We start from the raw sequence: 72,089 nt of genomic DNA, 5'->3' as shown, positions 1-72,089 counted from the left end.
CCCACTAGCTGCATAAACGTCCTTATATCAAACGAACTCACCTTGTCTTCTTACAAGCATATTCAGAGGTTTCATTAATCAAATCCATAATTATCCAAACAACTTATAATCACTCAAACCAAAAGGTTATTAACAACCAAAAGATATAATCAAATTATCAGTCGCAACATAGAAATGAGTCCAAACCAAATCCATTACAACGGAGTCCAAACGAATCCAAACAAGGCCAATGCAAAGTAGAACCAATACAATCACACAATGCCGTCCCAATCTGTCATTCATTAACCAATCCAATTAAAGACACCGAGACATTGCCAAATTAAAACCATCGAAGCAAATATCAATCCTAACAATCCAAGATTATCCAAACCGACCTACCTATCAAGACAAGGATAAGTCAAACTCGACAAATTTGTGATTAAATGCTAACAACTTTATAATACACTCTTTCAATAAAACCTCTCAATAACGCTCAACCAATCTGGAGCACGTCTGATATAACTATGGTTTAATTAAAGGCATTCTTTCAAATCCCATGAACGGGTCTAGCCAATCCTACGTAGAGACCAACTACACAATATCCAAGACAAACCAAGCCCTAGCATCCAATCGGCCTCCTATCAAATACCTAACCACCGACCAAGCAAATAGATCACCAAACCCTCTATTCAAATTCAATCGAAACTAGCATGCCAAGATAATTTAGTAAATCAGCTAAACTATGTTAAACAATTGAAGTTAGGCCTACTCAATATAAAATAAAACCTTCAAACCTGGATCATTCTGAAAAATCCTACCTCGATAAACCTCAAACAAATCAAAGCAAAAACAACACATAATCATTTTACATAACAAGAACCAAGCATATTACTACGCTAAACTGACTGACTTAGCATATTTAGAGAAAGTAGAAAATGAACTCAACTCCTTTAGAAAATTAAAACAAAGCTATTAAAAAAAAAAGAAAATAATAGCAAATAAATTGGATCAATCCAAACAAATCCATTAAACAAATTAAACAAATGAAAGCAAAAACTTTATACAGTTCTTTCAACCAGTTAGAGAGATGCATATTACAAATCTAAACTTACTATTCTAATTTGAAACAACCCATTATATCAATATAAACTTAATCAACTCACTCAGAATTTATAAGCGGCAATAAATGCCATACAAGCTGATTCAAATTAATCCCCACTAGCGGCAAAAAATTCCTCTTTTCAAACAAACCCACCTTGTCTTCTATCAACAATATAAAGCAGTTTCGTTATTCAAATCCATAATTATTTAAACCACTTACAATAACTCAAAGCCAAGGGTTGTCCAAAACCAATGTTATCAAATTATCAGTTGCAACCTATAAATTATAATGATTCCCAAAATCTTAAAAAGAACAATCCCAATCGAATCCAACACAACAGACATCAAACGAAACCAAACATGGCCAGTAGTACAAATTAGAACCAAAAAAATGAGACACTGTCAGCCCAATCAAGGATATCAACACATTGCCACATCAAAACCATCGAAGCAAAACATAGCTGAAATCATTCCAGAAAAACCAAGATTATCTTGACCGACTTACCTATGAAGACAGAGATAAATCAAATTCAACAATACTGTAACTAGATGCTAATAATTTTAGAGTACTCCATTTCAATGTAACCTTCCTAAACATACAAATGAATCCAACCCAGCATAGCTTAAGGAATCTGGTACACATCTGATATATATCTACAGTAGGACAATCTTCCGAATCCCTTGAAACTGAGTCAAGGCAAACCAAGACAGAACCAACTATACACCATATCCAAAACTATTCATACCATCCAATCGACCACCAGTCAAATCCTGCATCACAAGCTGAGCATAAAATAAGTCGAAACCCTCTATTCTATTTTAAACGAAAAAAGCATGGCTTGATAAACTAGGAAATCAACGCAACTCCTTCAAAAGAAGGAATTATACCTATTCAAAGTAAAATAAAACCAATAAACCTGGATCATTCAAAACAATCCATCCTATATAACTTAAAACAAATCAGAGTAAATGTAAGAAATTAATCATTTTAACCAACAAGAACCTAGCTTACTTCTACTCTAAACTCACAAACTTAAACTAGCCAATCATATTTAGATAAAGTAGAAAATAAACACAAATCCTATAAAAGATTAAAACAGACATTTTAAATGAACCATGTTTTGATAAACTAAATCCACTCACTCAAAATTATAAGTTTCACAAAAAACCATACAAATACATTCAAACTAATCCCCACTTGCTGGATAAACGTCCTTATATCAAACGAACTCTCCTTGTCTTCTTACATGCATATACAGAGGTTTCATTATTCAAATCCATAATTATCCAAACAACTTACAATCACTCAAATCAAAAGGTTATTAACAACCAAAAGATATTATCAAAGAATCAGTTGCAACATGGAAACGAGTCCAAACCGAATCCATTACAACGGAGTCCAAATGAATCCAAACATTGCCAATGCAAAATAGAACCTATACAACCACACAATGCCGGCCCAATCTGTCATTCATTAACCAATCCAATTAAGGACACTGAGACATTGCCAAATTAAAACCATCGAAGCAAATATCAATCCAAACAACCCAAGATTATCCAAACCGACCTACCTATCAAGACAAGGATAAGTCAAACTCGACAAATTTGTGATTAAATGCTAACAACTTTATAATACTCACTTTCAATAAAACCTCTCAATAAAGCTCAACCAATCTGGAGCACGTCTGATATAACTATGGTTTAATTAAAGGCATTCTTTCAAATCCCATGAACGGGTCTAGCCAATCTTAGGTAGAGACCAACTACACAATATCCAATACAAACCAAGCCCTAGCATCCAATCGGCCTCCTATCAAATACCTAACCACCGACCAAGCAAATAGATCACCAAACCCTCTATTCAAATTCAATCGAAACTAGCATGCAAAGATAATTTAGGAAATCAATTAAACTATGTTAAAAAATTGAAGTTAGGCCTACTCAATATAAAATAAAACCATCAAACCTGAATCATTCTGAATAATCCTACCTATATAAACCTCAAACAAATCAAAGCAAAAACAACACATAATCATTTTACATAATGAGAACCAAGCATATTACTACGCTAAACTGACTGACTTAGCATATTTAGAGAAAGTAGAAAATGAACACAACTCCATTAGAAAATTAAAACAAAGCTATTAAAAAAAATAATAGCAAATAAAGTAGGATCAATCCAAACAATTCCTTTAAACAAATTAAACAAATGAAAGCAAAAACTTTATACGGTTCTTTCACCAGTTAGAGAGATGCATATTACAAATCTAAACATACTATTCTAACTTGAAACAACCCATTATATCAAGATAAACTAAATCAACTCACTCAGAATTTATAAGCGGCAATAAAAGCCATACAAGCTTATTCAAATTAATCCCCACTAGCGGCAAAAAATTCCCCTTTTCAAACAAACCCACCTTGTCTTCTAACAACAATATAAAGCAGTTTCATTATTCAAATCCATACTTATTTAAACCATTTACAATAACTCAAAGCCAAGGGTTGTCCAAAACCAATGCTATCAAATTATCAGCTTTAACCTATAAACTATAACAATTCCCAAAATCTTAAAAAGAACAATCCCAATCGAATCCAACACAACAGACACCAAACAAAACCAAACATGGCCAGTAGTACAAATTAGAACCAAAAAAATTACACACTATCAGCCCAATCAAGGATATCAACACATTGCCACATCAAAACCATCGAAGCAAAACATAGCTGAAATCATTCCAGAAAAACCAAGATTATCATGACCGACTTACCTATGAAGATAGAGATAAATCAAATTCAACAATAATGTAAATAGATGATAATAATTTTAGAGTACTCACTTTCAACGAAACCTCCCCAGAGATACAAATGAATCCAACCCAGCATAGCTTAACGAATTCGGTACACATCTGATATATATCTACAGTAGGGCAATCTTCCGAATCCCTTGAAACTGAGTCAAGGCAAACCAAGACAGAACCAATTATACACCATATCCCAAACTATTCAAACCATCCAATCGACCACCGGTCAAATCCTGAATCACAAGCCGAGTATAAAAGAACACTAAACCCTCTATTGTATTTTAAACGAAAATAGCATGGCTTGATAAATTAGGAAATCAACGCAACTCCTTCAAAAGATGGAATTACACCGATTCAAAGTAAAATAAAACCAATAAACCTGGATCATTCAATACAATCCATCCTATATAACTTAAAACAAATCAGAGCAAATATAAGAAATTAATCATTTTAACCAACAAGAACCTAGCTTATTTCTACTCTAAACTAACACACTTAAACAAGCCCATCATATTTAGATAAAGTAGAAAATATACACAAATCATATATAAGATTAAAACAGACATTTTAAACGAACCATGTTTTAATAAACTAAATCCACCCACTCAAAATTATAAGTTCCACAAAAAACCATACAAATAAATTCAAACTAATCCCCACTTGCTGCATAAACATCCTTATATCAAACGAACTCTCCTTGTCTTCTTACAAGCATATACAAATGTTTCATTATTCAAATCCATAATTATCCAAACAACTTATAATCACTCAAACGAAAAGGTTATTAACAACCAAAAGATATTATCAAATTATCAGTTGCAACATAGAAAGGAGTCCAAACCAAATCCATTACAACGGAGTCCAAACGAATCCAAATATGGCCAATGCAAAGTAGAACCTATACAATCACACAATGCCGGCCCAATCTGTCATTAATTAACCAATCCAATTAAGGACACCGAGACATTGCCAAATTAAAACCATCAAAGCAAATATCAATCCAAACAACCCAAGATTATCCAAACCGACCTACCTATCAAGACAAGGATAAGTCAAACTCGACAAATTTGTGATTAAATGCTAACAACTTTATAATACTCACTTTCAACGAAACCTCTCAATAAAGCTCAACCAATCTGGAGCACGTCTGATATAACTATGGTTTAATTAAAGGCATTCTTTCAAATCCCATGAACGGGTCTAGCCAATCCTCGGTAGAGGCCAACTACACAATATCCAAGACAAACCAAGCCCTAGCATCCAATCGGCCTCCTATCAAATACCTAACCATCGACCAAGCAAATAGATCACCAAACCCTCTATTCAAATTCAATCGAAACTAGCATGCCAAGATAATTTAGGAAATCAACTAAACTATGTTAAAAAATTGAAGTTAGGCCTACTCAATATAAAATAAAACCATCAAACCTGGATCATTCTGAAAAATCCTACCTATATAATCCTCAAACAAATCAAAGCAAAAACAACACATAATCATTTTACATAACAAGAACCAAGCATATTACTACGCTAAACTGACTGACTTAGCATATTTAGAGAAAGTGGAAAATGAACTCAACTCGTTTAGAAAATTAAAACAAAGCTATAAATAAAAAAAAAAATAATAGCAAATAAAGTAGGATCAATCCAAACAATTCCGTTAAACAAATTAAACAAAATCCATAATTATATCAGGATAAACTAAATCAACTCACTCAGAATTTATAAGCGGCAATAAAAGCCATACAAGCTGATTCAAATTAATCCCCACTAACGGTAAAAAATTCCTCTTTCCAAATAAACCCACCATGTCTTCTAACAACAATATAAAACAGTTTCATTATTCAAATCCATAATTATTTAAACCACTTACAATAACTCAAAGCCAAGGGTTGTCCAAAACCAATGTTATCAATTTATCAGCTGCAACTTATAAACTATAAGGATTCCCAAAATCTTAAAAAGAACAATCCCAATCGAATCCAACACAACAAACACCAAACGAAACCAAACATGGCCAGTAGTACAAATTAGAACCAAAAAAAAATGAGACACTGTCAGCGCAATCAAGGATATCAACACATTGCCACATCAAAACCATCGAAGCAAAACATAGCTGAAATCATTCCAGAAAAACCAAGATTATCTTGACCGACTTACCTATGAAGACAGAGATCAATCAAATTCAACAATACTGTAACTAGATGCTAATAATTTTAGAGTACTCACTTTCAATGAAACCTCCCCAGAGATACAAATGAATCCAACCCGGCATAGCTTAACGAATCCGGTACACATTTGATATATATTTACGGTAGGGCAATCTTCCGAATCCTTTGAAACTGAGTCAAGTCTAACCAAGACAGAACCAACTATACACCATATCCCAAACTATTCAAACCATCCAATCGACCACCCGTCAAATACTGAATCACAAGCCGAGCATAAAAGAACACTAAACCCTCTATTCTATTTTAAACGAAAATAGCATGGCTTGATAAACTAGGAAATCAACGCAACTCCTTCAAAAGATGGAATTACACCAATTCAAAGTAAAATAAAACCAATAAACCTGGATCATTCAATACAATCCATCCTATATAACTTAAAAAAAAATCAGAGCAAATATAAGAAATTAATCATTTTAACCAAGAAGAACCTAACTTATTTCTACTCTAAACTAACAAACATAAACAAGCCCATCATATTTAGATAAAGTAGAAAATAAACATAAATCATATATAAGATTAAAACAGACATTTTTAACGAACCATGTTTTAATAAACTAAATCCACCCACTCAAAATTTTAAGTTCCACAAAAAACCATACAAATACATTCAAACTAATCCCCACTTGCTGCATAAACGTCCTTATATCAAACGAACTCTCCTTGACTTTTTACATGCATATACAGAGGTTTCATTATTCAAATCCATAATTATCCAAACAACTTATAATCACTCAAACCAAAAGGTTATTAACAACCAAAAGATATTATCAAATTATCAGTTGCAACATAGAAATGAGTTCAAACCAAATCCATTACAACGGAGACCAAACGAATCCAAACATGGGCAATGCAAAGTAGAACCTATACAATCACACAATGCCAGCCCAATCTGTCATTCATTAACCAATCCAATTGAGAACACCGACACATTGCCAAATTAAAACCATCGAAGCAAATATCAATCCAAACAACCCAAGATTATCCAAACAGACCTACCTATCAAGACAAACCATCGAAGCAAATATCAATCCAAACAACCCAAGATTATCCAAACCGACCTACCTATCAAGACAAGGATAAGTCAAACTCGACAAATTTGTGATTAAATGCTAACAACTTTATAAAACTCAATTTCAACGAAATCTCTCAATAAAGCTCAACCAATCTGGAGAACGTCTGATATAACTATGGTTTAATTAAAGGCATTCTTTCAAATCCCATGATCAGGTCAAGCCAATCCTATGTAGAGACCAACTACACAATATCCAAGACAAACCAAGCCCAAGCATCCAATCGGCCTCCTATCAAATACCTAACCATTGACCTTGCAAATAGATCACCAAACCCTCTATTCAAATTCAATCGAAACTAGCATGCCAAGATAATTTAGGAAATCAACTAAACTATGTTAAAAAATTGAAGTTAGGCCTACTCAATATAAAATAAAACCATCAAACCTGGATCATTCTGAAAAATCCTACCTATATAAACCTCAAACAAATCAAAGCAAAAACAACACATAATCATTTTACATAACAATAACCAAGCATATTATTACGCAAAACTGACTGACATAGCATATTTAGAGAAAGTAGAAAATGAACTCATCTCGTTTAGCAAATTAAAACAAAGCTATTAAAAAAAAGGAAATAATTGCAAATAAAGTAGGATCAATCCAAACAATTCCGTTAAACAAATTAAACAAATGAAAGCAAAAACTTTATACGGTTCTTTCAAACCAGTAAGAGAGAAGCATATTACAAATCTAAACTTACTATTCAAACTTGAAACAACCCATTATATCAAGATAAACTAAATCAACTCACTTAGAATTTATAAGCTGCAATAAAAGCCATACAAGCTGATTCAAATTAATCCCCACTACGGCAAAAAATTCCTCTTTTCAAACAAACCCACCTTGTCTTCTAACAACAATATAAAGCAGTTTCATTATTCAAATCCATAATTATTTAAACCACTTACAATAACTCAAAGCCAAGGGTTGTCCAAAACCAATGTTATCAAATTATCAGCTGCAACCTATAAAATATAATGATTCCCAAAATCTTAAAAAGAACAATCCCAATTGAATCCAACACAACAGACACCAAACGAAACCAAACATGGCCAGTAATACAAATTAGAACCAAAAAAATGAGACACTGTCAGCCCAATCAAGGATATCAACACTTTGCCACATCGAAACCATCGAAGCAAAACATAGCTGAAATCGTTCCAGAAAAACCAAGATTATCTTGACCGACTTACCTATGAAGACAGAGATAAATCAAATTCAACAATACTGTAACTAGATGCAAATAATTTTAGAGTACTCACTTTCAACGAAACCTCCCTAGTGATACAAATGAATCCAACCCAGCATAGCTTAACGAATCCAGTACACATCTGATATATTTCTACTGTAGGGCAATCTTCTGAATCCCTTGAAACTGAGTCAAGGCAAACCAAGACAGAACCAACTATACACCATATCCAAAACTATTCATACCATGCAATCGACCACCAGTCAAATCCTGCATCACAAGCCGAGCATAAAACAACACTAAACCCTCTATTCTATTTTAAACGAAAATAGCATGGCTTGATAAACTAGGAAATCAACGCAACTCCTTCAAAAGAAGGAATTATACCTATTCAAAGTAAAATAAAACCAATAAACCTGGATCATTCAAAACAATCCATCCTATATAACTTAAAACAAATCAGAGCAAATGTAGGAAATTAATCATTTTAACCAACAAGAACCTAGGTTATTTCTACTCTAAACTTACAAACTTAAACTAGCCAATCATATTTAGATAAAGTAGAAAATAAACACAAATCCTATAAAAGATTAAAACAGACATTTTAAACGAACCATGTTTTGATAAAATAAATCCACTCACTCAAAATTATAAGTTTCACAAAAAACCATACAAATACATTCAAACTAATCCCCACTTGCTGCATAAACGTCCTTATATCAAACGAACTCTCCTTGTCTTCTTACATGCATATACAGAGGTTTCATTATTCAAATCCATAATTATCCAAACAACTTATAATCACTCAAACCAAAAGGTTATTAACAACCAAAAGATATTTTCAAATTATCAGTTGCAACATAGAAACGAGTCCAAACCAAATCCATTACAACGGAGTCCAAACGAATCCAAACATTGCCAATGCAAAGTAGAACCTATACAACCACACAATGCCGGCCCAATCTGTCATTCATTAACCACTCCAATTAAGGACACTGAGACATTGCCAAATTAAAACCATCGAAGCAAATATCAATCCAAACAAACCAAGATTATACAAACCGAACTACCTATCTATACAAGGATAAGTCAAACTCGACAAAATTGTGATTAAATGCTAACAACTTTATAATACTCACTTTCAATAAAACCTCTCAATAAAGCTCAACCAATCTGGAGCACGTCTGATATAACTATGGTTTAATTAAAGGCATTCTTTCAAATCCCATGAACAGGTCTAGCCAATCCTAGGTAGAGACCAACTACACAATATCCAAGACAAACCAAGCCATAGCATCCAATCGGCCTCCTATCAAATACCTAACCACCGACCAAGCAAATAGATCTCCAAACCCTCTTTTCAAATTCAACCGAAACTAGCATGCCAAGATAACTTACGAAATCAACTAAACTATGTTAAAAAATTGAAGTTAGGCCTACTCAATATAAAATAAAACCATCAAACCTGGATCATTCTGAAAAATCCTACCTATATAAACCTCAAACAAATCAAAGCAAAAACAACACATAATCATTTTACATAACAAGAACCAAGCATATTACTACGCTAAACTGACTGACTTAGCATATTTAGAGAAAATAGAAAATGAACTCAACTCCTTTAGAAAATTAAAACAAAGTTATTAAAAAAAAAGATAATAATAGCAAATAAAGTAGGATCAATCCAAACAATTCCGTTAAACAAATTAAACAATTGAAAGAAAAAATTTTATACGGTTCTTTCAACCAGTTAGAGAGATGCATATTACAAATCTAATTTACTAATCTAACTTGAAACAACCCATTATATAAAGATAAACTAAATCAACTCACTCAGAATTTAAAAGCGGCAATAAAAGCCATACAAGCTGATTCAAATTAATCCCCACTAGCGGCAAAAAATTCCTCTTTTCAAACAAACCCACATTGTCTTCTAAGAACAATATAAAGCAGTTTCCTTATTCAAATCCATAATTATTTAAACTATTTACAATAACTCAAAGCCAAGGGTTGTCCAAAACCAATGTTATCAAATTATCAGCTGCAACCTATAAACTATAATGATTCCCAAAATCTTAAAAAGAACAATCCCAATCGAATCCAACACAACAGACACCAAACGAAACCAAACATGGCCAGTAGTACAAATTAGAACCAAAAAAATGAGACACTGTCAGCCCAATCAAGGATATCAACACATTGCCACATCAAAACCATCGAAGCAAAACATAGCGGAAATAATTCCAGAAAAACCAAGATTATCTTGACCGACTTACCTATGAAGACAGAGATAAATCAAATTCAACAATACTGTAACTAGATGCTAATAATTTTAGAGTACTCACTTTCGACGAAACCTCCCTAGAGATACAAATGAATCCAACCCAGCATAGCTTAACGAATCCGGTACACATCTGATATATATCTACAGTAGGGCAATCTTCCGAATCCCTTGAAACTGATTCAAGGCAAACCAAGACAGAACCAACTATACACCATATCCAAAACTATTCAGACCATGCAATCGACCACCAGTCAAATCCTGCATCACAAGCCGAGCATAAAAGAACACTAAACCCTCTATTCTATTTTAAACGAAAATAGCATGGCTTGATAAACTAGGAAATCAACGCAACTCCTTCAAAAGAAGGAATTATACCTATTCAAAGTAAAATAAAACCAATAAACCTGGATCATTCAAAACAATCCATCCTATATAACTTAAAACAAATCAGAGCAAATGTAGGAAATTAATCATTTTAACCAACAAGAACCTAGGTTATTTCTACTCTAAACTTACAAACTTAAACTAGCCAATCATATTTAGATAAAGTAGAAAATAAACACAAATACTATAAAAGATTAAAACAGACATTTTAAACGAACCATGTTTTGATAAAATAAATCCACTCACTCAAAATTATAAGTTTCACAAAAAACCATACAAATACATTCAAACTAATCCCCACTTGCTGCATAAACGTCCTTATATCAAACGAACTCTCCTTGTCTTCTTACATGCATATACAGAGGTTTCATTATTCAAATCCATAATTATCCGAACAACTTATAATCACTCAAACCAAAAGGTTATTAACAACCAAAAGATATTTTCAAATTATCAGTTGCAACATAGAAACGAGTCCAAACCAAATCCATTACAACGGAGTCCAAACGAATCCAAACATTGCCAATGCAAAGTAGAACCTATACAACCACACAATGCCGGCCCAATCTGTCATTCATTAACCACTCCAATTAAGGACACTGAGACATTGCCAAATTAAAACCATCGAAGCAAATATCAATCCAAACAACCCAAGATTATACAAACCGAACTACCTATCTATACAAGGATAAGTCAAACTCGACAAAATTGTGATTAAATGCTAACAACTTTATAATACTCACTTTCAATAAAACCTCTCAATAAAGCTCAACCAATCTGGAGCACGTCTGATATAACTATGGTTTAATTAAAGGCATTCTTTCAAATCCCATGAACAGGTCTAGCCAATCCTAGGTAGAGACCAACTACACAATATCCAAGACAAACCAAGCCATAGCATCCAATCGGCCTCCTATCAAATACCTAACCACCGACCAAGCAAATAGATCTCCAAACCCTCTTTTCAAATTCAACCGAAACTAGCATGCCAAGATAACTTACGAAATCAACTAAACTATGTTAAAAAATTGAAGTTAGGCCTACTCAATATAAAATAAAACCATCAAACCTGGATCATTCTGAAAAATCCTACCTATATAAACCTCAAACAAATCAAAGCAAAAACAACACATAATCATTTTACATAACAAGAACCAAGCATATTACTACGCTAAACTGACTGACTTAGCATATTTAGAGAAAATAGAAAATGAACTCAACTCCTTTAGAAAATTAAAACAAAGTTATTAAAAAAAAAGATAATAATAGCAAATAAAGTAGGATCAATCCAAACAATTCCGTTAAACAAATTAAACAAATGAAAGAAAAAATTTTATACGGTTCTTTCAACCAGTTAGAGAGATGCATATTACAAATCTAATTTACTAATCTAACTTGAAACAACCCATTATATAAAGATAAACTAAATCAACTCACTCAGAATTTAAAAGCGGCAATAAAAGCCATACAAGCTGATTCAAATTAATCCCCACTAGCGGCAAAAAATTCCTCTTTTCAAACAAACCCACATTGTCTTCTAAGAACAATATAAAGCAGTTTCCTTATTCAAATCCATAATTATTTAAACTATTTACAATAACTCAAAGCCAAGGGTTGTCCAAAACCAATGTTATCAAATTATCAGCTGCAACCTATAAATTATAATGATTCCCAAAATCTTAAAAAGAACAATCCCAATCGAATCCAACACAACAGACACCAAACGAAACCAAACATGGCCAGTAGTACAAATTAGAACCAAAAAAATGAGACACTGTCAGCCCAATCAAGGATATCAACACATTGCCACATCAAAACCATCGAAGCAAAACATAGCGGAAATAATTCCAGAAAAACCAAGATTATCTTGACCGACTTACCTATGAAGACAGAGATAAATCAAATTCAACAATACTGTAACTAGATGCTAATAATTTTAGATTACTCACTTTCGACGAAACCTCCCTAGAGATACAAATGAATCCAACCCAGCATAGCTTAACGAATCCGGTACACATCTGATATATATCTACAGTAGGGCAATCTTCCGAATCCCTTGAAACTAGTTCAAGGCAAACCAAGACAGAACTAACTATACACCATATCCAAAACTATTCATACCATCCAATCGACCACCAGTCAAATCTTGCATCACAAGCCGAGCATAAAACAACACTAAACCCTCTATTCTATTTTAAACAAAAATAGCATGGCTTGATAAACTAGGAAATCAACGCAACTCCTTCAAAAGAAGGAATTATACCTATTCAAAGTAAAATAAAACCAATAAACCTGGATCATTCAAAACAATCCTTCCTATATAACTTAAAACAAATCAGAGCAAATGTAAGAAATTAATCATTTTAACCAACAAGAACCTAACTTATTTCTACTCTAAACTCACAAACTTAAACTAGCCAATCATATTTAGATAAAGTAGAAAATAAACACAAATCCTATAAAAGATTAAAACAGACATTTTAAATGAACCATGTTTTGATAAACTAAATCCACTCACTCTAAATTATATGTTTCACAAAAAACCATACAAATACATTCAAACTAATCCCCACTTGCTGCATAAACGTCCTTATATCAAACGAACTCTCCTTGTCTTCTTACATGCATATACAGAGGTTTCATTATTCAAACCCATAATTATCCAAACAACTTACAATCACTCAAACCAAAAGGTTATTAACAACCAAAAGATATTATCAAATTATCAGTTGCAACATAGAAACGAGTCCAAACCAAATCCAATACAACGGAGTCCAAACGAATCCAAACATTGCCAATGCAAAATAGAACCTATACAACCACACAATGCCGGCCCAATCTGTCATTCATTAACCAATCCAATTAAGGACACTGAGACATTGCCAAATTAAAACCATCAAAGCAAATATCAATCCAAACAACCCAAGATTATACAAACCGACCTACCTATCTACACAAGGATAAGTCAAACTCAACAAAATTGTGATTAAATGCTAACAACTTTATAATACTCACTTTGAATAAAACCTCTCAATAAAACTCAACCAATCTGGAGCACGTCTGATATAACTATGGATTAATTAAAGGCATTCTTTCAAATCCCATGAACGGGTCTAGCCAATCCTATGTAGAGACCAACTACACAATATCCAAGACCAACCAAGCCCTAGCATCCAATCGGCCTCCTAACAAATACCTAACCACCGACCAAGCAAATAGATCACCAAACCCTCTATTCAAATTCAATCGAAACTAGCATGCCAAGATAATTTAGGAAATCAACTAAACTATGTTAAAAAATTGAAGTTAGGCCTACTCAATATAAAATAAAACCATCAAACCTGAATCATTCTGAAAAAACCTACCTATATAAACCTCAAACAAATCAAAGCAAAAACAACACATAATCATTTTACATAACAAGAACCAAGCATATTAGTACGCTAAACTGACTAACTTAGCATATTTAGAGAAAGTAGAAAATGAACTCAACTCCTTTAGAAAATTAAAACAAAGCTATAAAAAAAAAAGAAAATAATAGCAAATAAAGTAGGATCAATCCAAACAATTCCGTTAAACAAATTAAACAAATGAAAGCAAAAACTTTATACATTTCTTTCAACAAGTAAGAGAGAAGCATATTACAAATCTAAATTTACTATTCTAACTTTAAACAACCCATTATATCAAGATAAACTAAATCAACTCACTCATAATTTATAAGCGGCAATAAAAGCCATACAAGCTTATTCAAATTAATCTCCACTAGCGGCATAAAATTCCTCTTTTCAAACAAACCCACCTTGTCTACTAACAACAATATAAAGTAGTTTCATTATTCAAATCCATAATTATTTAAACAACTTACAATAACTCAAATCCAAGGGTTGTCTAAAACCAATGTTATCAAATTATCAGCTGCAACCTATAAATTATAATGATTCCCAAAATCTTAAAAAGAACAATCCCAATCGAATCCAACACAACAAACACCAAACGAAACCAAACATGGCCAGTAGTACAAATTAGAACCAAAAAAATGACACACTATCAGCCCAATCAAGCATATCAACACATTGCCACATCCAACCCATCGTGGCAAAACATAGCTGAAATCATTCCAGTAAAACCAAGATTATCTTGACCGATTTACCTATAAAGACAGAGATAAATCAAATTCAACAATACTGTAACTAGATGCTAATAATTTTAGAGTACTCACTTTCAATGAAACCTCCCCAGAGATACAAATGAATCCAACCCAGCATAGCTTAACGAATCCAGTACACATCTGATATATTTCTACTGTAGGGCAATCTTCTGAATCCCTTGAAACTGAGTCAAGGCAAACCAAGACAGAACCAACTATACACCATATCCAAAACTATTCATACCATGCAATCGACCACCAGTCAAATCCTGCATCACAAGCCGAGCATAAAACAACACTAAACCCTCTATTCTATTTTAAACGAAAATAGCATGGCTTGATAAACTAGGAAATCAACGCAACTCCTTCAAAAGAAGGAATTATACCTATTCAAAGTAAAATAAAACCAATAAACCTGGATCATTCAAAACAATCCATCCTATATAACTTAAAACAAATCAGAGCAAATGTAGGAAATTAATCATTTTAACCAACAAGAACCTAGGTTATTTCTACTCTAAACTTACAAACTTAAACTAGCCAATCATATTTAGATAAAGTAGAAAATAAACACAAATCCTATAAAAGATTAAAACAGACATTTTAAACGAACCATGTTTTGATAAAATAAATCCACTCACTCAAAATTATAAGTTTCACAAAAAACCATACAAATACATTCAAACTAATCCCCACTTGCTGCATAAACGTCCTTATATCAAACGAACTCTCCTTGTCTTCTTACAAGAATATACAGAGGTTTCATTATTCAAATCCATAATTATCCAAACAACTTATAATCACTCAAACCAAAAGGTTATTAACAACCAAAATATATTATCAAATTATCAGTTGCAACATAGAAATGAGTCCAAACCAAATCCATTACAACGGAGTCCAAACGAATCCAAACATGGCCAATGCAAAGTAGAATCTATACAATCACACAATGCCGGCCCAATCTGTCATTCATTAACCAATCCAATTGAGGACACTGACACATTGCCAAATTAAAACCATCGAAGCAAATATCAATCCAAACAACCCAAGATTATCCAAACCGACCTACCTATCAAGACAAACCATCGAAGCAAATATCAATCCAAACAACCCAAGATTGTCCAAACCGACCAACCTATCAAGACTAGGATAAGTCAAACTCACCAAATTTGTGATTAGTTGCTAACAACTTTATAATACTCACTTTCAACGAAACTTCTCAATAAAGCTCAACCAATCTGGAGCACGTCAGATATAACTATGGTTTAATTAAATTCATTCTTTCAAATCCCATGAACGGGTCTAGTCAATCCTAGGTAGAGACCAACTACACAATATCCAAGACAAACCAAGCCCTAGCATCCAATCGGCCTCCTATCAAATACCTAACCACCGACCAAGCAAATAGATCACCAGACCCTCTATTCAAATTCAATCGAAACTAACATGCCAAGATAATTTAGGAAATCAACTAAACTATGTTAAAAAATTGAAGTTAGGCCTACTCAATGTAAAATAAAACCGTCAAACCTGGATCATTCTGAAAAATCCATCTATATAAACCTCAAACAAATCAAAGCAAAAACAACACATAATCATTTTACATAACAAAAACCAAGCATTTTACTACGCTAAACTGTCTGACTTAGCATATTTAGAGAAAGTAGAAAATGAACTCAACTCGTTTAGAAAATTAAAACAAAGCTATTAAAAAAAAAAGAAAATAATTGCAAATAAAGTAGGATCAATCCAAACAATTCCGTTAAACAAATTAAACAAATGAAAGCAAAAACTTTATACAGTTATTTCAACCAGTAAGAGAGAAGCATATTACAAATCTAAATTTATTATTCTATTTTGAAACAACCCATTATATCAAGATAAACTAAATCAACTCACTCAGAATTTATAAGCGGCAATAAAAGCCATACAAGCTTATTCAAATTAATCTCCACTAGCGGCATAAAATTCCCCTTTTCAAACAAACCCACCTTGTCTTCTAACAACAATATAAAGCAGTTTCATTATTCAAATCCATAATTATTTAAACCACTTACAATAACTCCAATCCAAGGGTTGTCCAAAACCAATGTTATCAAATTATCAGCTACAACCTATAAATTATAATGATTCCCAAAATCTTAAAAAGAACAATCCCAATCGAATCCAACACAACAGACACCAAACGAAACCAAACATGGCCAGTAGTACAAATTAAAACCAAAAAAATGACACACTATCAGCCCAATCAAGCATATCAACACATTGCCACATCCAAACCATCGAAGCAAAACATAGCTGAAATCATTCCAGTAAAACCAAGATTATCTTCACCGATTTACCTATAAAGACAGATATAAATCAAATTCAACAATACTGTAACTAGATGCGAATAATTTTAGAGTACTCACTTTCAATGAAACCTCCCCAGAGATACAAATGAATCCAACCCAGTATAGCTTAACGAATCCGGTACACATCTGATATATATTTACGGTAGGGCAATCTTCCGAATCCCTTGAAACTTAGTAAAGGAAAACCAAGACAGAACCAACTATACACCATATCCCAAACTATTCAAACCATCCAATCGACCTTCCGTCAAATCCTGAATCACAAGCCGAGCATAAAAGAACACTAAACCCTCTATTCTATTTTAAACGAAAATAGCATGGCTTGATAAACTAGGAAATCAACGCAACTCCTTCAAAAGATGGAATTACACCGATTCAAAGTAAAATAAAACCAATAAACCTGGATCATTCAACACAATCCATCCTATATAACTTAAAACAAATCAGAGCAAATATAAGAAATTAATCATTTTAACCAACAAGAACCTAGCTTATTTCTACTCTAAACTAACAAACTTAAACAAGCCCATCATATTTAGATAAAGTAGAAAATAAACACAAATCTTATATAAGATTAAAACAGACATTTTAAACGAACCATGTTTTAATAAACTAAATCCACCCACTCAAAATTATAAGTTCCACAAAAAACCATACAAATACATTCAAACTAATCCCCACTTGCTGCATAAACGTCCTTATATCAAACGAACTCTCCTTGTCTTTTTACAAGCATATACAGAGGTTTCATTATTCAAATCCATAATTATCCAAGCAACTTATAATCACTCAAACCAAAAGGTTATTAACAACCAAAAGATATTATCATATTATCGGTTGCCACATAGAAATGAGTCCAAACCAAATCCATTACAACAGAGTCCAAACGAATCCAAACATGGCCAATGCAAAATAGAACCTATACAATCACACAACGCCGGCCCAATCTGTCATTCATTAACCAATCCAATTAAGGACACCGAGACATTGCCAAATTAAAACCATCGAAGCAAATATCAATCCAAACAACCCAAGATTATCCAAACCGACCTACCTATCAAGACAAGGATAAGTCAAACTCGACAAATTTGTGATTAAATGCTAACAACTTTATAATACTCACTTTCAACGAAATCTCTCAATAAAGCTGAACCAATCTGGAGCACGTCTGATATAATTTTGGTTTAATTAAAAGCATTCTTTCAAATCCCATGAACGGGTCTAGCCAATCCTAGGTAGAGACCAACTACACAATATCCAAGACAAACCAAGCCCTAGCATCCAATTGGCCTCCTATCAAATACCTAACCATCGACCAAGCAAATAGATCACCAAACCCTCTATTCAAATTCAATCGAAACTAGCATGCCAAGATAGTTTAGGAAATCAACTAAACTATGTTAAAAAATTGAAGTTAAGCCTTCTCAATATAAAATAAAACCATCAAACCTGAATCATTCTGAAAAATCCTACCTATATAAACCTCAAACTAATCAAAGCAAAAACAACACATAATCATTTTACATAACAAGAACCAAGCATATTACTACGCTAAACTGACTGACTTAGCATATTTAGAGAAAGTAGAAAATGAACTCAACTCCTTTAGAAAATTAAAACAAATATATTAATAAAAAAAAATAATAGCAAATAAAGTAGGATCAATCCAAACAATTCCGTTAAACAAATTAAACAAATGAAAGCAAAAAACTTTATACGGTTCTTTCAACCAGTTAGAGAGATGCATATTACAAATCTAAACTTACTATTCTAACATGAAACAACCCATTATATCAAGATAAACTAAATCAACTCACTCAGAATTTATAAGCTGCAATAATAGCCATACAAGCTGATTCAAATTAGTCTCCACTAGCAGCATAAAATTCCTCTTTTCAAACAAACCCACCTTGTATTCTAACAACAATATAAAGCAGTTTCATTATTCAAATCCATAATTATTTAAACCACTTACAATAACTCCAAGCCAAGGGTTGTCCAAAACCAATGTTATCAAATTATCAGCTGCAACCTATAAATTATAATGATTCCCAAAATCTTAAAAAGAACAATCCCAATCGAATCCAACACAACAGACACCAAACGAAACTAAACATGACCAGTAGTACAAATTAGAACAAAAAAAATGACACACTATCAGCCCAATCAAGGATATCAACACATTGCCACATCCAAACCATCGAAGCAAAACATAGCTGAAATCATTCCAGAAAAACCAAGATTATCTTGACCGATTTACCTATAAAGACAGAGATAAATCAAATTCAAGAATACTGTAACTAAATGTTAATAATTTTAGAGTACTCACTTTCAACGAAACCTCCCCAGAGATACAAATGAATCCAACCCAGCATAGCTTAACGAATCCGGTACACATCTGATATATATTTACGGTAGGGCAATCTTCCGAATCCCTTGAAACTGAGTCAAGGCAAACCAAGACAGAACCAACTATACACCATATCCCAAACTTTTCAAACCATCCAATCGACCACCCGTCAAATCCTGAATCACAATCGAGCATAAAAGAACACTAAACCCTCTATTCTATTTTAAACGAAAATAGCATGGCTTGATAAACTAGGAAATCAAGGCAACTCCTTCAAAAGATGGAATTACACCTATTCAACGTAAAATAAAACCAATAAACCTGGATCATTCAATACAATCCATCCTATATAACTTAAAACAAATCAGAGCAAATGTAAGAAATTAATCATTTTAACCAACAAGAACCTAGCTTATTTCTACTCTAAACTAACCGACTTAAACAAGCCCATCATATTTCGATAAAGTAGAAAATAAACACAAATCATATATAAGATTAAAACAAACATTTTAAGCGAACCATGTTTTAATAAACTAAATCCACCCACTCAAAATTATAAGTTCCACAAAAAACCATACAAATACATTCAAACTAATCCCCACTTGCTACATAAAACGTCCTTATATCAAACAAACTCTCCTTGTCCGTTTAAAAGCATATACAGAGGTTTCATTATTCAAATCCATAATTATCCAAACAACTTATAATCACTCAAACCAAAAGGTTATTAACAACCAAAAGATATTATCAAATTATCAGTTGCAACATAGAAATGAGTCCAAACCAAATCCATTACAACGGAGTCCAAACGAATCCAAACATGGCCAATGCAAAGTAGAACCTATACAATCACACATTGCCGGCCCAATCTGTCATTCATTAACCAATCCAATTGAGGACACTGATACATTGCCAAATTAAAACCATCGAAGCAAATATCAATCCAAACAACCCAAGATTATCCAAACCGACCTACCTATCAAGACAAGGATAAGTCAAACTCGACAAATTTGTGATTAAATGCTAACAACTTTATAATACTCACTTTCAAAGAAATCTCTCAATAAAGCTCAACCAATCTAGAGCACGTCTGATATAACTATGGTTTAATTAAAGGCATTCATTCAAATCCCATGAACGGGACTAGCCAATCCTAGGTAGAGACCAACTACACAATATCCAAGACAAACCAAGCCCTAGCATCCAATCGGCCTCCTATCAAGTACCTAACCACCGACTAAGCAAATAGATCACCAAACCCTCTATTCAAATTCAATCGAAACTAGCATGCCAAGATAATTTAGGAAATCAACTAAACTATGTTAAAAACGTGAAGTGAGGCCTACTCAATATAAAATAAAACCATCAAACCTGGATCATTCTGAAAAATCCTACCTATATAAATCTCAAAAAAATCAAAGAAAAAACAACACATAATCGTTTTACATAACAAGAACCAAGCATATTACTACGCTAAACCGACTGACTTAGCATATTTAGAGAAAGTAGAAAATGAACTCAACTCGTTTAGAAAATTAAAAGAAAGCTATTAAAAAAAAAAAGAAAATAATAGCAAATAAAATAGGATCAATCCAAACAATTCCGTTAAACAAATTAAACAAATGAAAGCAAAAACTTTATACGGTTCTTTCAACCAGTAAGAGAGAAGCATATTACAAATCTAAACTTACTATTCTAACTTGAAACAACCCATTATATCAAGATAAACTAAATCAACTCACTCAGAATTCATAAGCGGCAATAAAAGCCATACAAGCTGATTCAAATTAATCCCCACTAGCGGCAAAAAATTCCTCTTTTCAAACAAACCCACCTTGTCTTCTAACAACAATATAAAGCAGTTTCATTATTCAAATCCATAATTATTTAAACCACTTACAATAACTCAAAGCCAAGGGTTGTCCAAAACCAATGTTATCAAATTATCAGTTGCAACCTATAAATTATAATGATTCCCAAAATCTTAAAAAGAACAATCCCAATCGAATCCAACACAACAGACACCAAACGAAACCAAACATAGCTAGTAGTACAAATTAGAACAAAAAAAATTACACACTGTCAGCCCAATCAAGGATATCAACACATTGCCACATCAAAACCATCGAAGCAAAACATAGCTGAAATCATTCCTGAAAAACCAAGATTATCTTGACCGACATGCCTATGAAGACAGAGATAAATCAAATTCAACAATACTGTAACTAGATGCTAATAATTTTAGAGTACTCACATTCAACGAAACCTCCCCAGAGATACAAATGAGTCCAACCCAGCATAGCTTAACGAATCCGGTACACATCTGATATATATCTACAGTAGGGCAATCATCCGAATCCCTTGAAACTGAGTCAAGGCAAACCAAGATAGAACCAACTATACACCATATCCAAAACTATTCATACCATCCAATCGACCACCTGTCAAATCCTGCATCACAAGCCGAGCATAAAACAACACTAAACCCTCTATTCTATTTTAAACGAAAATAGCATGGCTTGATAAACTAGGAAATCAACGCAACTCCTTCAAAAGAAGGAATTATACCTATTCAAAGTAAAATAAAACCAATAAACCTGGATCATTCAAAACAATCCATCCTATATAATTAAATTATTTAATTATATATTGTACAAAATTAAGTAAATTATTATCCATAGATTTCTATTTATTTAATTATCTAATTGACTTCATTAATTAATCATTTATTAACAAGTTAAGGATGTTGGGATTAAACTTGTTCATAGGCGGTGCCAAGTTTGGGTTGGACTTTGTCTTTATTCAATAGAATATATTGAAGCCTAGCTTTAAGCCCAACCCAACCATTAGACCTATCTCTTGAGTTGAGCTCGACGAAGAAAGTGTGATTGTTTATTTCTCTCTTATTTCCTCACCAATTTATTTATATATTTAATTTAGTAAGTTAAAAATATTTATTTATTTATTTTGCTAAACGATTTAATTTTATCAAAAAATTATTTCACTATATCTTTCCCTCCTTGAGTCTAATATTTCGGGTTATCAATGGGCCAGGCTTGGCTTTAGATAGATTGGATATTTATTTATTATTTTACTAAATGAATTGAGTCATTATATATATATATATATATATATATATATATATATATTATTTAGTTTAATAAATTAGTTAATAATTTATTTTTCTCTTTCTTTGGATCCTTATTTGTTGAGTTATCAATGAGTTTGGTCTAGTGGGGTATATAGCATGTATCTGTCCCATCCCAATAATTAATGATTTTTTTTTATTTTACTAAACTAAATTATTCATTTATATATTTAAATACATTAGATAAAGTCCTATGTATAAATTTTTATTTACTTGATTCAACCCGACACCCAATAATAAATGAGTATTTAGTTATTTTATTAAATTAAATTGTTGATTTGTTTATTTTACAAAATTAAGTAAAATATTATCCATAGATTTCTATTTTTTAATTTACTAAATTATTCAAGTAATTAAAAATTTATTTAACTATTTAGTTATTTCAATCTCTCTCCCTAAGCCTAATATTTAGGGCTATTAGTTGGTTAGGTCTCAGCTTGGATTAAAATTATTAACGGGATCAATAGAACATATTTATGCGCAAGTCTGAGTCCAGGTTGAACTTCAGGTTTACATTTTGAGCATAAGCCTAAAGTTCATATAGAACCAGAATCATGGTGAGGAAATTCTTTGTTTCTCTCATTTTCTCACATAATTACTTATATAGTTATGTTATTAAGTTAAAAAATATTTACTGAACTTACTAAATTATTTTAGTTTATAAACAAATTATTTCTCTCTCTCTCTCTCTCTCTCTCTCTCTCTCTCTCTCTCTCTCTCTCTCTTGTCAATGGATTGGGTTTAGATCTAGATAGTTTGGATATTTATTTATTTTTCCTAAAGTTAGTAAATTATTATCCTTAGGTTTTGTTTATTTACCTAACTAAATTATTCATCTAATTAATGATTTAGTTTATGAACAATGGATTAGTTATGGTGTCGAATAGGCTATACATGTCTTGTCCCAATAGTAACTAAAAATTTATTTATTTATTTGACTAAATTAAATTATTCATTTATTTATTTTAATATATTAAATAAATTATTCTCCATAAAGTTTTATTTATTTAATTCAACCTGTGACCAATATTTACGATTGTCAATGATGTAAGTTTGGTTGGGGATAGCTTGGACTTGTCTTGCACCAATCACAAGTGAATATTTATTTAAATTTTTTTGTTAAAGTTAATTATTGGTTTATCTATTTTATAAAATTAAGTAAATTATTATCCATACATTTCTATTTACTTAATTTATTGAATTCTTTAATTAATTAATTATTTTCCTAACAAACTATTTCTCTCTCTCTTCCGGAGACTATTTTTAGGGTCACTAATGTGTTTAGTGAGGTGTGGGATAGGATGTACCTATCTTGTCCCAATAATAAATGTAATTTTATTATTTTAAAGTAGTATATATTATTTTATGGAAAAGGTTTGCAAAAGGTTTTAACCTTGGAATCCAACTGAGTAGAGAGTATGACACTATACCTTGATTTTCCTGTTCCATCAACCTCAAATGTGGATTTTCATGATTGAGGACCGAAGGAAAAAAATCTACCAGTGTTTCAAAATAGGAAAAAAGGTAATGTTTTAAAAACCGACCCGAAAGCTAAAACGCTTTTTCCTTTGGGTCATTGGTCACTGGTTTCGAGCGTCTAGGTCCAACGGGTAAGACAGTGCCACGTCAACATGGTCTGATGTGTTGACTGTGCATCTAGTCTGATATGTAGGTATGTATATGTATATACATATATATATATATATATATATATATATATATATATATATATATTATAATATTTTTCCAACTTCATTCGGAGAATTTCTTTTTGTTTTATTATCTTTATTCTAGTGGTGGTGGGGGATGTGTTGTGATTTTACATATGCAAGTTCGCATTTGCAACTTGAAAATCTAAGTTCTGATATGCGTAGATAACCTAAACAAGTTAATGGCACTTATGATTTGTTTAGTATTATACATCTAGTCTTAGTGTTTTATGATAATCTCAATTTGTTCCCTTTTTCAAGGGTTTTTTTTACTTAAAGTTCATCTTCCAAACTTCATGCCTAAAGGGTTGAAATCTATAAAATTAAACTAAGTGATCAAAAAGCTTGGTTTCGAAGTTGTTTTCACCTTTTCCTAAAAAAAAAAAAAAAAACTGAGTGATCAAACAACTTTTTTTGGGGTATGCAATGGTTAATGAATTGGATGGTGAAAATTTTGGAATTGACCCTTGAAACTAGAAAGACAAAGTCTTGATACAAATGATTACAGATTTGTGGTCAAGATTGTATGTTGCAAACAACAACATTGTTGCATGAAGCTTAGTATCCTCTAACTAGAGGTGTAAATTGGGTCATGTTGGGCCAGCATGGCACTGTCTGCATGTAGACCACACAAAGAGCAGATTGTGTCATGTTGGCCTGTGGGCCGAGCCAGACCGTGCTTCCCTCCCTTGGGATAATTTGTGGGGTTAGCCTGACACGACCCACAACTTGAGCCCGTGCAGGTTTGGGACAAGCGAGCTACAAGTCGTACCGATTGGGAATATGGGTCGGGCTTTGCGCCTGGGCTGAATCGGGCCAAAAAGGCCCATACTAATTTTTCTTGTTGTCATTTTGACATTTTATTTTGTTTTTTTATTTTTTTTGCTAAGTAAAACTAAAATACTTAACTTTCGTTTGGGAACAAATTGAAAAAACAAAAAATATAGCAAAGAAATGAAAAAAAATGTTTACCAAAATACAAAATGGATAACAAATTGTAAAAAAATAGGAATTTTATTTCATTTAAAATATAAAAATTATAAATTGAAAATAAAAAATTACATTGTTGAAAAAATAACAAATAATTTAAATAAAATTGAAAAAATTACTCCATCTCCATGACTTTAATCATGTGCTCCATCAAGTGTAGTAGTGTCATGACCTCCTTTGCCTTGTAATTCATCCTTAACATCTAACAAATAATCTTTGAAGTAGATGTATTTTTCTTGTTTCTCATAGAAGAGCAAATGTCTATCCAAGTGCCCAATGCTACCCTTGCTACTAAAGTTAAAGCCAATCCTACATTTTTGGCAAATGGCTCTTTCTCTCTTCCCCTCAATTTCATCTATTTTAAATATTTGCTAAATTAGGCTAGTGAACTTAATGTTAGGGAATTGGTTTCAGGAGGAGAAGCCAACCATTTTTTTTTTTAATTCTAACAAATAAAAATTTATTTAATTGCAATTACTTGCATGATCAGATTACCAGTTTAGAATCTCAACTTGATTTTAACGGTTGAAGCCTCAAAGCCTCCTAAATTGCTAAGTGTATGACAATATGTGATTGTATGAGATGAAACTGAGAGTATGAGAATTGAGAAAATAATTGCTAAATTGGTGTGGTGAGAATAGTGGAGGATAGGGTTATTTATAGGAATTGAAAATAATTCAATTGCCTAAAGTACCCTAAATACTAGCAATTTTTTAGTTGTTGAGAGGGGTATTTTGGTTATTGTAAAGTATCTATCACTTTACCCAAATGCCCCAAATGTCTGAAACTAGTTGGTGTATAATTATAGGATATAGTTATTGAAGGGGCATTATTGTCCCAAACTAGCTATTTATAGGCTTATAGTTGTTTATTGAGGTGGTATGTCTGTAAAAGCCCCTTGAAAAAAAGTTGAAACTAGCTGTTGGGGGGGGGGGGCCAAGGGCCCCAACGGCCCCAACGGCTAGTTTCTCGAATGGGCTACACTCAATCCATTGCGGGCTTGTAGGTTGTGCTACTTGTTGGGCTATGTCGTGCAGGCCTATGGACCTGAAACCCTCGACCCAGCATGATCCACATGATTGTGTTGTGCCCAGCACGGCCCGTGTGCAGGTCTGGTCCAAAATCTTGTTACGGCCCAGAACAGCTCGATTTACACCTCTAATCCTCTCCCTTGGAAAGCGGGGTGTTCAAATTTGGATAAAAAATAAAAAACTGAACTGAACCAAGCTAAATAAGCTAATTCAGGTATTGGTTTGGTTCGGTTTTTGATGTGTTAAAAATTTAATAAAATCAAATAGAAAACCAAACTACTATACTATATAAAATTGTATATTATATAATTATTTATTTATATTAATTGTATTATGTTTCACTAATTTAAGGAAAAATTCTCGATTACTACCTTGTACTTTAGTCCTAGTGTCATTTTACTCCCCAAACATTAAAACATGATAATTCGGTACCCGAACTTTCAAAACGTGCCAATCCAGTACCTACCATTAACCATGCGTTAAGTGGCATTTAAAAAGACACAAATGCCCTTCATGTGTCATCTAAATCTCTTTATAAACCATCCAAATGTTGATAAAATAATGAACAGTGCCAAATCCTTGCCTCTTCTATTCAAGAAAGTTGGGGTCACTATAATGCCCACTAAGACATGACCCCAACTTTCATGAATAGAAGAGACAATGATTTGAGACTATTCATTTTTTGTCAACGTTTGGATGGTTGCTAAAGACAATTGGATGACACTCAAAGGGTGTTTATGTCTTTTTAAATGCCACTTAACGACTGTTTAATGGGCTGGTTAACGACAGGTATTGGATTGACACATTTTGAAAGTTCAGGTATTGAGTTGTCACGTTTTAAAGTTTGGGGTCCAAAGTGACACTAAGCCCAAAGTATACAGTGCTAATTAAGAATTTTCCCTTAATTTATTTAATTATTGTTTTATATATTACTCTTTTTCTTAAATCTCCCTTTAGGCATTGAGCCCAATCGGAATTTTTGTTAGTATCAATACTAAATAAGAACACTAATTTAAATTAATTACTACTTTAGTAATTAGTATTTAGTAACTAGTAGTAACTAGTAAGTGGGAAACACAAAAGACAACCACATTGGAGTGCCCGAGTTGGGTTAGGAGTCAAACTATCAAAGAGTAATTACTAATTACTAACTCTTGTTTGATTTTTCCCTTTTTCTACTAACTCAGTCCTTTTATTTTTTAAATACGGTATGGATTGGTTCAGTTTAAACCCTCTTTCATTCGGTTCAATTAAGGGATATGACCAAACTAAATAGTGGGTTAGGTCATCGGTTTGAACCGAACCAAACCGAATGTACACCCCTACTTGTCATATAAATTAAACAGTTATGTAAGGGACACTTTCGTCATATTCTGAATTATCAAATCATACCTTGTATTATGATAGAGTCCCTCTTTTATGTTCGGACATTCTTAGAATTCCCTCTCACCACTCTGTTCCACAGTCCAACGCGCCTGTGTGTGGTGAATGGCCAACAGGATGCTCGGGTTGGGGCTCGAAGAAGACGAGGACAAGAGATGGGGAGGGGAGAGTTCGAATGACCTTAAAACTTTTGAAAGAAGCCCGGTTTTTGAATTTTGTCCTTTTGCGGGTGGTTAAACCGGGTTTGTTCGGCTGAACACCCGTTAATATTAGTGTTTTTGTCGAAATGCCAATGTGGTCACTTCTGAATGGCGGGATCACGTATCCAATAAACCCACGAGTGCATAAAACGTGGACTTTCACAATCCGGACTTCGGTTTCAACTTTACACTATCTCGGACTCGGACTGCCGGCCAATGAACAGGCTTCGACGTTCTGAAAATTCCCTCTCCCCACTCCGTTCTCTTTTTCTGTCTGGCTGCTTTTTCCCTTTTTGATAAGTATTTCTGTCTGGCTACTTTGGATGGAGGTGAAGGACACGGTAATTCCCGAAGGCCACCACCGCTCGATGACTTCTGTTAGAATTTTAAATATACCGTTTTAAGAATCGTGGTATTTATTCTGCAATCTTTGATACGCTTTACCTTGTCATTTAAATTGATTTTGTAACGGTCTAAATCCTTATCAATCGACCTGAGAGCAAGAGAGCAAGAGGTCATCGATTAATTTCTATATAAGACTTCGTGTTTTCCATTCAGAGAAGAGCTCGATATCGTGCTTCTTAGAAAAGAAAAAACAGAGAACAAAACCACTCGATTTCCTCAGACTTACCTGCGAATGGCGATCCATGGCTCCAGAGCCAGTTCACTCAGGTGGAGCTTCGCAGCTTGAATTCCAATGTGAGTAATCCTCAAAACCCTAAAACCCAAGTAGCTTTCTCGTTTGTGGGTTACTTCGATGTTTTGTCTATTTTCTTGATTTGGCGGCTGGTTTCTGCAGTTTCTCTCAATGAGGAGGGAGATCGGGCGAGTGACAATCAGAAACTTGCTTTCCAGGACGTCGGAGCTGAAAACCGTTGGAGAGTCTTTGACTGAGGAAGAGAGGGCTGCGTGTTTGATCGAATCGTATCTGGACATGGACGAGGAGGTATAGGATTTTGAAGTCTTCCTTCGGGTGGGTACTATTATAGGATCTGCAGCTTGAATGCGTAAACGTTGAATTTGAATTCATTTTTTTTATGCAGTTTATGGTTTTGGGTTGAGATTGTAAAAGATCGTAGCGAATGATCTTTCTATGGTATGTGTAAAGGGGTATTATGTGTAATTCTATTTTATGTTGGCCAGTAGATGCTTTCATTCCGAGACAGAGAATTTGGCTTGTTGGATGATTGTTCTGGATTTGAAACATAGGGTACATGGCATTGCCCTTTTCAAAAGGCATGCACCTATTTTAAAAATGCCTTCCTTTGTTTATATTTTGTTTGGTAGATTCTTTTGTGTTATATGCCTTCGTAATGGTTTGTCAACTTCTCAAGTACCTTTTATTGCTGTTTATATTAGTAGTAATGGTCTATTGACTTTTAAAATAAATAAATATAAAGACCATTCAATACCTGAATGGTCTATTAGATTTTATGGCTGTGATTTATGACTCAAATGAAAATAAATTTTAAGTTTTTTTGGTGTTGCTTCTGGTTGTCCACATTTGTATCTCTATGCCAGCCTGATGATGCCTTTTGCACTTTACCATTTCTTGTAGCACTTTAGAGGAGCTAAAAATCCATTATTTTTCTGCAAGTAATTTGATGCAGTTTTGCACCAATTTCTCAAAACATTGCAATGCATCGTGTCAAGATAAATCTGAAACTTATTGGAAATGGTTTTAGAAGGAGGTTCCTTTTTTTGTTCTCCATAACAAAGCAAAATTACTTTCTCCAATGTCAAATCCTGAAAATGGAAATGATAATTATATTTGCACCTGAAATTTGCAAATAGAACTCATTAGTATAAATGCCTTCTGTCTTACTATGTCATCTATAACATGCATAATCTTACCAAAGAGATTAGACTCATTTGCTTATATATTATATGTTGAGGCATGATTAAATTTGATCATGTCTAAGCAGTCATATAAAAAAAAAAATTTGGTCTCAGTAGAGATGATTGGGCATTGCATTTTGTGATAACAATTTTTAACAGAACTGAGCTAGTTGACTGAGGAATTGATATAGCTTTGTTGCCAGACACCCTGATCATATCTATCTTGAGGTCACAGAGCATCAATGTGCTCTATCCAACACCTACAATACCTCTATATAGCTCCCTGATTCAAGTGAAAATCTCTAGCAACCTCTGGTCGAAAGGGAAGCAAACAATTTACATCTTGATTGCATCTGGAAAGAAAGGCTTTAAAATCGTGTTACTTCCCGACATTTATTTGGTAAAGAATGCATTTCTCAGCTCCATGACTAGCACTTCCCTTCTAGAAGGCCAAAACCAGAATTTGGAAAGAAAAAAGTTTTGTTTGCTTCAAATGGTCTCAGATGATCTCTGCAGTGAGCATCAGCTATCTTAATGGCAGTGGCCACTATAGCCCATTTCAATATGTTCTATGTAAGAGATAATCCATGCTGACTCCTAGACGCCATAGGAACTCTCCTTAGCCCTTAATACCACTGCTTAAAAACATTGAGAGAGTTTGGTGGAGAATGGGATTCTTTGTTTCTTGAGACCCATTATTATTTTTTTCTGTTCCCCCATGCATGTATTCCTTATCTATCTTACCCAGCAGAGTTGGGAAGCTCATCAAGATTTTCAGAAAACATCCCACCCTTCTAAGTTCTAACCTTCTACCTATCGTAATATACACATTCCTTTTTCCTCCCTTGCCAAAAAATTCCGGCCAGGGTTATAAATTGGCCTTTCTAGCAGGGTTTCTGTTCAACAGCCTCCTACCTAAGGATGGATCCAGCCTATGGGGCATGTCTCTCCTCATCCATTCGCACCATTGAGTGCCCCTGGAAAGTCTGCGGACATGATGCCCACCTGGCAATGTTAAACTCGGCTCCTTCCGCTTTGCAAGGAACCAGATAAGGGCCACCGTGACTCTGTGAGGGCGTACTTTGTAAGCAACGGGCGGATAAGGCTTATCACCTTTGGACGTATTGGACATACACTTACTTTACTAAGCTCTCGGCTCTGATTCTCTGCCCACTAGCTCTGGTTCTCTTTGGCAGCTTGGTACTAACTTGCCTGTTAGAGTCCCCTTGCCTGGGTCATCCTCTCGAGCTCTTTGATGTGTTTGATCTTGTAGATACGACTTGATGACCTTAGTTCACATTGTTCGAGCTGTCATTGCCAGCAGAGACTCAGTGCGATTTGGTCCTCATCACCTTGTGTATGTCTTTTTCTCTGATGTACATCTTCTCATGTACTACCTCTTTTATTTAATCAAATTTTTGTTATCCTTTCTCAAAAATTAAAATAAAGTAACACCATTTGCTCTTTTTTAAGCTATCTGGAAAAAGTGCTACAGCCAGATCTTTAACTCAAAAGCTTCCATCATAGAGGTTGTTATGCATAGGACTGAGTGATACCTGATCTACTGGCAAAGAGGGACTCAGGAATTCCAGGGGTTACAGCTAAGCAACCCAGTGTAACTGGGATTCCATCTCTCTCTCTCTCTCTCTGATGCAAGCTGTCTTGTGTACATTCTGCTCTTTGTTTTGTTCATCTGAGTATATATCTCAATACTCCATTATAAATGAAGTAGGAGTTTCCCTGCATTACAGCAATATAATCCTATACCACTTAAAAAAATGCTTATTCTGAAGAAAGTCATTGGTAAAGAAACTCAAGTTGAAATGAGGGAAGTGTTGGGAGTGTTATATTTAGGAGGGGAGTTTTTTGAACAGTTGGAAGATGGGGAAATAAGAGAGCAGAAATCGGGGGAAGTTTTAGAAACAGAACACTATGTAAGGGTCAGTTGAAAAGAATGGGGTGGGAGTTAATTATCAATGAAAGAAAAAAAAAAAGAATGGGGTAGGAGTTTAGTTGACGCCGGTAACCATATTTGGAGACACATTTTTGATACCTGATGAGGGCGATTCTGATGGCTGGAGTATGGTTTTTGGATAGAGGTCTGAGAGAATCCTTGTTTTTTCTTGTTTGTAATGGTTCTTATATTTGGGTCATAGTTTTCAAAGTGTGCCATACCACCATTAGTCTATGTAAGTTCTTATTTGATTGGTCATGATGGGGAGTTTAGGATGCTTGTTGGTTTTCTTGTCCTTTGTGGGCAATTTCTTACAACATATTTTTGTGTCTTCATTTTGTTTTAATGAATTTTTCTTTACCATAAAAAATGCTTATTCTGTTCAAGATTCCAAGGAACTTATCCCATAGTTTTGGAGATGTATTAGATAAGATGCCTGTGAGCAGAAAATCTGAATGTCATGTAATTACGTCTCTTTCACACTTTTCTCTACTACTCTCCCTCATTGAAAGATTGAGTCACTAGGGTCAGAGACATGATGGAGGGAAAGGTTTTAGCTTCAATTGAAATGAGATTTTCTCCATTTTGTAGCATGGAAAGATCCATGATGAACTTTAGAAGAAAGTAAAGGAGAATAAAGGGATATGGAAGGGCAAAAGAGAGAAGAAAAGATTGGGAGTAAAGGGCCAATGGAAAGAACTACAAGATTGGTGATGGTCACTCAAATGGTCTGGGAGAGCAGGGAACATAGAGCCAAGAAGATTAACTGGATGTGAATTCACACTCGCATCCAACTTTCTTTCCCTGATGTTGTTTGCCTTAGCCAAACTATGTGGTGAACATGTTTAGAACAATCAAGTGTTGAACAAGTCGAGATCAATGAAACATGGGAGACCCTCATGGACCAATTCTTGTAATGTTCAGGATCAGTGTCTTATCCACAGACTCCACCAGGTTGGTTTTTACCCAATAAAGAACTAATAGAGGACAAATATTCATATCTAAGCATTTATCTTTTTGTTGACTTCATCCTATGTGTCACATCATAGGTGTTAAGATTAACCAGATTTTATATCAGACATTGTCTAACACATGGTAACAGCATATGTTTGCCTTTCCAAAGCCTATTATCTTAGATACAAAAATGACAACTCCCATTATCTACATGCTTTTATGATTGTTTTGATTGATATTTGAGAAAAATGATTGTGGATTTCGATTGAGTAATGAGTATCTCAGAGCAAAGGCAGCCATATTTTGAATTTTATTAAGTACCGGATGTAGCAAGTTGTTCGTTTTGTTGGGCATCTACCCATGTGTCAAAACAGCTGATGCAAATGCATAAAGATAATTATCATATTTACCAAGTTCTCTAATTCAATTACAACATTTTCTGTTAAACTGCAAATATCTTGTGTGGAGTAAAAATGTATCTCCATTCATTTGCTTTAATAATGAAATCTCCATTGCTGAACTACTTGACTTTTTGGTAGGAGATATCCATGGTCAGTATTATGATCTTCTTCGGCTTTTTGAATATGGTGGACTCCCACCTGTAGCAAATTATCTCTTCCTTGGGGATTATGTGGACCGTGGTAAGCAGAGCATAGAGACCATTTGCCTTCTCCTTGCATACAAAATTAAATACCCGGAGAACTTTTTCCTTCTTCGGGGCGACCATGAGTGTGCTTCCATCAACCGAATATATGGGTTTTATGACGAGTGCAAGAGAAGGTTTAATGTCCGCCTTTGGAAGACATTTATAGATTGCTTCAACTGCCTACCAGTGGCTGCTCTTATTGATGACAAGATCCTTTGCATGCATGGAGGATTGTCCCCTGACTTGAAGAACTTGGATCAGATACGGAATATTGCTCGCCCTGTTGATGTGCCCGATCAGGGACTTCTCTGTGATTTGCTATGGGCTGATCCTGATAAAGATATACAAGGATGGAGAGAAAATGACAGAGGTGTATCTTATACATTTGGAGCTGACAAGGTCACTCAATTCCTTCAAAAACATGATCTAGATCTCATTTGCCATGCTCATCAGGTAGATATGATGCCATAGCCTGGCTCTTTTGGCTTGCTTAATCAACTTTTGTTACTTCATTAACATATGCATCTATCGGCTTATGTCTAGGCCTATAAATTTCAGTTATGCATCTAACATCAAATCATGGTCTAGATTAGTGCATGTTTCATGAAATCATAGGGTCCCATCAGAATGGCATAATTCATAATCCTCACTAAAAGTTATGGCAGACAAGTAGGGGTGCTACAACTTCCATATCTAGTAGTGGACTTTCCAGTGTGACAGAAGGTAATAGTGACTAATGATGAAAAATAGATATGAATAAACAAAGATACAGCTTGCTGTCCACCAAAGTTTGAGTAGGAACTAAATTTCATCAAGGAAGCACTTATAGAAGTAAAGAAAAAGAACTGTTGCTCATAGTTTCCAAGGTGCCAATGCAAGGCTAGGTGACCATGGCGGGGCGCCCGGGCACCTAGGCACATAGCCCTCACCTAGGCGATGGAATTTAAAAATAATAAGTTGATGGATTTCTACCCATTCTGAACTAGTTTCTTTGGATTTATGTATTCTGCACTTTTGTGCTTGTATTTCTTGCAGTGTTGCTTCAATAGGCAAAACAATTTATTAGAGTTACAACTTATAACATAGGAGTTGGAACTTAAAAGAACTGAAGGGGGTGGAGCCCCCCTATTTGAGATCAACAAAACATAGGGAACAAATACTAAAATAAAAGAAAATGAATGTGAAAAGTAGGTGGCAGAGCCCTGTTCTAGACTCAGAAAAACTGGTGAAAAAATATTAAAATAATAGAAGAAATATGAAGAAGAAAAGAAGGGGTGAAACCCTGTTCTAGACCCAAAAAACTAGTGAAAAAAATACTAAAATAAAAGAAGAGTATGAAGAAAAGAAGGGGTGGAGTCAAGGAAGTTATTGTTCTGACTTTGAATCCACCAACATAGTATCCATATTCTCAATCAGTCGATTCCAATGAGTGAGAAAAGAGAGATGGAGAACAGGTTTGTAGAAGTTGCAAAATAGAGGAAAGAGATAAAGATTGAAGCAAAAATTTTCATTCTTGAAGAGGTAAGGATCAGAGGCCAGCAGAGCTTGAAGATTAGGGAGGCAGAGAGAACTACAATATTGCCGGAAGGTCTTAAAGTGATCAAATGGATGCAGAAGTTTGTTTAGAAGCAAGTTCTAAAGGTAAACAAATGAACTTTACGAAGTTCAACCTTGATGGAAGAAAGAGGTATGAGTTGGAATGCAAAAAGAATGCAAAAGGTTGTTACATAACTCTGCAGGAATTCTTAGGAGGAAGAAAGAAGCAGGTGGTCTGCTTCCTAGAAAGTAGAAGGGGTAATGGTTGGAAGGCAGTGACACAGGTACTGAGTGACTTTATTCAACAGCTGAAAACAAAACAAGTAGATGGTGATTACTCCTTATGCCTCTTGTAAAGCTTTGTTAGATCTGGGTGAAGATGAAGTAGAGATTTTAGCTTTAATTATTCACTCAGAGGCTGGTGCTGCCACAGTCTCGAAATGGTGTCCTCTCTCCAATACCAAAAGTTTTGTGTTTGCGGACAATGTAATAGTCAGATTGCTTGGGTTACTTTTCAACCTCTAGAAGGAGGAAGTATTACAATCAATAGTTGTAGTCTATGATGCAAGATTAGATGGTGTGTTTGATTGTGATCTCCATTCAATTGTAGTGATGTTAGGTGGTATTAAACCTAGTGATATTCCAAAGAAGATAGAGGTTGTTTCAGATGGTTTAGTTTACCCCGTTTGGCTTGCTACCTCCATTGAAGCCCAGCTATGGAAGGAGGGAAGAAGAGAGGAAGATGAAGAGACAAAACAGGCTTGGTTGTGTGGTTTGCAAGGCAGTGTAGTCTCTACAAGAGAAGTTAAGGCAATTGAGGTTCCCAAGAAAAAAAGAGAAAAAAGAGGATGATTTAAACACTTGGGGAAAATCTGCATGGCAAGGTGGGCTGAGGGATGGCAGGCCCTGTGTTCAGTCGAAGACAGGGGAATTAAATGGAGACGGGCTTGTTCCAGTTCAAATTTCAAAACAAAATGAACAAAGGTCGTCAAGGTTTCAGGGTTCAAGCCAGTCCTGTGAGCTAGTTCAGTTTGGTCTAATGAACCGAGGCTAGTCAACCAGTCACATGTTTTAAGTAAACACGTGACTGGCAAAGGGATAGAGGGTTGGGCCAAGGCCCATCAGGATCTAATGGGTCTAGGCAAGTGAATGGGCCAACTTTTTTAAATCGGATGGACCTAGACCTTAAAAAACCACTCGCCCTTTTAAGTAGGCACGTGACCAAAGGAGATGGGGAGATGATGGACCAAAATGATGGTCTATCATCGTCTCCCTCAAGCAATTCGCAACCAATGCCTGTAGGAAGTAGGGTTAGCCGTAGTGGTGCGGAAAATCTGAACTAGGCAATTTGCTTATCAAAACTGAGGAAGGGGTAATTTGGCAGCTAAGGAATGAATTCAGGCACTTCAAACAACTTTCTAGAGATATGCTCATCCAAATAAGATGGATCAGAAGATCTGCAAACAGCACGACAGATGGCCTAGCTAAACAAGGAATTCAGAGACAACCCATGTTTTGAGCTCATGTGAAAATTTGGGCTGGCTTTTTGGGTTTGCTGTTTTTTTTACAACCTCTAGTTGTATCTTTCTATTCTAAATTAATATTTCAATTTTTCTGTTGCTGATAAAAAAAAAATGCTTATCATGTTACTTTGAACAGGGCCTTTTACCTCTTCTGACCTCACTATATAGCCCTCCCCCCTCCCCCATAACAGAAATATTTTCCTTTAATTCAGTCCTAGATCCAAAACATCCTAAAGACCATCACATTATATTACATTCTATCATTTATGGGCGATAATTGGTGACAGTTGCTGTATTACATACTAATACGATTATATGCCCATTACTTGCTCTGTCTCGGAATCAAAGCATCTACTGGCCAACATAAAATAGAGTTACACATAGTACACCTTTACACATATCATAGAAAGATCATTCGCTAGATCCTTCCACTAATGATCTCTTCGAGATTGTAAAAGATATGGTGATTTCCCTGTTAAGCCCTTTGCTTTAATTTGAATTTGGAGATGGTTTTCTTTCTTGGTTTTGGGGCTTTGTAATCTGAAAGCATATTCTTTGATGTAGTAAACTTATCAATGTGGCAGTCCCTGGCACATTGATGAATGAGCAATCAATACAAAGAGGGTGTTGAACCCTTGGGAAAGGAATGAAAATCTTACACTATGCCTCGATTCTGCTAAGGCTATTGGATGTACAGTAGTTAATATTGGTACGCAGGACTTCATTGAAGGGTAAGAAGTATACATGCTATTTCAGTCGTTAGTTCTTTTCTATTTTCAAGAATATTTTGGTCCTGTCACTAGTTTTTTTATAGTTTTCTGAATATTCTATTCCATGCCAAAGTACAAAGAAGTAAAACTTATTTACCTAATATCTATTAGGTTCTCTTCATATGAACCCTGAAGAATATCTAAAAAGTGCATGATAGAAAGCCTGTAAACTTCAAACAAGATTGAAGTTTGCTATTTATGTTTATTTCATTATTCTGCCCTTGCTTGTACAATAGTCGAAACCATATGCTCGGTAAGTACAATGCTAAGTTACATGTTTTGTGTTGTTGCACTGCACATTCTTTTATCTTTATTTGGTCCTTCTGACGACTTTGGTTGGATTTTTATTATTTTCTTCCTCTATAATTATGTTGGCATATTGCAATCTATGAACAAATATGTATATTTTGAGATGGAATTTTGTTGCATCATGTTGATTTTGATTATATTTATTTTTCCCTCTACTAAGTTATGAAAGTTGGTAGGGTGCTCCTAAGTGCTAGCAGTTTCTGGTCAGTACGAATATTAATATTCTCTGTGTTTTTTATTTCCTTTGTCATCTAGTGCTTCGGTTGATATCTCAAATCATTAAGGTATGCTCTGGTTGTCATCTAAAAATCACTATTATATGAATGAAGTTTGAGTTTTCTTTAGACTTTAGAGTGTTTATTTGTGATTTTTTATGAAATGTTATTTGCTGCTTTTTAGTTCATATGTTGTATTTTGTTCATAAATCGTTAGGATGTGGAGGAGCTGATGAATCAACCACCTGTGAAGATCTTATTGTGATGGATGAACTTTCAACTGACTTTCTCAGCAGATGTGAAGGTAAGTTAAAATTGGGTATTAATAGATTCCCCTTTTCTTTATTTCGTTTGTGTGTTCATAATCACTAAAACCTACCTTTGACTTTCTAAGCAGCTTGAAAACTTAATATGGTAGTGTACTATCTCAAAGTGGATATGAGATATTTGAAACAAGTGGTTGTTGATTCATCGAAACTTGAAATCCCATTTAGTTATATTTGGCAGTTAGAACTAAAAGATGCTTTATAACTCAATTTTATTTCATCCCACTTGGTGCTTGAATCCCAAAAACCAGAACCAGAAACCAGGCTGAATGTTCATTGAGTTAATTGAAATCACTTAGCAGTAAGCACTTTCCAGTTTCCACACTTTGAATGCTGGAACATGCCTCTTTTTCTGATCAGTAATTGGAAGGTCCTCTTCCTCCTCCTTGTACAAATATAACAAAAGCAAGTGTGCAATTAATGAGCATATGCAATTGCAACTTGTTTAAATCTCAACATTAGGACAAGCTCTTTGTAGTAACAGCATCAAATGCATCAAAGTTTAGTTTATGCTAATAAGTCATTTTCTCTAATTAACTTTAAAAAGTCTGAAATCATTGCTATCCAAAACTGGTCTTTGGAAGATTTAAATAGCTGGTAAATTCTTGGGATCTCCAAAAAAGGCAAAGTGATATATTGTGTTATATTTTTAATAACAAGAAGATGCAAAGGGATGAAGTACTTAGGAATATCCTCTAGTAAGGGATGATAGCACATGCAATCAAGGGATCAGATGTCTTGATATAGAGGGCAATGTTGTTCTTCAAAGGAACAACAATGTTTTCTAGTTGAGGAAGTGTTAACTGGAAGGATTGGTGCCAATTTGGGAACGGATCCAAGAGGATTAACTGATTAGATAAATCTTATTTGGTGCATGTTATTAAGGTTTTTTTGTGGTTAAAAGAGGGACTTGTTGAGACTGGACCCAACAATAAATATAAGAGTTTTTTTGAAGGAAGGTTGGTTCTAGAGCTATGAATCATAAGGTTCTTATTGATATCAACTCCAATGATCAAATTAACATTCATGACAATTCTGAAGTTGGGGAGTTGAAGAAGATTGGAGTCCTTGAGGTGAAAGGGAAGGGGGATGTGGGTAAAGCTTTGATAAGTAATGAAGTTTTGAACTTAGATAATGGGAAAATGAAGAGTCATGTGGACTTAAGGAAACTAGTGGAGAGGGATATTGAAATTGGTAAATTTGTAGGCCTATTCTTTTTGGATGGTGAGGCTTTTTTGCTAGAAGAGCTTTTGAAAGAGTTTGAGAACAAGAAAAGGCGAAGTGAAAGAGCAACACTCAAGAGGAAGGTGGAGAGACATGGGACGAGGGAGACGGTCAGGATTTCAGACGTGGAGGAGTAAGTGCTGGTTTTTACAGGAGGCGGATGCTGTTGTTTGAAGTGTTCAAGAGGGTTGGTTGGAGATTTTCTCATCTTGATCAGGGCTAGTGTTGCTTTGTTTAGTTCTTGGAATATGGTTTTAGTTTGGTTTTGTGTGTTGACCCTTGATTTGTGTTGTATTTTTTTTTTTTTATCTTTTGTTGTTTGCTGTTGTGGGAGTATTGTTTTTGCTTTCGGATGATGTTTTATCACCTTTTAATTGTAATCCCTTGTTTTCTTTTTTAATGAAATTTACTCTTGAAAAAAAAATCCTTTGTTCTCTAAGCTCCTCATATGGTGTTAAATGAGTTCAAAGACTACTGCTTCAAAGTGTTCTTTCTGCATATAATATGTGGGGGTAGTTTTGTAGTGCCTTTGTCCACCTTACTTGTGTTTCTTCCATTTTTTGAAATACTTTCTCTCTCTCTTTTTTTTTTTTTTACAATTAATGTATAGGAGTTCCTGGTATTTGGAGTTTTTAATAGCTATTGCCCATGTTATCCCATTCTTCTATTTCTTCTCCTCCTATTCGTGTTTGCTCTTTCGACCCAAGTCCACACTCAACCTCCACCTCTACTTCCTCAAAATGCAAACCATCTTCAAAACAACCTTTATCCTGACACATACATACATGCATTGATAGGCTGAATAAACTGAAAATCCCCTCCAATTTATTGATTTTTATTAGGTGAATTCCAAGAGGGAATACAATGACTGTGGAAAATCTTTGTAAGTGTGAGACTTTATTCTTGTGAATGATCCAAACTTATCACAATTCATGAGGTTAAGGAAGTTGAATATGACTTTCACCATGACCAGCCCTAACTACCTTCATGTGTACAATGCACTTGATTGAATAATTGATAATCATTCGAGCTAGTTCACATCTGAACTGCTAATGCATGAGATTCAACAATTGAAAAAGAGAAAAAGAAAGGGACAAAGTCCAAATGACTCCGCTGGCATGAACTGAATAGTAAAACTAGCGGTTTATGACATGAGTCAGTCCCAACTCCACTATTCTGAGCTGAATAGTAAAACTAGCAACTTGGAATATGAGTATTGTTATCTGCCTCAAGCATGTGACCAGTGTGAGATGGAGCATAAAATGCACTCACACAAAAAAAAAACAAAAAAAAAAAGAAAAAGAAGAAAGAAGCAAATACTCCATGTGAGATGGAGCATAAAATGCACTCACACCAAAAAAAAAAAAAGAAAAGAAAAAGAAGAAAGAAGCAAATACCCCGTGTGAGATGGAGCATAAAATGCACTCACACAAAAAAAAAAGGGGAAAGAAAAAAAAATTTGGTGACGGCTGAGGTTCAAAGGGACAAAATGTGGTTGAACACGGTGCAGTGACAGATTTGAGACTAAGCTCAAAGTAAGGGTTAAATTTGGCGGTCAAGGAGCTGATTTACATATTGAATGGAAGTGAATATTGGGGCATGAAGAATTTCATATTCTCCCTTTCCTTGACTCTTATGTATGTGATAAGAATGACAATTCAGAGGAATGAATCAGAATACCTACACAGGTTTCCCAACCACTCAATGTATTCTCATCCTAGAATTCATCCGGTAAATGGTAATAATAAGGGGGGATGATCAGTTTATGGCTGAGGTTTTTGCTTGAGGACAAGCAAAAGCTTAACCCACTTGTGAAGGGGTACCTTTCCCCTATGCCCAGTCCTTGCCAATGTTTCCCCCAAGGGTGCAATGCCTACCTTCATCTCATCATACAAAGGCACCATTGCTCTATGGAAACTCTACATTGGCTAACTATTCTTGGGTGATGGTGCCCCTCATGTGCATTGAAAACAGAGAGGACATATCCTCTACTGATATCCAAAACTCCCCAAAAGGCCCAAAAAATGTGTGTATAACAACAATGACCCAGTAATCCATACCTATTTTATGATTATGTGCACCTTTAATCTTATAATGCTGGGCTTTCTGCCAGAATGGCAACCTATATTGTTGGTGATGATGGAATCAGGTAACCAATTAATGATTTTGGTTTCAATTTTATTTTGATAGGAAAATACTCTCTTTCTTTGTTTTTCAGTTGTTCTAGAGATTAATGATTTTAGTCTGAATTGGTTCAGAATGATGTGCTTTGCCTAAGTTTTCTAACTCAATTATTATACAATTTTTAGTCTTTTTTCCTAGTTACAATAAGAACAATTGTTTGTGGTAGTTTGCAATAAATTATAGAGGTTTAAGATGGTTTTAGGGACTTGTTAAATGCTTGGATTTTGTGGTTTTTATTCTATTTTTCTTTAGAGTTGTGGTTCAATCGTGCAATCTCTCTCCTCTCTCTCTCCCCGGGTGAAGTGCTTGTTATTTTTGCTTTTTGAGTACCAGAACTTAATCCACTTGTGAAGGGGGTACCTTTCCCCTATGCCCAGTCCCTGCCAATGTTTCACTGAAGGTTGCAATGCCTACCTTCATCTCATCATACAAGGGCACCATCGCTTTATGGAAGACGCTCTGCATTGGCTAACTATGCTTGGCTGATGGTGCCCCACATCCTCTGTTGACATCCCAAACTCCCCAAAATACCCAAAATGTGTATATAACAGCAGTGAGCCAGTATTGGGTCCATATCTTTTTGATGATTATTTACAGGTTTAATCTTGCAATGCTGGGCTTTTTGCGGGAATGGCAACCTATATTGTTGGTGATGATGGAATCAGGTAACCAGGTAATGCTTCAATTGTTTTAGAGATTAGTGATTTTAGTCTGTGCTGGTTTACATTGATGTGCTTTTTCAAGTCTTTTTTTGTCCTAGTTAGACAAAGAACAGTTGTTGCTTGTATTTTGCAATAATTAATAGAGGTTTGAGATAGTTTAAGGACTTGTTAGATGCTTGGATTTTTTTCTCATCGGTTCTTCTTATTTTAATTGGCCATTTAAATGTTTAGAAGGAAAATGTTTGCCAATAGTCGTGAATTTTTAGCTATAAAGACCCTATTCAAAACTTTAATCACATCTCTCTAACAAATCAATTTTGGACACATTACTCTTAACTCCTCAAAAAATTACCAATTGATTTTCTATTGAATTTTTGGATGAGGTTGAATGCAATTACTTATTAATTGGAGATATGCTCAGCTTGGTTGTTAGCTTGTAAAGACCAAGAAAATGCAATCCATCATGAATTTGTGCCCACATGCTGGTGTTGTCGAAGTACTAGAATTTTAATCCATACTTACACTGGCAAAGAGTTATTTAAAATTTGAAAGTAAACAAAATGCTTTTACTTATTTGCATCTTAAGAAATTTATTTTACTAAATTAAATGATTCATTTATTTATTTTAATAAGTTAAATAGGACAAGTAGGTCTTGTGTTGTGTGATAGCTTGCCACATAATTAATAGAGGTTTGAGATTTGTTAGATGCTTGGATTTAATCTTGGATCTGGCTCCCTTTTGAGTTCAACTCAGTATGTTGAATTTTCTCACCGGTGCTTGTTGATGTTGATTGGTGGTAAATTTAATTGTTTAGAAGGAAAAGGTTTGTGGTGACTTGGTCGAATTGGGGGAAGCTGTAGGTATTATTGCAGGTCAATACAATTAATAGATGTTTGAGATAGTTTTAGGGACTTGTTAGATGATTGAATATCGTGTTTTTTTTTTCCTTTTGAATTTTGGTTCATCTGTGCAATCTCTCTCTCTTCCTCTCCTTGGGCAGATCTTTAACTTTCTAGCTCCCTTTTGAGTACAAATCGGTATGTCCAATTTTCTCACTGGTGCTTCTTAATTTTCATTGGTCATTTAATTGTTCAGAAGGAAAAGGTTTGCAGTTTGCCAACAGTCATGAATTTTTAGCAATAATGACCCTTTGCCAACAGTCATGAATTTTTAGCAATAATGACCCTGTCCAAAACTTTATTCACATCTTTCTGACAAATCAATGCTGGACACATTACTCTAATTCCTCAAAAAATTACCAATTGAAACAGAAATCTTTTCTATTGGGTTTTTGGATGAGATTGAATGCAATTATTTATTAATTGGAGATATGCTCAACTTGGTTGTTAGCCTATAAAAGACCAAGAAAATGCAATCTGTCATGAATTTGTGCCCACATGCTGGTGTTGACGAAGTACTAGAATTTTAATCCATACCAACACCAGCAAAGAAACATTTGAAAGTTAACCAAATGCTTTGAAATGGATTTATTCTTGTTTAGTGTTGTGTGAATATTTTCTTGTCAATATGGGTTGCTTTTCTTGTCAATATGGGCACTCAATCTGTTGTTGCAAGTGTACATATCTTTTAATGCTATTATTATTTGATTACTTTAAATGGATTTATTTCGTTCAAGACTCATCTTTTAATGAAACATCAGGGGTAGGGGTATGCATTGCTTTTCTTGTCAATATGGGTGCCCAATCTGTTGCAAGTGTGAATTTTGATAGCAGTTCATATACTTTACCCATATGACATGCAAGCATATTTCCAGATTGCAAGAATGTGGTGTATTATTATAAAAATTTGATTCAACAACTTAGGTTGTCTGTACTCACTAGATGATTTTACTAATGAATATATTTGTAATAACCAATTACATGGACATCATAGATACCATGGATTTCTATTTTTTTGGCTATCAACAAGTTAGGTCTAGAGTGGGATGGCATGTACCTGTCCCGTCCCAATAATAAATGAAAACTTATTTATTTATTTATTTTACTAAACTAAATTATTCATTTATATATTTAAATACATTAGATAAACTATTTATTTATTTGATTCAACCCGACACACAATAATAAATGAGTATTTAGTTATTTTATTAAATTAAATTGTTGATTTGTTTATTTTATAAAATTAAGTAAAATATTATCCATAAATTTCTATTTTATAATTTACTAAATTATTCAAGTAATTAATAATTTATTGAACTATTTAGTTATTTCAATCTCTCTCCCTAAGCCTAATATTTAGGGCTATTAGTAGGTTAGATCTCAGTTTGGATTAAAATTATTAACGGGATCAATAGAACATATTTATGCGCAAGTCTGAGTCCAGATTGAACTACGAGCCTACATCTTGAGCATGAACCTGAAGTTCATATAGAGCCCGAATCATAGTGAGGAAATTCATTGTTCCTCTCATTTTCTCACCTAATTACTTATATAGTTATGCTATTAATATTTACTGAACTTACTAAATTATTTTATTTTATAAACAAATCATTTCTCTCTCTCTCTCTCCTTCCTGAGTTACATATTTAGGGTTGTCAATGGATTGGGTTTAGATCTAAATAGTTTGGATATTTATTTATTTTTCCAAAAGTTAGTAAATTATTATCCATAGATTTTATTTATTTACGTAACTAAATTATTCATCTAATTAATGATTTAATTTATGAACAATAGATTAGTTCTGTTGTCGAATAGGTTGTCTTTGTCTTGTCCTAAGAATAACTCTCCCTCTCGAGTTACATATTTAGGGTTGTCAATGGATTGGGTTTAGATCTAGATAGTTTGGATATTTATTTATTTTTTCAAAAGTTAGTAAATTATTCTGCATAGGTTTTATTTATTTACGTAACTAAATTTTTCATCTAATTAATGATTTAATTTATGAACAACGAATTAGTTCTGGTGTCAAATAGCCTGTACAAGTATTATCCCAATAATAACTGAAAATTTATTTAATTATTTTACTAAATTAAATTATTCATTTATTCATTTTAATATATTAAAGAAATTTATTGTTGTCAATGATGCAAGGTTGTTTGATGATAGCTTGGACTAATCTTGCACCAATCACAGGTATTTTTTTGTTAAAGTTAATTATTGATTTATCTATTTTATAAAATTAAGTAAATTATTATTACCCATAGATTTCTATTTACTTAATTTATTAAATTATTTAATTAATTAATTGATTAATTATTTTCTCAACAAATTATTTCTCTCTCCCTCCCGGAAATTATTTTTAGGGTAATTAATATGTTTAGTGAGGTGTGGGATAGGATGTACCTGTCTCGTCCCAATAATAAATGTAATTTCATTTATTTATTTTGCTAAACCAAATTAATCATTAATTATTTTACAAAATTAACTAAATTGGTATCCATAGGTTCCTATTTATTTAATTTATTAAATTATTCAAGTAGTTTATAATACATAGATTCCAACCCAACCCGAGCAAAATTTTTAGGTTTATAAATTGGATAGGTATCGGTTGGGGTTAAACCTTTTCATTGGTTGGGCCACGTCTGGTTTGGCTGTTGCCTTTATATCAACAGAACTTATTAAGGCCCAAGTCTAAGCCTAGGCCAACCATCAATCCTAGATTTTGAGCATGTGCCCGACCATCATATAAAGCTCGGATTGGGTTATTTTTTGGGTTATCAACGAGTTAGGTCTAGTGTGGTATAGCATGTACCTGTCCCGTTCCAATAATTAATGATTTTTTTTTATTCTTTTGTTTGAATAAACTAAATTATTCGTTTATATATTTAAATAATTTGATAAGCTATTATGTATAAATTTTTATTTATTTGATACAACCCGATACCTAACAATAAATGAGTATTTAGTTCGTTTATTAAATTAAATTATTGATTTGTTTATTTTACAAAATTAAGTAAAATATTATCCATAGATTTCTATTTTTTAATTTATTAAATTATTCAAGTAATTAATATTTTATTTAACCATTTAGTTATTTGAATCTCTCTCCCTAAGCCTAATATTTAGGGCTATTAGTAGGTTAGGTCTCAGCTTGGATTAAAATTATTAACGAGATCAATAGAACATATTTATGCGCAAATCTGAGTCCAGATTGAACTTCGGGGCTACATCTTGAGCATGAGCCTGAAGTTCATATAGAGCCCGAATCATTTTGAGGAAATTCTTTGTTTTACTCATTTTCTCACCTAATTATTTACATAGTTATGCTTTTAAGTTAAAAAATATTTACTGAACTTACTAAATTATTTTTGTTTATAAACAAATTATTTCTCTCTCTCTCTCTCTCTCCCCCTCCTGAGTTGCATATTTAGGGTTGTCAATGGATTGGGTTTAGATCTAGATAGTTTGGATATTTATTTATTTTTCCAAAAGTTTGTAAATTATTCTCCATAGATATTATTTATTTACGTAACTAAATTATTTATCTAATTAATGATTTAATTTATGAACAACGGATTAGTTCTGGTGTCGAATAGGTTGTACAAGTCTTGTCCCAATAATAACTGAAAATTTATTTATTTATTTTACTAAATTAAATTATTCATTTATTTGTTTTAATATATTAAATAAATTATTCTCCATAAAGTTTTATTTATTTAATTCATCATGTGACCAATATTTACTATTGTCAATGATGCAAGTTTGTTTGGGGATAGCTTGGACTAGTCTTGCACCAATCACAAGTGAATATTTATTTATATTTTTTTGTTAAATTTAATTATTGATTTACCTATTTTATAAAATTAAGTAAATTATTATCCATATATTTCTATTTACTTAATTTATCGAATTCTTTAATTAACTAAATAATTAATTATTTTCCTAACAAATTATTTTTGTCTCTTTCTCTCCCGGAGACTATTTTTAGGGTAATTAATATGTTTAGTGAGGTGTGGGATAGGATGTACCAGTCCCATCCCAATAATAAATGTAGTTTTATTTATTTATTTTGCTAAACTAAATTAATCATTAATTATTTTACAAAATTAACTAAATCGGTATCTATAGGTTCCTATTTATTTAATTTATTAAATTATTCAAGTAGTTAATAATCCATAGATTCAACCCCAACTCGTGCAAAATTTTTATGTTTATAAATTGGATAGGTATCGGTTGGGGTTAACCTTTTGCATTGGTTGGGCCACGTCTGGTTTGGGCTTTGCCTTTATATCAGCAGAACTTATTAAGGCCCAAGTCTAAGCCTTGGCCAACCATTATATAAAGCTCGGATTGCGATAAGGAAATTTTTATTTTGGGTTATCAATGGGTCGGGCACGGTTTTAGATAGATTGGATATTTATTTATTATTTTACTAAATGAATTGAGTCATTATATATAGATTTTATTATTCAGTTTAATAAATTAATTAATAATTTATTTTTCTCTTTCTCTGGATCCTTATTTTTTGGGTTATCAACGAGTTAGGTCTAGTGTGGTATAGCATGTACCTGTCCCGTCCCAATAATTAATGATTTTTTTTTATTCTTTTGTTTGAATAAACTAAATTATTCGTTTATATATTTAAATAATTTGATAAGCTATTATGAATAAATTTTTATTTATTTGATACAACCCGACACCTAACAATAAATGAGTATTTAGTTCGTTTATTAAATTAAATTATTGATTTGTTTATTTTACAAAATTAAGTAAAATATTATCCATCGATTTCTATTTTTTAATTTATTAAATTATTCAAGTAATTAATATTTTATTTAACCATTTAGTTATTTGAATCTCTCTCCCTAAGCCAAATATTTAGGGCTATTAGTAGGTTAGGTCTCAGCTTGGATTAAAATTATTAACGAGATCAATAGAACATATTTATGCGCAAATCTGAGTCCAGATTGAACTTCGGGGCTACATCTTGAGCAAGAGCCTGAAGTTCATATAGAGCCCGAATCATGTTGAGGAAATTCTTTGTTTTACTCATTTTCTCACCTAATTATTTACATAGTTATGCTTTTAAGTTAAAAAATATTTACTGAACTTACTAAATTATTTTTGTTTATAAACAAATTATATCTCTCTCTCTCTCTCTCTCTCTCTCTCTCCCCCTCCTGAGTTGCATATTTAGGGTTGTCAATGGATTTGGTTTAGATCTAGATAGTTTGGATATTTATTTATTTTTCCAAAAGTTTGTAAATTATTCTCCATAGATATTATTTATTTACGTAACTAAATTATTTATCTAATTAATGATTTAATTTATGAACAACGGATTAGTTCTGGTGTCGAATAGGTTGTACACGTCTTGTCGCATTAATAACTGAAAATTTATTTATTTATTTTACTAAATTCAATTATTCATTTATTTGTTTTAATATATTAAATAAATTATTCTCCATAAAGTTTTATTTATTTAATTCATCATGTGACCAATATTTACTATTGTCAATGATGCAAGTTTGTTTGGGGATAGCTTGGACTAGTCTTGCACCAATCACAAGTGAATATTTATTTATATTTTTTTGTTAAATTTAATTATTGATTTATCTATTTTATAAAATTAAGTAAATTATTATCCATATATTTCTATTTACTTAATTTATCGAATTATTTAATTAACTAAATAATTAATTATTTTCCTAACAAATTATTTTTGTCTCTTTCTCTCCCGGAGACTATTTTTAGGGTAATTAATATGTTTAGTGAGGTGTGGGATAGGATGTACCAGTCCCATCCCAATAATAAATGTAGTTTTATTTATTTATTTTGCTAAACTAAATTAATCATTAATTATTTTACAAAATTAACTAAATCGGTATCCATAGGTTCGTATTTAGTTAATTTATTAAATTATTCAAGTAGTTAATAATCCATAGATTCAACCCCAACTCGAGCAAAATTTTTAGGTTTATAAATTGGATAGGTATCGGTTGGGGTTAAACCTTTTGCATTGGTTGGGCCACGTCTGGTTTGGGCTTTGCCTTTATATCAGCAGAACTTATTAAGGCCCAAGTCTAAGCCTTGGCCAACCATTATATAAAGCTCGGATTGCGGTAAGGAAATTTTTGTTCTTTTGTCTCTCTCATTCACCAGAAATCTCTCTTCCATATTTGTTGCTAACATGTAACTATTTAAAATGATGCCATTAATAAAGAGCTAACTACTCTCTCTTTTTCTTGCCTAATTATTTATATACTTATTTTAAATAGTTAAAAGATTTTATTGATTTAATTTAATAGATTATTTATTTATATCCCTCTCTATCTTACTGCTCGGTGTCCAATATTTGAGGGTTGTCAACAGGTGGGGATTGGTCTAGGTAGCTTGGATATTTATTTATTTTATTAAATTAAATTATTCAATTATATATTTTACAAAATTAAGAAAAACTTTCTCGATAGATTTCTATTTATTTAATAACTAATTGAGTTTATTAATTAATAATTTATTAACAAGTTAAGGAGGTTGGGACTAAATTTGTTCACAGGCGGTGCCAAGTTTGGGTTGGACTTTGTCTTTATTCAATAGAATATATTGAAGCCCAACTTTAAGCTCGACCCAACCATTAGACCTATTTCTTGAGTCGAGCCCCGCGAGGAAAGTGTTATTATTTATTACTCTCTTATTTCATCACCAATTTATTTATATATTTAATTTAGTAAGATAAAATTTTTTATTTAGTTCATTTGCTAAACGATTTAATTTTATCAAAAAATTATTTCACTATATCTCTTCCTCCCCAAGTCTAATATTTTGGGTTATCAATGGGTCGGGCACGGTTTTAGATAGATTGGATATTTATTTATTATTTTACTAAATGAATTGAGTCATTATATATAGATTTTATTATTCAGTTTAATAAATTAATTAATAATTTATTTTTCTCTTTCTATGGATCCTTATTTTTTGGGTTATCAACGACTTAGGTCTAGTGTGGTATAGCATGTGCCTGTCCCGTCCCAATAATTAATGATTTTTTTTTATTCTTTTGTTTGAATAAACTAAATTATTCGTTTATATATTTAAATAATTTGATAAGCTATTATGTATAAATTTTTATTTATTTGACACAACCCGACACCTAACAATAAATGAGTATTTAGTTCGTTTATTAAATTAAATTATTGATTTGTTTATTTTACAAAATTATGTAAAATATTATCCATCGATTTCTATTTTTTAATTTATTAAATTATTCAAGTAATTAATATTTTATTTAACCATTTAGTTATTTGAATCTCTCTCCCTAAGCCTAATATTTAGGGCTATTAGTAGGTTAGGTCTCAGCTTGGATTAAAATTATTAACGAGATCAATAGAACATATTTATGCGCAAATCTGAGTCCAGATTGAACTTCGGGGCTACATCTTGAGCATGAGCCTGAAGTTCATATAGAGCACGAATCATGTTGAGGAAATTCTTTGTTTTACTCATTTTCTCACCTAATTATTTACATAGTTATGCTTTTAAGTTAAAAAATATTTACTGAACTTACTAAATTATTTTTGTTTATAAACAAATTATTTCTCTCTCTCTCTCTCTCTCTCTCTCCCCCTCCTGAGTTGCATATTTAGGGTTGTCAATGGATTTGGTTTAGATCTAGATAGTTTGGATATTTATTTATTTTTCCAAAAGTTTGTAAATTATTCTCCATAGATATTATTTATTTACGTAACTAAATTATTTATCTAATTAATGATTTAATTTATGAACAACGGATTAGTTCTGGTGTCGAATAGGTTGTACACGTCTTGTCCCAATAATAACTGAAAATTTATATATTTATTTTACTAAATTCAATTATTCATTTATTTGTTTTAATATATTAAATAAATTATTCTCCATAAAGTTTTATTTATTTAATTCATCATGTGACCAATATTTACTATTGTCAATGATGCAAGTTTGTTTGGGGATAGCTTGGACTAGTCTTGCACCAATCACAAGTGAATATTTATTTATATTTTTTTGTTAAATTTAATTATTGATTTATCTATTTTATAAAATTAAGTAAATTATTATCCATATATTTCTATTTACTTAATTTATCGAATTCTTTAATTAACTAAATAATTAATTATTTTCCTAACAAATTATTTTTGTCTCTTTCTCTCCCGGAGACTATTTTTAGGGTAATTAATATGTTTAGTGAGGTGTGGGATAGGATGTACCAGTCCCATCCCAATAATAAATGTAGTTTTATTTATTTATTTTGCTAAACTAAATTAATCATTAATTATTTTACAAAATTAACTAAATCGGTATCCATAGGTTCCTATTTAGTTAATTTATTAAATTATTCAAGTAGTTAATAATCCATAGATTCAACCCCAACTCGAGCAAAATTTTTAGGTTTATAAATTGGATAGGTATCGGTTGGGGTTAAACCTTTTGCATTGGTTGGGCCACGTCTGGTTTGGGCTTTGCCTTTATATCAGCAGAACTTATTAAGGCCCAAGTCTAAGCCTTGGCCAACCATTATATAAAGCTCGGATTGCGGTAAGGAAATTTTTGTTCTTTTGTCTCTCTCATTCACCAGAAATCTCTCTTCCATATTTGTTGCTAACATGTAACTATTTAAAATGATGCCATTAATAAAGAGCTAACTACTCTCTCTTTTTCTTGCCTAATTATTTATATACTTATTTTAAATAGTTAAAAGATTTTATTGATTTAATTTAATAGATTATTTATTTATATCCCTCTCTATCTTACTGCTCGGTGTCCAATATTTAAGGGTTGTCAACAGGTGGGGATTGGTCTAGGTAGCTTGGATATTTATTTATTTTATTAAATTAAATTATTCAAATATATATTTTACAAAATTAAGAAAAACTTTCTCGATAGATTTCTATTTATTTAATAACTAATTGAGTTTATTAATTAATAATTTATTAACAAGTTAAGGAGGTTGGGACTAAATTTGTTCACAGGCGGTGCCAAGTTTGGGTTGGGCTTTGTCTTTATTCAATAGAATATATTGAAGCCCAACTTTAAGCTCGACCCAACCATTAGACCTATTTCTTGAGTCGAGCCCCGCGAGGAAAGTGTTATTATTTATTACTCTCTTATTTCATCACCAATTTATTTATATATTTAATTTAGTAAGTTAAAATTTTTTATTTAGCTCATTTGCTAAGCGATTTAATTTTATCAAAAAATTATTTCACTATATCTCTTCCTCCCCAAGTCTAATATTTTGGGTTATCAATGGGTCGGGCACGGTTTTAGATAGATTGGATATTTATTTATTATTTTACTAAATGAATTGAGTCATTATATATAGATTTTATTATTCAGTTTAATAAATTAATTAATAATTTATTTTTCTCTTTCTCTGGATCCTTATTTTTTGGGTTATCAACGAGTTAGGTCTAGTGTGGTATAGCATGTACCTGTCCCGTCCCAATAATTAATGATTTTTTTTTATTCTTTTGTTTGAATAAACTAAATTATTCGTTTATATATTTAAATAATTTGATAAGCTATTATGAATAAATTTTTATTTATTTGATACAACCCGACACCTAACAATAAATGAGTATTTAGTTCGTTTATTAAATTAAATTATTGATTTGTTTATTTTACAAAATTAAGTAAAATATTATCCATCGATTTCTATTTTTTAATTTATTAAATTATTCAAGTAATTAATATTTTATTTAACCATTTAGTTATTTGAATCTCTCTCCCTAAGCCAAATATTTAGGGCTATTAGTAGGTTAGGTCTCAGCTTGGATTAAAATTATTAACGAGATCAATAGAACATATTTATGCGCAAATCTGAGTCCAGATTGAACTTCGGGGCTACATCTTGAGCATGAGCCTGAAGTTCATATAGAGCCCGAATCATGTTGAGGAAATTCTTTGTTTTACTCATTTTCTCACCTAATTATTTACATAGTTATGCTTTTAAGTTAAAAAATATTTACTGAACTTACTAAATTATTTTTGTTTATAAACAAATTATATCTCTCTCTCTCTCTCTCTCTCTCTCTCTCCCCCTCCTGAGTTGCATATTTAGGGTTGTCAATGGATTTGGTTTAGATCTAGATAGTTTGGATATTTATTTATTTTTCCAAAAGTTTGTAAATTATTCTCCATAGATATTATTTATTTACGTAACTAAATTATTTATCTAATTAATGATTTAATTTATGAACAACGGATTAGTTCTGGTGTCGAATAGGTTGTACACGTCTTGTCCCATTAATAACTGAAAATTTATTTATTTATTTTACTAAATTCAATTATTCATTTATTTGTTTTAATATATTAAATAAATTATTCTCCATAAAGTTTTATTTATTTAATTCATCATGTGACCAATATTTACTATTGTCAATGATGCAAGTTTGTTTGGGGATAGCTTGGACTAGTCTTGCACCAATCACAAGTGAATATTTATTTATATTTTTTTGTTAAATTTAATTATTGATTTATCTATTTTATAAAATTAAGTAAATTATTATCCATATATTTCTATTTACTTAATTTATCGAATTATTTAATTAACTAAATAATTAATTATTTTCCTAACAAATTATTTTTGTCTCTTTCTCTCCCGGAGACTATTTTTAGGGTAATTAATATGTTTAGTGAGGTGTGGGATAGGATGTACCAGTCCCATCCCAATAATAAATGTAGTTTTATTTATTTATTTTGCTAAACTAAATTAATCATTAATTATTTTACAAAATTAACTAAATCGGTATCCATAGGTTCGTATTTAGTTAATTTATTAAATTATTCAAGTAGTTAATAATCCATAGATTCAACCCCAACTCGAGCAAAATTTTTAGGTTTATAAATTGGATAGGTATCGGTTGGGGTTAAACCTTTTGCATTGGTTGGGCCACGTCTGGTTTGGGCTTTGCCTTTATATCAGCAGAACTTATTAAGGCCCAAGTCTAAGCCTTGGCCAACCATTATATAAAGCTCGGATTGCGGTAAGGAAATTTTTGTTCTTTTGTCTCTCTCATTCACCAGAAATCTCTCTTCCATATTTGTTGCTAACATGTAACTATTTAAAATGATGCCATTAATAAAGAGCTAACTACTCTCTCTTTTTCTTGCCTAATTATTTATATACTTATTTTAAATAGTTAAAAGATTTTATTGATTTAATTTAATAGATTATTTATTTATATCCCTCTCTATCTTACTGCTCGGTGTCCAATATTTGAGGGTTGTCAACAGGTGGGGATTGGTCTAGGTAGCTTGGATATTTATTTATTTTATTAAATTAAATTATTCAATTATATATTTTACAAAATTAAGAAAAACTTTCTCGATAGATTTCTATTTATTTAATAACTAATTGAGTTTATTAATTAATAATTTATTAACAAGTTAAGGAGGTTGGGACTAAATTTGTTCACAGGCGGTGCCAAGTTTGGGTTGGACTTTGTCTTTATTCAATAGAATATATTGAAGCCCAACTTTAAGCTCGACCCAACCATTAGACCTATTTCTTGAGTCGAGCCCCGCGAGGAAAGTGTTATTATTTATTACTCTCTTATTTCATCACCAATTTATTTATATATTTAATTTAGTAAGTTAAAATTTTTTATTTAGTTCATTTGCTAAACGATTTAATTTTATCAAAAAATTATTTCACTATATCTCTTCCTCCCCAAGTCTAATATTTTGGGTTATCAATGGGTCGGGCACGGTTTTAGATAGATTGGATATTTATTTATTATTTTACTAAATGAATTGAGTCATTATATATAGATTTTATTATTCAGTTTAATAAATTAATTAATAATTTATTTTTCTCTTTCTATGGATCCTTATTTTTTGGGTTATCAACGACTTAGGTCTAGTGTGGTATAGCATGTGCCTGTCCCGTCCCAATAATTAATGATTTTTTTTTATTCTTTTGTTTGAATAAACTAAATTATTCGTTTATATATTTAAATAATTTGATAAGCTATTATGTATAAATTTTTATTTATTTGACACAACCCGACACCTAACAATAAATGAGTATTTAGTTCGTTTATTAAATTAAATTATTGATTTGTTTATTTTACAAAATTATGTAAAATATTATCCATCGATTTCTATTTTTTAATTTATTAAATTATTCAAGTAATTAATATTTTATTTAACCATTTAGTTATTTGAATCTCTCTCCCTAAGCCTAATATTTAGGGCTATTAGTAGGTTAGGTCTCAGCTTGGATTAAAATTATTAACGAGATCAATAGAACATATTTATGCGCAAATCTGAGTCCAGATTGAACTTCGGGGCTACATCTTGAGCATGAGCCTGAAGTTCATATGGAGCACGAATCATGTTGAGGAAATTCTTTGTTTTACTCATTTTCTCACCTAATTATTTACATAGTTATGCTTTTAAGTTAAAAAATATTTACTGAACTTACTAAATTATTTTTGTTTATAAACAAATTATTTCTCTCTCTCTCTTCTCCCCCCTCCTGAGTTGCATATTTAGGGTTGTCAATGGATTTGGTTTAGATCTAGATAGTTTGGATATTTATTTATTTTTCCAAAAGTTTGTAAATTATTCTCCATAGATATTATTTATTTACGTAACTAAATTATTTATCTAATTAATGATTTAATTTATGAACAACGGATTAGTTCTGGTGTCGAATAGGTTGTACACGTCTTGTCCCAATAATAACTGAAAATTTATATATTTATTTTACTAAATTCAATTATTCATTTATTTGTTTTAATATATTAAATAAATTATTCTCCATAAAGTTTTATTTATTTAATTCATCATGTGACCAATATTTACTATTGTCAATGATGCAAGTTTGTTTGGGGATAGCTTGGACTAGTCTTGCACCAATCACAAGTGAATATTTATTTATATTTTTTTGTTAAATTTAATTATTGATTTATCTATTTTATAAAATTAAGTAAATTATTATCCATATATTTCTATTTACCTAATTTATCGAATTCTTTAATTAACTAAATAATTAATTATTTTCCTAACAAATTATTTTTGTCTCTTTCTCTCCCGGAGACTATTTTTAGGGTAATTAATATGTTTAGTGAGGTGTGGGATAGGATGTACCAGTCCCATCCCAATAATAAATGTAGTTTTATTTATTTATTTTGCTAAACTAAATTAATCATTAATTATTTTACAAAATTAACTAAATCGGTATCCATAGGTTCCTATTTAGTTAATTTATTAAATTATTCAAGTAGTTAATAATCCATAGATTCAACCCCAACTCGAGCAAAATTTTTAGGTTTATAAATTGGATAGGTATCGGTTGGGGTTAAACCTTTTGCATTGGTTGGGCCACGTCTGGTTTGGGCTTTGCCTTTATATCAGCAGAACTTATTAAGGCCCAAGTCTAAGCCTTGGCCAACCATTATATAAAGCTCGGATTGCGGTAAGGAAATTTTTGTTCTTTTGTCTCTCTCATTCACCAGAAATCTCTCTTCCATATTTGTTGCTAACATGTAACTATTTAAAATGATGCCATTAATAAAGAGCTAACTACTCTCTCTTTTTCTTGCCTAATTATTTATATACTTATTTTAAATAGTTAAAAGATTTTATTGATTTAATTTAATAGATTATTTATTTATATCCCTCTCTATCTTACTGCTCGGTGTCCAATATTTAAGGGTTGTCAACAGGTGGGGATTGGTCTAGGTAGCTTGGATATTTATTTATTTTATTAAATTAAATTATTCAAATATATATTTTACAAAATTAAGAAAAACTTTCTCGATAGATTTCTATTTATTTAATAACTAATTGAGTTTATTAATTAATAATTTATTAACAAGTTAAGGAGGTTGGGACTAAATTTGTTCACAGGCGGTGCCAAGTTTGGGTTGGGCTTTGTCTTTATTCAATAGAATATATTGAAGCCCAACTTTAAGCTCGACCCAACCATTAGACCTATTTCTTGAGTCGAGCCCCGCGAGGAAAGTGTTATTATTTATTACTCTCTTATTTCATCACCAATTTATTTATATATTTAATTTAGTAAGTTAAAATTTTTTATTTAGTTCATTTGCTAAGCGATTTAATTTTATCAAAAAATTATTTCACTATATCTCTTCCTCCCCAAGTCTAATATTTTGGGTTATCAATGGGTCGGGCACGGTTTTAGATAGATTGGATATTTATTTATTATTTTACTAAATGAATTGAGTCATTATATATAGATTTTATTATTCAGTTTAATAAATTAATTAATAATTTATTTTTCACTTTCTCTGGATCCTTATTTTTTGGGTTATCAATGAGTTAGGTCTACTGTGGTATAGCATGTACCTGTCCCGTCCCAATAATTAATGATTTTTTTTTATTCTTTTGTTTGAATAAACTAAATTATTCGTTTATATATTTAAATAATTTGATAAGCTATTATGTATAAATTTTTATTTATTTGATACAACCCGACACCTAACAATAAATGAGTATTTAGTTCGTTTATTAAATTAAATTATTGATTTGTTTATTTTACAAAATTAAGTAAAATATTATCCATCGATTTCTATTTTTTAATTTATTAAATTATTCAAGTAATTAATATTTTATTTAACCATTTAGTTATTTGAATCTCTCTCCCTAAGCCTAATATTTAGGGCTATTAGTAGGTTAGGTCTCAGCTTGGATTAAAATTATTAACGAGATCAATAGAACATATTTATGCGCAAATCTGAGTCCAGATTGAACTTCGGGGCTACATCTTGAGCATGAGCCTGAAGTTCATATAGAGCCCGAATCATGTTGAGGAAATTCTTTGTTTTACTCATTTTCTCACCTAATTATATACATAGTTATGCTTTTAAGTTAAAAAATATTTACTGAACTTACTAAATTATTTTTGTTTATAAACAAATTATTTCTCCCTCTCTCTCTCTCCTCTCTCTCTCCCCCTCCTGAGTTGCATATTTAGGGTTGTCAATGGATTTGGTTTAGATCTAGATAGTTTGGAAATTTATTTATTTTTCCAAAAGTTTGTAAATTATTCTCCATAGATATTATTTATTTACGTAACTAAATTATTTATCTAATTAATGATTTAATTTATGAACAACGGATTAGTTCTGGTGTCGAATAGGTTGTACACGTCTTGTCCCAATAATAACTGAAAATTTATTTATTTATTTTACTAAATTCAATTATTCATTTATTTGTTTTAATATATTAAATAAATTATTCTCCATAAAGTTTTATTTATTTAATTCATCATGTGACCAATATTTACTATTGTCAATGATGCAAGTTTGTTTGGGGATAGCTTGGACTAGTCTTGCACCAATCACAAGTGAATATTTATTTATATTTTTTTGTTAAATTTAATTATTGATTTATCTATTTTATAAAATTAAGTAAATTATTATCCATATATTTCTATTACTTAATTTATCGAATTCTTTAATTAACTAAATAATTAATTATTTTCCTAACAAATTATTTTTGTCTCTTTCTCTCCCGGAGACTATTTTTAGGGTAATTAATATGTTTAGTGAGGTGTGGGATAGGATGTACCAGTCCCATCCCAATAATAAATGTAGTTTTATTTATTTATTTTGCTAAACTAAATTAATCATTAATTATTTTACAAAATTAACTAAATCGGTATCCATAGGTTCCTATTTAGTTAATTTATTAAATTATTCAAGTAGTTAATAATCCATAGATTCAACCCCAACTCGAGCAAAATTTTTAGGTTTATAAATTGGATAGGTATCGGTTGGGGTTAAACCTTTTGCATTGGTTGGGCCACGTCTGGTTTGGGCTTTGCCTTTATATCAGCAGAACTTATTAAGGCCCAAGTCTAAGCCTTGGCCAACCATTATATAAAGCTCGGATTGCGATAAGGAAATTTTTGTTCTTTTGTCTCTCTCATTCACCAGAAATCTCTCTTCCATATTTGTTGCTAACATGTAACTATTTAAAATGATGCCATTAATAAAGAGCTAACTACTCTCTCTTTTTCTTGCCTAATTATTTATATACTTATTTTAAATAGTTAAAAGATTTTATTGATTTAATTTAATAGATTATTTATTTATATCCCTCTCTATCTTACTGCTCGGTGTCCAATATTTAAGGGTTGTCAACAGGTGGGGATTGGTCTAGGTAGCTTGGATATTTATTTATTTTATTAAATTAAATTATTCAATTATATATTTTACAAAATTAAGAAAAACTTTCTCGATAGATTTCTATTTATTTAATAACTAATTGAGTTTATTAATTAATAATTTATTAACAAGTTAAGGAGGTTGGGACTAAATTTGTTCACAGGCGGTGCCAAGTTTGGGTTGGACTTTGTCTTTATTCAATAGAATATATTGAAGCCCAACTTTAAGCTCGACCCAACCATTAGACCTATTTCTTGAGTCGAGCCCCGCGAGGAAAGTGTTATTATTTATTACTCTCTTATTTCATCACCAATTTATTTATATATTTAATTTAGTAAGTTAAAATTTTTTATTTAGTTCATTTGCTAAACGATTTAATTTTATCAAAAAATTATTTCACTATATCTCTTCCTCCCCAAGTCTAATATTTTGGGTTATCAATGGGTCGGGCACGGTTTTAGATAGATTGGATATTTATTTATTATTTTACTAAATGAATTGAGTCATTATATATAGATTTTATTATTCAGTTTAATAAATTAATTAATAATTTATTTTTCTCTTTCTCTGGATCCTTATTTTTTGGGTTATCAACGAGTTAGGTCTAGTGTGGTATAGCATGTACCTGTCCCGTCCCAATAATTAATGATTTTTTTTTTTATTCTTTTGTTTGAATAAACTTAATTATTCGTTTATATATTTAAATAATTTGATAAGCTATTATGTATAAATTTTTATTTATTTGATACAACCCGACACCTAACAATAAATGAGTATTTAGTTCGTTTATTAAATTAAATTATTGATTTGTTTATTTTACAAAATTAAGTAAAATATTATCCATCGATTTCTATTTTTTAATTTATTAAATTATTCAAGTAATTAATATTTTATTTAACCATTTAGTTATTTGAATCTCTCTCCCTAAGCCTAATATTTAGGGCTATTAGTAGGTTAGGTCTCAGCTTGGATTAAAATTATTAACGAGATCAATAGAACATATTTATGCGCAAATCTGAGTCCAGATTGAACTTCGGGGCTACATCTTGAGCATGAGCCTGAAGTTCATATGGAGCCCGAATCATGTTGAGGAAATTCTTTGTTTTACTCATTTTCTCACCTAATTATTTACATAGTTATGCTTTTAAGTTAAAAAATATTTACTGAACTTACTAAATTATTTTTGTTTATAAACAAATTATTTCTCCCTCTCTCTCTCTCTCTCTCTCTCTCCCCCTCCTGAGTTGCATATTTAGGGTTGTCAATGGATTTGGTTTAGATCTAGATAGTTTGGAAATTTATTTATTTTTCCAAAAGTTTGTAAATTATTCTCCATAGATATTATTTATTTACGTAACTAAATTATTTATCTAATTAATGATTTAATTTATGAACAACGGATTAGTTCTGGTGTCGAATAGGTTGTACACGTCTTGTCCCAATAATAACTGAAAATTTATTTATTTATTTTACTAAATTCAATTATTCATTTATTTGTTTTAATATATTAAATAAATTATTCTCCATAAAGTTTTATTTATTTAATTCATCATGTGACCAATATTTACTATTGTCAATGATGCAAGTTTGTTTGGGGATAGCTTGGACTAGTCTTGCACCAATCACAAGTGAATATTTATTTATATTTTTTTGTTAAATTTAATTATTGATTTATCTATTTTATAAAATTAAGTAAATTATTATCCATATATTTCTATTACCTAATTTATCGAATTCTTTAATTAACTAAATAATTAATTATTTTCCTAACAAATTATTTTTGTCTCTTTCTCTCCCGGAGACTATTTTTAGGGTAATTAATATGTTTAGTGAGGTGTGGGATAGGATGTACCAGTCCCATCCCAATAATAAATGTAGTTTTATTTATTTATTTTGCTAAACTAAATTAATCATTAATTATTTTACAAAATTAACTAAATCGGTATCCATAGGTTCCTATTTAGTTAATTTATTAAATTATTCAAGTAGTTAATAATCCATAGATTCAACCCCAACTCGAGCAAAATTTTTAGGTTTATAAATTGGATAGGTATCGGTTGGGGTTAAACCTTTTGCATTGGTTGGGCCACGTCTGGTTTGGGCTTTGCCTTTATATCAGCAGAACTTATTAAGGCCCAAGTCTAAGCCTTGGCCAACCATTATATTAAGCTCGGATTGCGATAAGGAAATTTTTGTTCTTTTGTCTCTCTCATTCACCAGAAATCTCTCTTCCATATTTGTTGCTAACATGTAACTATTTAAAATGATGCCATTAATAAAGAGCTAACTACTCTCTCTTTTTCTTGCCTAATTATTTATATACTTATTTTAAATAGTTAAAAGATTTTATTGATTTAATTTAATAGATTATTTATTTATATCCCTCTCTATCTTACTGCTCGGTGTCCAATATTTAAGGGTTGTCAACAGGTGGGGATTGGTCTAGGTAGCTTGGATATTTATTTATTTTATTAAATTAAATTATTCAATTATATATTTTACAAAATTAAGAAAAACTTTCTCGATAGATTTCTATTTATTTAATAACTAATTGAGTTTATTAATTAATAATTTATTAACAAGTTAAGGAGGTTGGGACTAAATTTGTTCACAGGCGGTGCCAAGTTTGGGTTGGACTTTGTCTTTATTCAATAGAATATATTGAAGCCCAACTTTAAGCTCGACCCAACCATTAGACCTATTTCTTGAGTCGAGCCCCGCGAGGAAAGTGTTATTATTTATTACTCTCTTATTTCATCACCAATTTATTTATATATTTAATTTAGTAAGTTAAAATTTTTTATTTAGTTCATTTGCTAAACGATTTAATTTTATCAAAAAATTATTTCACTATATCTCTTCCTCCCCAAGTCTAATATTTTGGGTTATCAATGGGTCGGGCACGGTTTTAGATAGATTGGATATTTATTTATTATTTTACTAAATGAATTGAGTCATTATATATAGATTTTATTATTCAGTTTAATAAATTAATTAATAATTTATTTTTCTCTTTCTCTGGATCCTTATTTTTTGGGTTATCAACGAGTTAGGTCTAGTGTGGTATAGCATGTACCTGTCCCGTCCCAATAATTAATGATTTTTTTTTTATTCTTTTGTTTGAATAAACTAAATTATTCGTTTATATATTTAAATAATTTGATAAGCTATTATGTATAAATTTTTATTTATTTGACACAACCCGACACCTAACAATAAATGAGTATTTAGTTCGTTTATTAAATTAAATTATTGATTTGTTTATTTTACAAAATTAAGTAAAATATTATCCATCGATTTCTATTTTTTAATTTATTAAATTATTCAAGTAATTAATATTTTATTTAACCATTTAGTTATTTGAATCTCTCTCCCTAAGCCTAATATTTAGGGCTATTAGTAGGTTAGGTCTCAGCTTGGATTAAAATTATTAACGAGATCAATAGAACATATTTATGCGCAAATCTGAGTCCAGATTGAACTTCGGGGCTACATCTTGAGCATGAGCCTGAAGTTCATATGGAGCACGAATCATGTTGAGGAAATTCTTTGTTTTACTCATTTTCTCACCTAATTATTTACATAGTTATGCTTTTAAGTTAAAAATTATTTACTGAACTTACTAAATTATTTTTGTTTATAAACAAATTATTTCTCTCTCTCTCCCCCCTCCTGAGTTGCATATTTAGGGTTGTCAATGGATTTGGTTTAGATCTAGATAGTTTGGATATTTATTTATTTTTCCAAAAGTTTGTAAATTATTCTCCATAGATATTATTTATTTACGTAACTAAATTATTTATCTAATTAATGATTTAATTTATGAACAACGGATTAGTTCTGGTGTCGAATAGGTTGTACACGTCTTGTCCCAATAATAACTGAAAATTTATTTATTTATTTTACTAAATTCAATTATTCATTTATTTGTTTTAATATATTAAATAAATTATTCTCCATAAAGTTTTATTTATTTAATTCATCATGTGACCAATATTTACTATTGTCAATGATGCAAGTTTGTTTGGGGATAGCTTGGACTAGTCTTGCACCAATCACAAGTGAATATTTATTTATATTTTTTTGTTAAATTTAATTATTGATTTATCTATTTTATAAAATTAAGTAAATTATTATCCATATATTTCTATTTACCTAATTTATCGAATTCTTTAATTAACTAAATAATTAATTATTTTCCTAACAAATTATTTTTGTCTCTTTCTCTCCCGGAGACTATTTTTAGGGTAATTAATATGTTTAGTGAGGTGTGGGATAGGATGTACCAGTCCCATCCCAATAATAAATGTAGTTTTATTTATTTATTTTGCTAAACTAAATTAATCATTAATTATTTTACAAAATTAACTAAATCGGTATCCATAGGTTCCTATTTAGTTAATTTATTAAATTATTCAAGTAGTTAATAATCCATAGATTCAACCCCAACTCGAGCAAAATTTTTAGGTTTATAAATTGGATAGGTATCGGTTGGGGTTAAACCTTTTGCATTGGTTGGGCCACGTCTGGTTTGGGCTTTGCCTTTATATCAGCAGAACTTATTAAGGCCCAAGTCTAAGCCTTGGCCAACCATTATATAAAGCTCGGATTGCGGTAAGGAAATTTTTGTTCTTTTGTCTCTCTCATTCACCAGAAATCTCTCTTCCATATTTGTTGCTAACATGTAACTATTTAAAATGATGCCATTAATAAAGAGCTAACTACTCTCTCTTTTTCTTGCCTAATTATTTATATACTTATTTTAAATAGTTAAAAGATTTTATTGATTTAATTTAATAGATTATTTATTTATATCCCTCTCTATCTTACTGCTCGGTGTCCAATATTTAAGGGTTGTCAACAGGTGGGGATTGGTCTAGGTAGCTTGGATATTTATTTATTTTATTAAATTAAATTATTCAATTATATATTTTACAAAATTAAGAAAAACTTTCTCGATAGATTTCTATTTATTTAATAACTAATTGAGTTTATTAATTAATAATTTATTAACAAGTTAAGGAGGTTGGGACTAAATTTGTTCACAGGCGGTGCCAAGTTTGGGTTGGGCTTTGTCTTTATTCAATAGAATATATTGAAGCCCAACTTTAAGCTCGACCCAACCATTAGACCTATTTCTTGAGTCGAGCCCCGCGAGGAAAGTGTTATTATTTATTACTCTCTTATTTCATCACCAATTTATTTATATATTTAATTTAGTAAGTTAAAATTTTTTATTTAGTTCATTTGCTAAGCGATTTAATTTTATCAAAAAATTATTTCACTATATCTCTTCCTCCCCAAGTCTAATATTTTGGGTTATCAATGGGTCGGGCACGGTTTTAGATAGATTGGATATTTATTTATTATTTTACTAAATGAATTGAGTCATTATATATAGATTTTATTATTCAGTTTAATAAATTAATTAATAATTTATTTTTCTCTTTCTCTGGATCCTTATTTTTTGGGTTATCAACGAGTTAGGTCTAGTGTGGTATAGCATGTACCTGTCCCGTCCCAATAATTAATGATTTTTTTTTATTCTTTTGTTTGAATAAACTAAATTATTCGTTTATATATTTAAATAATTTGATAAGCTATTATGTATAAATTTTTATTTATTTGATACAACCCGACACCTAACAATAAATGAGTATTTAGTTCGTTTATTAAATTAAATTATTGATTTGTTTATTTTACAAAATTAAGTAAAATATTATCCATCGATTTCTATTTTTTAATTTATTAAATTATTCAAGTAATTAATATTTTATTTAACCATTTAGTTATTTGAATCTCTCTCCCTAAGCCTAATATTTAGGGCTATTAGTAGGTTAGGTCTCAGCTTGGATTAAAATTATTAACGAGATCAATAGAACATATTTATGCGCAAATCTGAGTCCAGATTGAACTTCGGGGCTACATCTTGAGCATGAGCCTGAAGTTCATATGGAGCCCGAATCATGTTGAGGAAATTCTTTGTTTTACTCATTTTCTCACCTAATTATTTACATAGTTATGCTTTTAAGTTAAAAAATATTTACTGAACTTACTAAATTATTTTTGTTTATAAACAAATTATTTCTCCCTCTCTCTCTCTCTCTCTCTCTCTCCCCCTCCTGAGTTGCATATTTAGGGTTGTCAATGGATTTGGTTTAGATCTAGATAGTTTGGATATTTATTTATTTTTCCAAAAGTTTGTAAATTATTCTCCATAGATATTATTTATTTACGTAACTAAATTATTTATCTAATTAATGATTTAATTTATGAACAACGGATTAGTTCTGGTGTCGAATAGGTTGTACACGTCTTGTCCCAATAATAACTGAAAATTTATTTATTTATTTTACTAAATTCAATTATTCATTTATTTGTTTTAATATATTAAATAAATTATTCTCCATAAAGTTTTATTTATTTAATTCATCATGTGACCAATATTTACTATTGTCAATGATGCAAGTTTGTTTGGGGATAGCTTGGACTAGTCTTGCACCAATCACAAGTGAATATTTATTTATATTTTTTTGTTAAATTTAATTATTGATTTATCTATTTTATAAAATTAAGTAAATTATTATCCATATATTTCTATTACTTAATTTATCGAATTCTTTAATTAACTAAATAATTAATTATTTTCCTAACAAATTATTTTTGTCTCTTTCTCTCCCGGAGACTATTTTTAGGGTAATTAATATGTTTAGTGAGGTGTGGGATAGGATGTACCAGTCCCATCCCAATAATAAATGTAGTTTTATTTATTTATTTTGCTAAACTAAATTAATCATTAATTATTTTACAAAATTAACTAAATCGGTATCCATAGGTTCCTATTTAGTTAATTTATTAAATTATTCAAGTAGTTAATAATCCATAGATTCAACCCCAACTCGAGCAAAATTTTTAGGTTTATAAATTGGATAGGTATCGGTTGGGGTTAAACCTTTTGCATTGGTTGGGCCACGTCTGGTTTGGGCTTTGCCTTTATATCAGCAGAACTTATTAAGGCCCAAGTCTAAGCCTTGGCCAACCATTATATAAAGCTCGGATTGCGATAAGGAAATTTTTGTTCTTTTGTCTCTCTCATTCACCAGAAATCTCTCTTCCATATTTGTTGCTAACATGTAACTATTTAAAATGATGCCATTAATAAAGAGCTAACTACTCTCTCTTTTTCTTGCCTAATTATTTATATACTTATTTTAAATAGTTAAAAGATTTTATTGATTTAATTTAATAGATTATTTATTTATATCCCTCTCTATCTTACTGCTCGGTGTCCAATATTTAAGGGTTGTCAACAGGTGGGGATTGGTCTAGGTAGCTTGGATATTTATTTATTTTATTAAATTAAATTATTCAATTATATATTTTACAAAATTAAGAAAAACTTTCTCGATAGATTTCTATTTATTTAATAACTAATTGAGTTTATTAATTAATAATTTATTAACAAGTTAAGGAGGTTGGGACTAAATTTGTTCACAGGCGGTGCCAAGTTTGGGTTGGACTTTGTCTTTATTCAATAGAATATATTGAAGCCCAACTTTAAGCTCGACCCAACCATTAGACCTATTTCTTGAGTCGAGCCCCGCGAGGAAAGTGTTATTATTTATTACTCTCTTATTTCATCACCAATTTATTTATATATTTAATTTAGTAAGTTAAAATTTTTTATTTAGCTCATTTGCTAAACGATTTAATTTTATCAAAAAATTATTTCACTATATCTCTTCCTCCCCAAGTCTAATATTTTGGGTTATCAATGGGTCGGGCACGGTTTTAGATAGATTGGATATTTATTTATTATTTTACTAAATGAATTGAGTCATTATATATAGATTTTATTATTCAGTTTAATAAATTAATTAATAATTTATTTTTCTCTTTCTCTGGATCCTTATTTTTTGGGTTATCAACGAGTTAGGTCTAGTGTGGTATAGCATGTACCTGTCCCGTCCCAATAATTAATGATTTTTTTTTATTCTTTTGTTTGAATAAACTAAATTATTCGTTTATATATTTAAATAATTTGATAAGCTATTATGTATAAATTTTTATTTATTTGATACAACCCGACACCTAACAATAAATGAGTATTTAGTTCGTTTATTAAATTAAATTATTGATTTGTTTATTTTACAAAATTAAGTAAAATATTATCCATCGATTTCTATTTTTTAATTTATTAAATTATTCAAGTAATTAATATTTTATTTAACCATTTAGTTATTTGAATCTCTCTCCCTAAGCCTAATATTTAGGGCTATTAGTAGGTTAGGTCTCAGCTTGGATTAAAATTATTAACGAGATCAATAGAACATATTTATGCGCAAATCTGAGTCCAGATTGAACTTCGGGGCTACATCTTGAGCATGAGCCTGAAGTTCATATGGAGCACGAATCATGTTGAGGAAATTCTTTGTTTTACTCATTTTCTCACCTAATTATTTACATAGTTATGCTTTTAAGTTAAAAAATATTTACTGAACTTACTAAATTATTTTTGTTTATAAACAAATTATTTCTCTCTCTCTCCTTTTCCCCCTCCTGAGTTGCATATTTAGGGTTGTCAATGGATTTGGTTTAGATCTAGATAGTTTGGATATTTATTTATTTTTCCAAAAGTTTGTAAATTATTCTCCATAGATATTATTTATTTACGTAACTAAATTATTTATCTAATTAATGATTTAATTTATGAACAACGGATTAGTTCTGGTGTCGAATAGGTTGTACACGTCTTGTCCCAATAATAACTGAAAATTTATTTATTTATTTTACTAAATTCAATTATTCATTTATTTGTTTTAATATATTAAATAAATTATTCTCCATAAAGTTTTATTTATTTAATTCATCATGTGACCAATATTTACTATTGTCAATGATGCAAGTTTGTTTGGGGATAGCTTGGACTAGTCTTGCACCAATCACAAGTGAATATTTATTTATATTTTTTTGTTAAATTTAATTATTGATTTATCTATTTTATAAAATTAAGTAAATTATTATCCATATATTTCTATTTACTTAATTTATCGAATTCTTTAATTAACTAAATAATTAATTATTTTCCTAACAAATTATTTTTGTCTCTTTCTCTCCCGGAGACTATTTTTAGGGTAATTAATATGTTTAGTGAGGTGTGGGATAGGATGTACCAGTCCCATCCCAATAATAAATGTAGTTTTATTTATTTATTTTGCTAAACTAAATTAATCATTAATTATTTTACAAAATTAACTAAATCGGTATCCATAGGTTCCTATTTAGTTAATTTATTAAATTATTCAAGTAGTTAATAATCCATAGATTCAACCCCAACTCGAGCAAAATTTTTAGGTTTATAAATTGGATAGGTATCGGTTGGGGTTAAACCTTTTGCATTGGTTGGGCCACGTCTGGTTTGGGCTTTGCCTTTATATCAGCAGAACTTATTAAGGCCCAAGTCTAAGCCTTGGCCAACCATTATATAAAGCTCGGATTGCGGTAAGGAAATTTTTGTTCTTTTGTCTCTCTCATTCACCAGAAATCTCTCTTCCATATTTGTTGCTAACATGTAACTATTTAAAATGATGCCATTAATAAAGAGCTAACTACTCTCTCTTTTTCTTGCCTAATTATTTATATACTTATTTTAAATAGTTAAAAGATTTTATTGATTTAATTTAATAGATTATTTATTTATATCCCTCTCTATCTTACTGCTCGGTGTCCAATATTTAAGGGTTGTCAACAGGTGGGGATTGGTCTAGGTAGCTTGGATATTTATTTATTTTATTAAATTAAATTATTCAATTATATATTTTACAAAATTAAGAAAAACTTTCTCGATAGATTTCTATTTATTTAATAACTAATTGAGTTTATTAATTAATAATTTATTAACAAGTTAAGGAGGTTGGGACTAAATTTGTTCACAGGCGGTGCCAAGTTTGGGTTGGACTTTGTCTTTATTCAATAGAATATATTGAAGCCCAACTTTAAGCTCGACCCAACCATTAGACCTATTTCTTGAGTCGAGCCCCGCGAGGAAAGTGTTATTATTTATTACTCTCTTATTTCATCACCAATTTATTTATATATTTAATTTAGTAAGTTAAAATTTTTTATTTAGTTCATTTGCTAAGCGATTTAATTTTATCAAAAAATTATTTCACTATATCTCTTCCTCCCCAAGTCTAATATTTTGGGTTATCAATGGGTCGGGCACGGTTTTAGATAGATTGGATATTTATTTATTATTTTACTAAATGAATTGAGTCATTATATATAGATTTTATTATTCAGTTTAATAAATTAATTAATAATTTATTTTTCTCTTTCTCTGGATCCTTATTTTTTGGGTTATCAACGAGTTAGGTCTAGTGTGGTATAGCATGTACCTGTCCCGTCCCAATAATTAATGATTTTTTTTTATTCTTTTGTTTGAATAAACTAAATTATTCGTTTATATATTTAAATAATTTGATAAGCTATTATGTATAAATTTTTATTTATTTGATACAACCCGACACCTAACAATAAATGAGTATTTAGTTCGTTTATTAAATTAAATTATTGATTTGTTTATTTTACAAAATTAAGTAAAATATTATCCATCGATTTCTATTTTTTAATTTATTAAATTATTCAAGTAATTAATATTTTATTTAACCATTTAGTTATTTGAATCTCTCTCCCTAAGCCTAATATTTAGGGCTATTAGTAGGTTAGGTCTCAGCTTGGATTAAAATTATTAACGAGATCAATAGAACATATTTATGCGCAAATCTGAGTCCAGATTGAACTTCGGGGCTACATCTTGAGCATGAGCCTGAAGTTCATATGGAGCCCGAATCATGTTGAGGAAATTCTTTGTTTTACTCATTTTCTCACCTAATTATTTACATAGTTATGCTTTTAAGTTAAAAAATATTTACTGAACTTACTAAATTATTTTTGTTTATAAACAAATTATTTCTCCTCTCTCTCTCTCTCTCTCTCTCCCCCTCCTGAGTTGCATATTTAGGGTTGTCAATGGATTTGGTTTAGATCTAGATAGTTTGGATATTTATTTATTTTTCCAAAAGTTTGTAAATTATTCTCCATAGATATTATTTATTTACGTAACTAAATTATTTATCTAATTAATGATTTAATTTATGAACAACGGATTAGTTCTGGTGTCGAATAGGTTGTACACGTCTTGTCCCAATAATAACTGAAAATTTATTTATTTATTTTACTAAATTCAATTATTCATTTATTTGTTTTAATATATTAAATAAATTATTCTCCATAAAGTTTTATTTATTTAATTCATCATGTGACCAATATTTACTATTGTCAATGATGCAAGTTTGTTTGGGGATAGCTTGGACTAGTCTTGCACCAATCACAAGTGAATATTTATTTATATTTTTTTGTTAAATTTAATTATTGATTTATCTATTTTATAAAATTAAGTAAATTATTATCCATATATTTCTATTTACTTAATTTATCGAATTCTTTAATTAACTAAATAATTAATTATTTTCCTAACAAATTATTTTTGTCTCTTTCTCTCCCGGAGACTATTTTTAGGGTAATTAATATGTTTAGTGAGGTGTGGGATAGGATGTACTAGTCCCATCCCAATAATAAATGTAGTTTTATTTATTTATTTTGCTAAACTAAATTAATCATTAATTATTTTACAAAATTAACTAAATCGGTATCCATAGGTTCCTATTTAGTTAATTTATTAAATTATTCAAGTAGTTAATAATCCATAGATTCAACCCCAACTCGAGCAAAATTTTTAGGTTTATAAATTGGATAGGTATCGGTTGGGGTTAAACCTTTTGCATTGGTTGGGCCACGTCTGGTTTGGGCTTTGCCTTTATATCAGCAGAACTTATTAAGGCCCAAGTCTAAGCCTTGGCCAACCATTATATAAAGCTCGGATTGCGATAAGGAAATTTTTGTTCTTTTGTCTCTCTCATTCACCAGAAATCTCTCTTCCATATTTGTTGCTAACATGTAACTATTTAAAATGATGCCATTAATAAAGAGCTAACTACTCTCTCTTTTTCTTGCCTAATTATTTATATACTTATTTTAAATAGTTAAAAGATTTTATTGATTTAATTTAATAGATTATTTATTTATATCCCTCTCTATCTTACTGCTCGGTGTCCAATATTTAAGGGTTGTCAACAGGTGGGGATTGGTCTAGGTAGCTTGGATATTTATTTATTTTATTAAATTAAATTATTCAAGTATATATTTTACAAAATTAAGAAAAACTTTCTCGATAGATTTCTATTTATTTAATAACTAATTGAGTTTATTAATTAATAATTTATTAACAAGTTAAGGAGGTTGGGACTAAATTTGTTCACAGGCGGTGCCAAGTTTGGGTTGGACTTTGTCTTTATTCAATAGAATATATTGAAGCCCAACTTTAAGCTCGACCCAACCATTAGACCTATTTCTTGAGTCGAGCCCCGCGAGGAAAGTGTTATTATTTAT

At 31.4% G+C, this 72,089-nt stretch overlaps 1 long non-coding RNA gene and 1 pseudogene across 1 annotated transcript; both read left to right on the top strand.

Moving 5' to 3' along the window:
* The first annotated feature begins 28,537 nt into the window (after positions 1-28,537).
* On the top strand, positions 28,538-29,634 carry LOC148871596 (uncharacterized). The gene is made up of 2 exons (XR_016106628.1): positions 28,538-29,061; positions 29,162-29,634. It is a non-coding gene; the product is annotated as an uncharacterized LOC148871596 (long non-coding RNA).
* Positions 29,635-33,381: 3,747 nt separating this feature from the next.
* LOC148871595 (serine/threonine-protein phosphatase PP1 pseudogene) lies at positions 33,382-37,371 on the top strand (annotated as a pseudogene).
* The last annotated feature ends 34,718 nt before the right edge of the window (positions 37,372-72,089 follow it).

Source organism: Nelumbo lutea, chromosome 2, assembly GCF_056320005.1.
Source record: "Nelumbo lutea isolate HS-2025 chromosome 2, American lotus-T2T, whole genome shotgun sequence".
Taxonomy (NCBI): Eukaryota; Viridiplantae; Streptophyta; class Magnoliopsida; order Proteales; family Nelumbonaceae; genus Nelumbo; species Nelumbo lutea.
The sequence above is the reverse complement of the archived record's forward strand: the minus strand, read 5'-3'. Positions and strand labels throughout refer to the sequence as shown.